At 52.4% G+C, this 71,480-nt stretch overlaps 1 long non-coding RNA gene across 1 annotated transcript; it reads left to right on the top strand.

The window, feature by feature from the left end:
* Window positions 1-31,783: 31,783 nt before the first annotated feature.
* LOC308647890 lies at window positions 31,784-48,811 on the top strand. Its single transcript, XR_014021724.1, has 4 exons — window positions 31,784-31,822; window positions 38,567-38,677; window positions 43,680-43,756; window positions 46,303-48,811. It is a non-coding gene; the product is annotated as an uncharacterized lncRNA (long non-coding RNA).
* Window positions 48,812-71,480: the final 22,669 nt, after the last annotated feature.

Below are 71,480 nucleotides of genomic sequence, written 5' to 3'. Positions count from 1 at the left end.
AATCTTTCCTTGGCTTGGTAGAAAGCTGTGTTCTCAAGAGCAAGGCAGGAAAGCCTCCTACCATGTAGTCTTGAGACATCGGCGCCAGAAATACTGAATACAACCTATCACAAAGATCCGTATGTACTAGCAAAAGGTTCACTTTGATCTCAATAACCACAAGTGTCCTTTCCAGAAGAGCGAGGATTTTTAAAGCACATAATCTAGGATCTGACTTACTAAGGAATTGTTAGCAAAATAGTGCCCTGAGCTGGGTTCCAGAGGACTTTGGGAATTACTCAGTTGAGACAACAAGTCACAGGCAGGAGGAACTAGTTGTTCTTTGTTGATGCTCCTTCTCCTGAACTGGCCATTTCAAATGCCTTAAGGTTAAGTTCAACAGCAAGAGAACTGTCCAGGAGTGCTGAGGACCTGCACATCTCCGTCTCCTCCTCCTTCCTTCCTTTTGCCTCCCTGATGTGCAGTGATGACTGCCTGTCCCGTCAGCCAGGGCATGGTTAGCTCCTGGATCAAGATGTAGGCCTGCCATTGACATCGGCGTAGAGAGTAAAATTCAACACAGGGTCGGCAAGGGGAAGGACATGGGTTTTCAATGTCATCAAGGTGGGGGTATAAAGAGAACACACCAACCAGGTAGTCATCCCTGCTGCAGCCCCTCTGTAGGAGGAACTGGTGTCAGCTAGTGCTCTCTGTGTGCCGAGTCCGTGACATGTCACGTGTCACCCCGTGAAGACACCGGGACTTCATGGCAACTTCTTTGTCTGGGCCAAGGGCACCTCCTACCAAAAGAATTCATTATTATACATTGATTTTGATATGACTGAATTCTTCAAGTTTTTTGTTTTAGGCAAAATTTAATAGATTTACCTAGACCCTAAAATTTGTATTATTTTCTGATGCGATTTAAAAGATGAAAAAAAAAAGTTTTCAACTTAAAAGTTCTCTTTTTGTTTCATCTGACTTTTAAACATCTCAAACTTGACACTTATGATATTGAAAAGAAATTGGAACACGTGTGTGCCCTCTGGAAGGGTGGCGAGCCCTTGGCACGGTGCCTCATGGAGAAATTGGCCCTGGAGGGAAGCATTGCTATCACAGTTTAGTGATAAGAAAAACAAAGCCCAGAGAGGTGGTGTGGCTTGAGAGAGGTGGAGTGGGTTCTCACTGGCGCGGTCTGCCTCCTGGCCTCCGGTCTTCACTGTCCTCAGTGAGACTTCAGAGTGTCCAGGGCCTCAGTGCTGTGCAGTGAGTACCCAAGGGGAAAGGCCCACCTGAGCCAGTCTCAGTGGAGCCGAGACATCACCTGTCTGTGGAATGTGCTCCCAGGTGAGGCGGATGGGCCACAGACCACACTGCTCAGCTGTCCTCTGCCCCAGATGCCCACCATTGGGTTTCCAAATATCTCCAGCCTTTCAGTCCCTTTTAAGTCACTGGCCACTTTGTACCCTGAGTAACTATGATCATTAATATCTATATTTCCCTAAGTCCCCTTGATTTTTTCCAGCATGGCTGTCACATTAATGTTTCATTAAGTTATGGTTTTTGTTGCATTTTTCATTACCCCATGACGGATGGCGGCTCTTTTCAACCAGGAGAGGAGGAGGGAGGAAAAAAAAAAAAAAAGAACTCCATAAGTGATTTGAAAATGAGCTGAAGACTGTCTTTTGATCATTATCAAAGACACTGTAAATAATAAATGAAGTGCAAAAGCCACAAGTTCTCGATCCCCTATGGTGATGACGACCTGACTTTGAGCTTCCTCGGCCAGACGAGTAGCAGGTGCTAATGAAACCCTCTCCCTGGCGCTGCAGCCTCGGGATGATGAAGCTCACACAGCTCACAGCCTCACCATTGCTGCGGAAGACCAAGAGCAGCCCTTCTCCTGCCCGGGGCCGAGTTCCACCTCGGAGGAGGGCTGTGGCCAGCACCATGGCCAGGATGCAGCTGGTGGACGCACATGACCTGCCCTTCATCCTGGAGCTTCAGGGACAGGAAGGGGGGCTCACCCGTGAGCTATCCACACCCATGAGGAGTCCTTGGGCAAACAGCTCCTTTGGCATGTTCCTGGGGTGACTTGGCCTCTGTTATGAAAATACGAGAAGCCACCGGCACTGCCCATTGCTGGCCGCAGCTTGCATCACCTGGAGTGTCCACCTGCTCCTTGCCCTTTGCGTTGCTGCAGTTTTTGTATGAAAATAAATTAGTTCCGTACTTCTATGTCTCTGTTTACCAGTGGTTGTAAACTGGTTTCCCTCTTGCTCCTGGACAACAGAAGTAGCTTTTTTGTTTGTTAACTTTGGCAAGATGTATGTAAGAGTCACCATTTTAAATGTACACATCAATCACTCATTAAGTACCTTCACATGGTTATGGCTGTGCAGCCGTTACCATTGTCCACCTCCAAAGCTCCATCCATTTTCCCAGAGTGAAACTCTGCTCTCATTAAAAACTCTCTCCCCATTTCTCCCTTCCCTCCTGGAAGCCACCATTCTTTTCTGTCTCTGTGGATCTGACTACTCCAGGGATCCTAGAAGAGGAATCCTTCAGCATATGACTGGCTTACTTCACTGAGCTGAGGTCTTTGCAGTTCATCCGTGTTGAGGTCTTTGCAGTTCATCCGTGTTCAGGACGGGCAGGGATTTCTTTCCTTTGTGAGGATGAATATAAACACATTGTCACATGCTTTGATTGATCCACCCTTCTATTCATGGATGCTTGGGTTGCTTAGTGGTTTGTTTTTTAAAAGCAAAGTTGCCAAACTTTAAAAATCAAAAGATTACGTGCATAACTTTAATTTTCTTGATGCTCTTAAAAAAAGTGGGAAGGTTTGGCATCTGGCCTGTATTCCTTGGGACCATGGCCATCTGGGCAAAATGAACGTGTGCATCCTGCCCCTTCTCAAGGCCAGCCTCAGTTGTTGGTACCTGGCCCTGTCACCCAGTTCACTCATTTCTATCACCTGCTTGGTGCTCGCCCACACTGGATTTTGAGATTCCTTCTTAAAACAGCATTTCTCAAAGAACCTGTTGGGAAGGGCAGATTTTTTAAAAAAGATTTTCAATTCACTTTGAAGCTATACTTTTGTACAATATGATGAAAATTAACTACTAGAAAAATCACCATGCACTAGAGGGACACAGCGATACCATGACTATCAGAATTTATCAACATTTGGCCTCAGTCTTTGCCATGACCTCCTGGTGAGCAGCTAATGGAGAGTCACAGGCCCAAGCATCTGTGCTGGTGTAGGCAGAGAGAGCATGGCTCTCAGCAGTGGGTGCCAAGAGGTGTGTATCAGAGCTTTGGAGGGCTGGTGGAATGCAGATTTCCAGCCCCCACTGCTAGAATTTTGAATTCAGGGTTCTGGGGTGAAGACTGAAATGTGCACTTCTAGTAGGATCCCAGGTGATGTTCATGCCGCTGCTCCAGCCGACTCCCTTTGGGGACCACTGTTGCAGAGCCCTCTCTTTCCGTGGCCGCTTCCCTGTCCCCTGAGTGTGGCTGGCTCATCAGAGGATCTCAGCAAATGTGCAGTTGTGTTGAACCCAAGAATGAAACAGTCCGTTCACTTTGCCCTCAATGATGACTTTTCCAGGGAGCCAGGCGAGGGTCCTGGTGAGAGGGCGGAGGAGATCTTGTTCTCTCCATCTGCATCAGCTGTAGTCACCTCTCATGCCCAAGCTTGCTGAGAGGGCTGCTTTGGGCTGAGACGAGCTGCAGATCAACTGAGTTCCTATGCCTGGACCTTAAACCTTGCAAAGCCCAGGAACTCCTGAAACTTTACCCAAGAGGTAAGGTAGTTCATGAAAAAGCTTCAAGCCCTTTAAAAGCTGACCGCTGAATGTCCTTTGGAAAGCTTTTCCCAGAGGAGAAAGACAAAGCATAAGAGGAAAACTGCCTTCTCCTTCGTGTTTCTCTTGTATACAAATACAGAAGTGTCCTCCTGTGGGTCCCTCTACAGGCATCTGTGGTGGGCACAACCTGACTTGGTGGGCACATCCACTGGGTGCCATCTGAGTGTCGGTGGCTCTCAGAAATCCTGGAGACTGGCATTCCCCTTCTTACAACTGCACCAGGTTTGCACAGGTGTGGAGTGTGGAAGGCCGTTTGAGGACTGGGTCACCCATGTGAGAATCCTCTGGGCTCTGGGCACCCAAACACTGGCTGAGGTCCTCTGATGAGTCAGCCACCTTCAGGACAGGAAAGCAGCTATGGAAAGAGAGGGCTCTGCAGCAGGGTCCCCAAAGGGAGGTGGCTGGAGCAGTGGCATCAGCATTCACCTGGGATCCTACTAGAAGTGCAGTTTCAGTCCTCACCCCAGGACTCTGAATCCAAAATTTTAGGAGTGGAAAGTGTCTACAAGTTCGACCTTGAGACGCTGGAGACATGGACACGCACAGCAATGGAGGACTGGTCCTGTTCCAGGAGAGAGGGCTTCCCCAGCCCAGGCGGGGTCCTGCTCAGCCCAGGGAGGGGTGGCTTGGCACCGTGGTGAATGTGCCTCCACCCAGTGCACCTTCACGCTCCCACAAGCCGCCCTCAGTAAATTCATGATTGCTCTTGTGGATTCATTGCTCTTAGAATTACCAACTGAATTGTGATGGGAATTGGGTTTCTAGGACATATTTTGATTTGTCTCTTGATGCAATGTTTTAATTTTAAAAATCGTATGTGTGTTTCCTTTTATAAGATAGCAAACTGGGTCACTGTGGGTGAAAACTCTTGGGTGGTTACCACCAGGAGCAGGTTGGCCAAGAGTCCCTTCACGAAAATGACAGCTTTTACACAGCTGTCGTCCAAGCCATTGACAAGGGAGTGTGCTTACCCAGAACTGGGGGGGGGGGGGAGGAGTCTTGTTCTTTCTTCCTGAGGGAGAGTTTTTCAGTCCAACTGAGAAAATTATGAAATAAGCCTTGTTATCACTTTGTATCCAGGCCAGTGATTATTTTTGATAATAATTCTCAATATGGCAAACCAGGGACCAATATCGCTGAAAGAGGGACAATATTCATTCAGGGGAGACAGTTAACCATCGAGGAAGCGGCAATCAAACCCATATTTTTCATCTTTTCGTGAGACAACACTGCAGCTCTTTGTCACCGCCAACGATGTGTGATAAATACTTAGCACAGCTTCCTGTACTTGGAATGGCAAATGAGCTCAGGCAAATGTGACTGCATGAGACGCGCTTGTCATAAACCTGAATAGGTGGTTTTATGAACGTGTATTAGCACATTTCTCTACAATCTCCCAAGGCTGGATTTTTAAATGCATCAAAACATAAAGTTGAATAAGAAACAATTTTCAAATATCTCCAAGCATTGTATTTAAAAGAGTCTGTGAACTAAACTGAGGCTCCAGGTGACATGTACCTGCCCCTCCCACTTGTGTAATTAACCAGAGGAATGTTGGTATGAAGACATGACAGTGCCCCTTCGCAGGATTCAGAGAGGAGGAGGAAGCGGGTTGGCGTTCCCGGGTCCCCTTACTCTCCTAGGGATGGCTTCATGATTGGCATTTATTTTCAATTAGGAAAAACTATTTTTGGGTAATTGTAGATTCATGTGCAGTGTTAGGAAACAATATAGTGGCCCCCTGTACCCTTGGCCCAGTGTCCCCCGGGGAGCACCTTGCAAAGCTCTTGTGCACAACCAGGATATCTATGGGCACACAGCCATGAGCAGGGCATTGCCATCCCACAGGGACCCTCCTGCTCACCTCTACAGTCACCCTCTTGACACTGGCATGATTGACAGCGTAGCTTATTTAGTGAGTCCTCATTCCACCTCAAGGATTCGAGGTGGTGAGTTTTGTTAAACTTCACATAGTCCAAGTTCCCTAAAAGCCAGAACACAGACCAAGCATCGTCCTGTGCAGCCTCTGATTTTGAGAGAGAAATGGTTTCAACATGTCTGTGGACCGATGCTTTCTTGAGAGAGTGAGTGTTCATTCACCAGGGGTCGGTGTGCGTGAGGAGCGCCCTTTAATCAATAGCAGTTCCTCCTGCGACCCCCTCCCCTTTCCAGATCTCTTGCCAAAGACTCCTCCAGGGACCCTGAGAAGATTCCTGTGTGACAACAGTGACAAGGGGCCACCCTCCACTCCCATTCTGACTACAGGGAGGCCTGGGGGTCTGCAGTGACTGAGGCCCTCCTCCTGGAGGGGAGGATCAGACCAGAGCCCCACTGGGACCATTTCCCTTTGAAGAGAACACTGCCAGGGAAGTGAAGAGGACAGGTGGACAGTGGGGAAATCGGGTGCTTGGATGGGTCAGGTAAAGGGTTGAGAATGACCGGAGCACAGTTCACACAGACTGAGGCAAAGGGAAGTGCTGTCCGGGGCCCTGGAGGGTCAGGCTGGCTGAAGTGCTCACCTTGCCTCCAGAGCTCTGGCCTTTGCCCTCGGTTTCTGGGAGGTACCTCCAAGCCCCTGGAGGGCATGGCTGATGAATGCACCTCACCACACTCTCCCGCTCTCCTCATTCTACTCGTGAGCTTTCCCTGATCAAATGCAGACCAGCCGTGTGAAGCTTCCAGAGAACTGTCAACCAAGGTGGTCTTGGGGACACTTGAACTTACAGTTGGTGTCAGAAGTGAGGGTGGGCTTGGGACTCTTCCTTCTCACTTTAGCTGGCCACTTCCATGTAGCCGTGGCCATGGGGCACCGAGGAAGCTCATGTCAGGTGAGTGAACGCTGAGCCGGGCAGCGCCTGTGGAGCCCCCATTCCCTCTGTGGGTGGCTGGACTGAGCTGGCATCAGGATGCCTCCTGCCTAGCAATGGTGTGGTGCCACTGTCTAGGGAGAAGTCAGAGACTTTCCAGAAGCAGAGCCTCCTGGGAGGACGAGTCCCTGTCCTGTGGATTCCCACGCCTGGAGCACCAGGAGGCAGGACCTGGGCTCCTGATGGGCCCTGTCCTCTGTGCAGCCTTTGAAGCTCTGAAAGGTCAGCAGCCTAGGGGTGTCCTGGGTACCTGGCTTTGCTCCCCGGGCTGTAGGCCAGATAGAGTCTGCAGGGATGGGAGATGGTGACAGTGGGACTGGGGGATGCCTTTGAGATAACCTCTGAGCCCACTCAGGTCCAGGGCGGTGCATGGCTGGGTAGCGGCTTGTACTCAGCAGGCTGCGGGTCCAGCAGAGGAGCCCACAGAGGCATGGAGCCCACAGAGGCGCCGAGTCCACGGTGGTCTTGTTCTTTATAACTACGGGAGCAGGTGATCCCTGCGCAACGCGAGAGCAAAGCCACAGCTCAGGCCGTGGACATGTGCACTGTTTTATGACGTGACGTCAACACCACCTGGACGTAAACGCAGCCCGTGTTTTCACTGTCTGTGTCCCCCCATGCCTTCATCGTCATTCATGTTTGAACAGCAAGTCGGGGGAAAATATCCTGAAAACTGTTCCACCCAACCCAAGGGCTGGACGTTTTCTTCAGTGGTTCTCAACCACAGGCAATTTTGCCCCCAGGGTACCAGTTGATATCTGGGGACAGTTTTGATTGACACAGGGAGGGTGCGTTGTCACAGGCCCAGTGCGTTGAGTGGGGCTGCTGCCGGATGGACATCCTAACACACAAGGGACAGCCCTCCCTGAAGAGAAGAGTCTGGCCCAGGGCCAAAAGTGCTGGGATGAGAAGCCCCCCTTAGGGGACACGATTGTGGCTGGTGGTGAGTAGAAAGCACCATGCTTGCTGCTAAACCAGTCTGAACTGGTCTCTTGGCCCTGGCCGGATTGGCGGGTAGAACCCACTGATTCTCCCTCCTCCACAGAGAGGCCAATATGGAGCCCCTGGTCCTGCAGGAATGAGCTGGCTCCAGACCTGCCTTTGCCGCTCACTTCACCCACCTGAGGAAGCCACCTGATCCCACGGCCTCCTCGTCCCTGCACGCGGATGATGGAGTCACTCACCCCCCAGCCAGCAAGGAAGGGCAGACAAACAGCTTCTCCCCAGAGAAGTCGCTGGGTTTGTGGGACGCATGCCTTTGTCACAGCCTACGCCCTTCTCAGGGATGGCATCAGGGTAGCGCGTTGGGGGAAAAGGGCTCTCCTGGCTTTCCGATTTCATTGCTGCCGTCTGAGATTTCAGCCTCTGTCATATTTATCTTCCTGTGTTTCATGGACAGGGCCAGCTGTGGAGGATCAGGTGTCAGCTCTGCCCCTCAGCCCAGCTGTGGGCAGCACCAGGCTGAGTGTGAGGGTGTGGATCCTGCCGCTGATTTGCTTCTTGGTTTTAGAGAGAGAAGAAGCTTCATGTCGGGGAATCCCGGGAAGCTCCTCCTCCTGCCCAACCAGTGGGGGCCTTTGGCAAGTCACCCCCACCAGCAGCCTCCTGGCTCCTTCAGCCTCACACCTTCACCTGGCTGCGAGGGGCCCTTCACCCCATGACTCAGTGCTTCCACACTGCAGTCCATCCTGCCGTGCCTCCACGGGCTGCCGCATGCGCTGGACACTTGGGCTTTGTCTAATCGGACTTGCTCCCAAATTAAGTACCTTTATTTTAAACAGGAAATTTTATATTTGATGGTAAGTGAAAAACCAGTTTTGCTGGTGTAAAGAGCAGGCAAGCGTGAACAGAGACTCAAAACAGAGAGGCCACTGTAGTTGTGGGTAGATAACGCCGCCTGCCAGAGGCCCAGGTGGCAAAGCCACTAGCTCCAGAGGGGCACTTCCTCCTGGACGCAGGATATGGAAGACACATCAGAAAGAGAAGATCTCTCTTACACGCAACTCTGTGTTGTTTAAAACCATTTCCTGTGCCATCAAAAGCCCATAGATTCATAAACAGGAAGCTGAAAGGGAGGGAAACTGGAACCCCAGTGCGGGAGCAGATGGGGGGCCCTTTTCCTTCAAGGGAAAAGAGAGGAGATGGAGACTAAAACGGAACGCTTTCCCCTTATGCAGATTCTAACAGTTGCTATCTGTGACGTTTTTTATCTTGGTTGGGCCTCAGAGTACCCGGATGCGTGGTCACACATCACTCTGGATATGCACGGGAGGTTTCTTAAAAGGCCAGTCACACTTAATAAGCACACACCAGCTGCAGTTTCCAACTGGCTAGCTCCTCCTTTCTCTGAGTGGTAGCTGTCCTCACTGAGGAACAGAACGTGGACCCAGGCTGCCTCAGGTTAGGGGCAGGGGCCGGGCCCCATGTGCATCTGCTAGTCGCACCTCTCCTGTCTGTCCCCACATGCACCCAGAGGTGCTATCAGCAGGGCTGGCCTTCCTTCTCCTTCCTCCTTAACTAGTCGGGGAGGTTCTAGAGGCCAGAGGCACTGTCCTGAGGAGCACCAGCTCCGACTGCTGAGCGGTCCTGGGTGCCACCACGTATGCGCAGTCCTGCTGGCTCTTCACAGGACCCCAGGAGGGAGGAGCCACCCACCTTCCTGTTTTACAGGTTCCCTTCCTGGTGTCTGCCCCGGTTGCCCGCACAGCCTGTGCCCCTGCTGCTCGCGGGCTCTCTGCCTTTCCTTTCCCACTGGCTCCTCCCTCCCTTCTCCTGGCCTCAGAGGATGTGAGCAGGAGAGGCGTGAAGGTCACCCAGGCCGGCTGGTTTTCTCATGGGGGGAATTAGCATGTCCCCCTAGGAGCTCAAAGAAGTGCTGCCACTGTCAGCAAGGGTCAGCCAAGGGCCCTCTGCTCCAGGGACTGCGCTGAGTCAGAGAAGGCCGGTCCCTGACTGATAACAGGTTCCTTCAAGAAGATTCTGGGACATTGTAACGGGATCACACACTCCATGAAGATCCAAGAAGTGGGACTTTCTCTCCGGGCGTGGTATATATTCCACCATCTTTCCACCAGTCTAACTAGCTATCTTTGTCGTGATGGTGGCTGTTATTGAGGAGCTGATCTTTGCTGGTCTTGAGCAAATATGACACCTTTTGGAATACCCACAAACAGATATTTTCTGTGTCCATCTAAAAGGACCAGAGTCACCTATAAGATTAAGACACATGACTTTGGCCCTGACCAATTCCCACCCCGTGATCCCACATTTCCAACCAAATGGAGCTGGGCTTCCCTCTGTCTTTATTCTATAATCTACGTACACACTCTAGAACTACTTCTTTGCTTTGCAAATAATTTTAGACTCACAAGAAGTTACAGAAACAGCAGGGAGTGCTCCTGTGGACCCTGCTGATGCCTTGGGATAACATCCTGGGTTACTACTCCATCCCATCAAAGCCAGAAGTGGGCTTGGCAGAGCACCATCCGTGTGGGTCTCAAGCGCAGGTCTTGTTTGGACCTCATCAGTTGTGCTACCAATATTTAACCCCAACTGGTCAAATTTGAGGGATCAATAACAAAACCAAGAGCCCATTATGCGGTAAAGGAAAGCTGATTCTTTGTCTCCAGAGCAAGGGGGAGAAGGAGTGACTCTCAGATGGGCTTCTCTCGGCACAGAGGCAGTGAGGGGATTCTCACTCTTGAGAGAAAGGGGGACTTTAGTTAAGGAAGACTAGTTCTGACTCGCCGGGAGGGGCTCTCTCTGTCATGGAGATGAGGGGTCACTCCCTTTCGATCCTCATGGGCCTCTTCCAGTGGAGGTCAGAAGTGGCCAAAGTCAGGGTCACATATCACAGTGGGGTGGCTGGTGGCTGTGAGTCTGGGGTGTTGGCAGTCCCACTGTCACCCTCTGTGGCTGAAACAGGCTTTGCCTGTCTGGCTTCACAGCTGCCACAGGGCCCCGAGGTCCACATGGACGGCTCGGTGGCTGTCTAGTCGGAGACAGAGCCCTGGTTAGCAAGAAGGATGGTTTCTCTGGACTCGAGAGGGCATTTGCCCAGTGGAGTATAACTAGTATTTTGACAAAACCCACTTTTCTGGCATACAGCTAAAAGGTTTTCAAGATCTAAAGAGTCATGGTAGAAAAGCTTCTGAACCAGCATTTGTGATCTCTGTCATTTATCTTTGCTCAAACCAGACCAAAGGAGCTTGCTGGTCTTTGCGTAAAGATGGTGCCACACCAGTGAGGGCTTCTCCCGTGGACAGCCATATCCCTCAGTCCTGGGGGGGCAACCTCCCTGCACAGAATCTGTGCTATGTTACGGGGCCCTTGCTCAGAAGGGCCCATGCTTGGTTCAGTTCTCTGCTGTCACCACCTTGACACCCTAAGCTTTTGAACAAGGGCCCCTTTTTCCTTTTGCACTAGGTTCTGTATGTTTTGTAGCCAGCGTGAGACCTTCTGGGTGTGTGTGGCCCCAAGTCTACTATTCTCCACCTTCCCAGATGAACTCTAGAACCTGCCCATGGAAATCAGAATCACTAAAGGCACCATGGCTGCAGGAGTTTCTAGTTATGTGTTTGCCTCCTTTGGTGATTTATATAGAACTAACAAACTTCATCCTTCTTAACTAAAGGGTTGTGCTGTGGTCTTTGAACCAAGAGGAGCAAAAAACTAGCACTCTACTCTCACACGTGCAGCCTGATCCCTCCAAGGCTCACAGCTTGCCTTAGTGCTGCGTCTGGTAGCTGTGGAAAGCCCTGAGCACTGGGAACTGGAAGGGCAGGGTGGAAGAGGACATGCCACGGTACACCTGGAGCCTACTCCTGCCTCTGAACCCTGGTTCCTGGGAGAGTGCCCAGCTGCCAGATCCATGAACCAGTGTGCCCACCCCAGAGCACCACCTGGGCTTTACCTGAGCCAGGTGAAGAGGGAGAGAAGTTACAAAAGCAGGGAGGAGCCTGGCCATCAAGGGACACAGGCACAGATGAGGATCTCCAAGGAATCAGACTTTTTTTTTAAACATACAATTTATTTATTTATTTAATTCTTTTTGTTTGTTCTAAGTAGTTATACAGCATAAGTCATAATTAATTATACCAGAGAATGCATTTTGACACATTGTGAATAGATGGAATGAAACTTATCAAATCAAATTTGTAGAAAGGCCCTTAAGGAGGCTGGCTGGGTGTGCTCCGGCTCCTCCTTCCCTGGAAGCGTCTTAGCGATGGAACCTGCAGGGCCTCCCCCTCCCACCACATGCACGTCACCCTTGACCTGAATCTTCTCCTCAGAGAAGCTGCTGTCTTGAGTCGGCTCCACCTCCACCACCTCTGCCAGGACCATTGATCCTGCAGAGGGCATGACAAGGGTCCTCATGTTGTCAGGACCACCGCTGATTCTGGGGGGCATGACAGGGTCCTCGGTGCCTGCTAGAATTCTCCTTTTCCTCACAGGCTTCCCTGAGTCCCATAGTGCCCACATGGCCCCTGGTGCTGTGGGAGGAAGGACGGTGGAGACAGGGCACCAGGTAGCTGGTCTGTTCTACTGCCTAGCTCTGCCCTTCCCAAGTCCCTGTCTCAGCTGGCTCAGGCCACCATAACCACACCTACAGGTGCCGAAGCTTCCACAGCAGCCATTCGCTGCCTCACACTCTGGAGACTGGAGGCCTGAGATCGGGGTGGCAGCGTGGTGGGTCTGGTGAGTGCTCTCTTCCTGGCCTGCAGATGGCCATCTTCCTGTTGTGTGCTTGTGTGACAAGGAGAGAGAGATCAAGCTCCATACTGTCTTATTAGGGTCTGATCACGAGTGCCACCTCTTGCCCTCATCCAAACCTAGTCACCCCACCACCAAATGCCATTACTGTGGGGTTGAGCTTTGACACCTGAATTTAGGGGGCACACAGTCCTGTCCTTGGCAGCCAGTTTCATGGGAACCCTCCTTTCAGGGATGCTTTGCAGAACCCGACTTAAGGAGAATGATGAGTCTTTTTCTGAGCAATTGTGAAAGATATGGCGTGGCCCTGCTGAGGGGGACTGTTGGGCAAGGCCCTGATGTTAGATGTGTCCTGGAAGGCTCCTTCATATGACTGCCACGAATTCTGGGGTCAGGAAGCACCTGTTGGGAAACCATGACAGGATTAAAGTTGAAGGGGAGGGCTGGGTTCACCTGCTTGTGCCACGGAGGCCCTGCATGCTCCACTTGGGCAGGGATGCTCCAAGAAGCTGCTTGTGTCTAGAGAAATTGGAACTCAGACTGTGACTCAGCAAGCACAAAGGTGACACCTCAGTGGAAGCGGACTGCGGCCAGATGTAGATTACTTGCAAATATGCATAATACTTCATTCCAGGCCATTCTGAGTGCTTGGAAGTTATGCTCTCTCAGAGCTCCCAGGTACCCCGGGGGTAAAGAGGTTCGGTGAAGTCTTGCAGGTCACAGACGTAAATAGTTGTAGATCCAGGGTTCAAGTGCAAGCAGTGGAGTTCTAGAGTCTGGGTAACTGGGAGCACCTTAGGATGCATAAGCCATACAGACCCTGCTTTAGTGGGCCTGGGGCTCTCCGGGGCCTCTGACTTGAGGTCCTGGAACCCTGTTTTGTGAAACCTGGTGATGCAGAGGAGGGATCCCCTCCTCTGGCTGACAGAGTGGACGAGAAACAGGACTGCAGGCGCCCACAGTCCCAGGGAGGGAGTCCAGAGTACTCCACTGCCAGGTCCCCTGATCAGGTTCCTGTCACAGTCCCCAGGATGGGAGCTAGAGCTCTGGGCCTCAGGGGCAGCCCCAAGGCTGCTATAGGACACCCCCTGCCCCCCCCCCCAGGTTCCTGTCTCTGAGTCCTTCAGAGTGAAAGATGCCCGGTGATTGCTGGGACATAAAACAAACCAAATGAGCCAGGCTCCTCTGGGAGGAGACTACGCACCCAGAGCCAGGCCCCGGGAGGCTTCCTCAGGCTCTGATTCCCCAGAGGAAGAAGTGTGGAGAGCTGTGAAGCTTCTGTGCCTCTCTCTGAGCAGACTAACTCCCTAGAGGGCAGGCTGTGGTCTTCCGAGTGCCTGATCACTGAGGAATGAACTAATGAGAGGACCGCTCTTTGCCTCAGCCCGAGCGGGAAGATGGATTCCAGAACCCAGGGCCAGAGCAGCTGCTCCCGAGTGGAGCTTGGAGGGGCAGAGCCAAGCCGGGGCCCTGGAGGCGACTCCAGCCCACCCTCCTGACCAGCCCTCCTGACCATGAGCAGTGTCAGGGAAGCCTCTCCACCTGCCTGTCCCTGGTGTCCCACCTACAGGGAAGGTGGAAACAGGTCTACAGACTGACCATCATGACCTCTGGCCTTCAACCTCACAGACATGCACACACGAGTGGCCCATGCTGCAGGGACGGGAAGGCTGCGCTCCAGAGAGGGACACCTCCTCCCCCTGCCAGGAGGAGGCGGAGTGACTCAGAGCAAGCTGGAGCGCTGAGCTCCATGTGTGAGAAGAGGAAGGAAAAAAAGAGAAGGCCCAGCTCTTTCCCTGGTGAGCCTTCTAACTTAGTTGGTGGTTTATGATGAATTATTGATCTTATCGGGCTCCAAAATTGCTGAATCAGGGTGCAGAAACCTGCTGCTCTGCCGCCGGCCTCGGGGGTTTTGAAGTTGAATCCACAAGGCACAAGCCCCACTGCAGACTCACCAGGTCTGCCATTAATTATCTATTCGGCTTCACAGGGGGACGTGACCGGACTCCCAACTCCTAGGTCAGCCTGTACGCCTGCTTGTTAACTGGCAGGGGCTCTTTTCCCTGCCAGCCATTGCGTCCTGCGCTAGGGAGCCTTGTAGGGACAGACTGCGGGGACAGCCTTCCACCTCACCTGTGGCTCCAAACCCCATGCGCCAGTGGACGCTGGGCCAGGAGAGCTGTTCTGCTCAGTGGAGGGCCTGGGAGGAGAGCAGGTGGACATCCCTGGGCTGGAGGAGGCTGGAGACCATGCCTGCCAGGGGATGGGGAGGGCGCGGCTGAGGGCTCAGGAGCGAGAGGTCCTTCAGAAGGGGACTCACATGGAGCCCTTGGGGCCCCTCAGCTCCTGCTGTCAAGACCTCCCCACTTCCCACCTTGGGCTCTGAGCCCTTGGGTTCTGTCTGTCCTCGTGTTGCACACAAAATAAACGTCTTGGAAATCCCTGTGAGCTCATGACAGGCTAGAAAGCCTTGCTAAGCCCCTTCCTGCCAAGGCCAAAGCTCCTCTTCCTCCCCTCCATCTGCCCATCCACCTCTCCACCGTCCACCTCCCACCCATCCATTTATCCATCCATGATCCACCTCTTCGTCCTCCCCTCCCCCTCTCCCTCTCTCCTCCCTTCCTCCCTCCCTCCCTCTCCCTCTCTTTCCTCCCTCCCTTCCTTCCTCCCTCCCTCCCTCTCTCTCCCTCTTCCCCCTCCCTCCCTGCCTCTCCTTCCTCCCTTCCTGTCACTCTGTTGTGCGTCCATCATCCGTCCCTTCATTTATTCCTCCATCGTTTAGGCGCCACCCATCCTACAAACACTCACAGAGTCATTCGTGTAAGAAGAAGCTGGAAAGGCCTTTGCAGTGGGTCTGAGCAGCGATTCAGAGCTGGCAGACCAGGTTGGTGGCAGGGCAGTCATTCCCAGAGAGGGAAGAGCAGGTGCATGGCCAGGAGGAGGGGGACCTGGTGACGCAGCTCTGCTGGAGGCCCCAGACCCGAGTGGCGGGCCAGTGAGGGGACCCACAGAGACACGGTGGGAAGATGAACCAGCTGGGTGTGCAGCTGCCGTCCTTGAGTTTGAATGTCTTTGGAGTTTGGAGGACAAAATTGCTCCGGGGGGTTTTAGGCCAGGAGATGCGTGCTCAGATCCGAGAGCCTAGGAAGCGTCTCAGAGCTTTGCGCAGGGTAGGCCAGAAGTGGGGGCTTTGGAGGAGGCTGGGAAGGGGAGAAGTGGGCCTGGCAAGAAAGGAGTCAGCAGCCGCAGCACAGTGGCCGGGATGGATCCCTGCGCTCATCGCTCAGCACAGTGGGGTGAGGGTATTCAGTAGGAGCCTTCCAATGGGGTGTAGCTCCCAGCTCCCCGAAGACCCGGGACTGGAGGACAGGAAGGAGAGAGCAGGTGGACGTCCCTGGAAGCTGGCTTTTATTGCCCAGGTCTGAGAGGCAGGAAGTGAGTTCTCCCAGGGAACCAGCAAGAGCAAGAGGGTTTGTCAGCTCCATGTCACCATCTGCCACCATGCTGGACAGAGGGCGTGGTCTAAGGTGGTGACTGTGGCCCTGGGAGGAGGTGGCAGGTTTGCTGAAGACAACCCAGGGTTCTGGTGAGCACCGTGCTCCTGGGTGCCATCCTGGGGCCAGCTGCACTTCTGCCAGCCTTGGGAGCCTGTTTCGCTTCACAGTCTTTCGGGTGGTGTGGGAGCCTGGTAAAGAGGTGTGGCCAAGATGCATAAGAGCGGGTAGGACCAGAGCAGGAGACAGGCAAGGCGGCAGGGAGGAGAGACGTTGTCCACGTGAGGGGCAGGGCGGGGAGGTGGGTGAGCCCTGATGGACGCACCAGAGTCCAGGAGTGGAGAAGACCCCTGGGGCTCCTGTCTCTCTGCCTGGGCTGGCCACCACCATCCTGTCAAGTTCCCTCCTAGCAATCAGCAAAGGTGGTGTCTATCCCCAGCTGGCTAGAAACCCCTGACGGCCTGGACTGTGGCTGCCTGCTGGACATTACGTGAGTTGTCCTCGGCTCCAACCCAGGGAAACTGACTCTGCTGACTGGTGGCACTCACCTCCTCTCTCAGAGGCTTCCCCCAGAAACTCTGTGGTGTGGATGTGCTGGATGGGGACGCTGGCCATCTGCTGGGCATCTGCAGCAAGGAGGGGGCAAGCTGACCTGCAGGAAGCCTTGGCCTCCTACCTCTCATCTCAGGGCTGCAGCTGCCCCTGGACGCACTGGACATTGGAGTCTCAGGCTTCTTTATTTGAAGCAATGACTCTGGGCTCCCTCCTCCAGGGGGGCGTGATTGGGAGAACTGCAGAGATTCATGGAGGAACTACCAATGGAGGCTTCCCCGCTCTGCTCCTGGCTTTCAGTCACCTCCTAGGACCCGGAGGAGGGCAAACTAGGTATCCAGATTAAATGCCTTGATGTTTCAGACCAACTGTCTTGAACCAAAGCAGAGCAGCATGTTATGCTTTTTATAAGTCTGATTTGTCACATTTTCTAGAGAAACTTGACTTTAATCGCATTATCCTTTGCTTCCATTGACAGCCCATCCCTGAGGGTAAATGAAAATACAGCACGTAGATTCCAGAGCTGTTTGGCAACAGCAGGTAACACTGGGGAGAGATGAAAATAGGGTTTTAAAAGTTTATTTATATTTCTATAATTATGATTCTGCTCCAATTTAAGTGGGGAAAAAGGTAAATTGGCAAATGTGTTTCCAGAACATTTGTAATCAGCATTTTTAGTGATTTTGAGAAGATAAACATCATTTCCTTTTCACTTTGATTAACTAGATAAAATATGTTATCCTGAAAGAAATAATTATGCTTAAAACTTTATGAGCAGTAGATGCTTTGAAAAACTGAAGGACTGATATAATTTACTTTGCATGAATCAGGCGAACAAAAGATATTAGGAAGATTTGAACCAGGAAGTTCTGGTAGGATTTAAGTAAAAGCACAGCTTGACCTTGGTCCTTACCTGTCCACTGACTGTTGGTGCAAGCTGTGGGGGTGGGGAGGGTTTCCTTTAAACATCTTTTAAACATTTATCTAGGAGGACCCGCGCCCTCTAAGCTTTCTTGTCTAGCAATAGACATGAGACTGACTAAGCGAAGTTCAAAAGTCTACCAGGACACTTTATTATATTAGATATCTAAAAGTCGGGAGCCAATTTCTAAAAAAAATTCATAGACCTTTTGAACACCTTTTGTGAAGTTCCTCTCAGATGCCTTAGGAAAAATTAAGAGAAACGTATTTGCTGCTGAATTAGTGGAGTATTAAACAGTAATAGTACATCCTCTACTAACCGTATTCTGTTAGACCGGAGTAGAACTTTCCCCTTCTTTGTGAAGAAGCTGTGCAAATGTTTACTTGGAAGAGATCCCAGCAGTTGTGCACAGCGCTCGGTTTGTTCTCTGGAGGAGTGGATGATTGAAAAGGAAGGGAAACCGTCTCCAAGGCCTCAGTGCCCTGAGCCTGATGCAGGAGTGTGTCCAACAGTTATGCCCATTAGTGGTGAGTCAGAGCAGAGTCTAGGATATTTTCTGGGTAATTCAGGATAACAGCATTTTTTTGTAGAAAAATATACTTTTGAGCCTTAATTGTTGGCAGGGGTTACTAAGTGGCTATTAGACCTGAATTAGTAAGTGGCTATTAGACCTGAATCTAAGCCAAGGTCAGAAGCTACCACCTGGGCAAGCCTGGCCCACCATCTGTTCTTGTAAATAAAGTTTTATTGGCACACAGCCACACTCATTTGCTTCCCCTTCCTCGACGGCTGCCTTGGGCTCTGCTAGAGAGTTCAGCAGTCACAGGGAGACAGTGTGGCCCTGAGGCCCAACCACAGTGTTTACTTCTTGGCCCTTTACAGAGAAGTGTGCTGGGCCTTCCCTCAGGCAGTCTTCCTGGAAGCCCCCACTGTAGCAAACATATTGAGTGGTACCCACACCCTGTGTGAGAAACCACCTCACAGCCATGCAGAGTTGAAAGGTTTCAGGCAAGTTTGCTTCTGGCTGTGGGCAGCTTGTTTAATTTCCTGCTGGCCCTGGACCCTGGCAGTGGTCACACAGATTCGAGCATTCTCCCCTGTAAGAAGGTCTCCAGCAAGTTATTTTCAAAAGTAATAAAATACTCATGCAATATTCATAAATGCCAAATTCAACAACTAACAAAGGGACCGGAATGTTGCATTTTGTAGTATTTAATTAGGCACTTATTAATTTGATTTTGCTGGATTGTTTATGTATTTTGAAGCCAATAGTTTTTTTCCCCCCTGATTTTGATCATTTTTCCTAGGCCTCAGGCCTTGGGCTTCTAATATCCAGCAGAGAAAACAGCCTTGGCAACTTCGCAGAGCCCCCTGGCAGATACCGGAGCCTCCCCCGCCCTCCCCCTTGGGTGTGAATCGAAATTACATATCCTCCCCTTCTCAGCTGTCACCTGCAGGAGGCATTCCTGGGTGTCCTGAATGGTTGTCCCCACAGTTCCTTCTCAGATCCATTGACAGGCTTAAAAAAATCCCCGTTAGCAGTGTCAGCAGCGGGAGGGTTTGGTGGCCGTGTGAGAGCCGCCAGGGGAATTTGCATATTCTGGTGTATTAAACCAACCCTTGCTAATGGCAGTGGAGAAGGCAAGAACACAGAAATAGTCAATATTTTCGGGGAAAGTGTGCTTTTATCAAGAACATTAGCTTCCCAATTACTTAGCAATCCAAAGATAGCTGCAGTCCCAGAAGTTAAATATTCATATTGCATTTCATGGGTCTGGGTTTCCAAGTGCAGTGACAGTCTCAGGGTTGATGGCTCCTCCCACCCGAGGTGCTGACTTTGCTCACGGTGTGGTTTGTCAACACAGAAGCCAGCTCAGTTGTTAAGACCTTGCTCTGCCAGGCGGCATGCTGACAGGGGTGGGGGTGGGGGTGGGGCTCTGGCGTGCAGACCTCTGTGCCTACTCACCTAGGCGTCGGGGGACCAGGACAGCCCCAGGAGAGGAAGGTTCTGGGATGGCGCCCCTCATCAGAGAACTTCTGTGTGACAGACTGTGACCTTGCCCAGCTCTGCCTCCTCTGTGATGTGTGTGTCAGAGGAGGATCAGGATGTGGAGCTATCACACAGAGCCCTGAGTCCATGATCCCTCTGCCTCAGGAAAAAACCCTGAATTGTCCAAACACGTGCCATCCAGAGTGGGAATGATATTTCCCATCCTCCACCACAGGGAGACGTAGCTGAGTGAGCACATTTCAGCCAATGTACAGCAACCTTCAGGAAGAGTCCATGAAGGGTGGAGATGAACCTGTCTGCTCTCCTCTTCTTCTACTACAGGGAATAAGAGTGTGATGGCTGGAGCTGGGGCAGCCGTCCTGGACATTGCCTTTGAAGCCACACATCAGCTTAAATGACTACAGGATAGAAGGGGTAGTGATCCTTGATACCCTGAGGCCTACACCATTCCGGTACCGCCAAGTAGAGGAGATTTAATGCATCCTGTTTGAGCTATTGCAATTTGGGATTTTCTTGTCACTTATGGCCAAATCTAATCTTAATGGATACAAAATACAGAACTAAGAGCAGCGAGCTTCAAGTAGCAGGATTTAAGTATGTGGCATTGGCTTAATGGGTGTCCAGGTGGTGGGACTAAAATATTGTGGACAAGAGAGCTGGCAACCCTCATTGTACAGAAACAAAGCATTTGATAAAAATGCCCCCCATTGTGTTTTGAAAAGCAGCCCAGGTTCTGAACAAGGATCATGGTGGGAAGTGGTGGGAGAAATTTGTAGTGTGGTCGTGCATTAGGCTCTGCCTCTGACTGCGTTCAGCACCGTGCCGAAACGGAGGGGCAGACTTTGGCTACGCTGGCCGTGGATGAGCGGGAATGACAGGTACACAGCTGTGCTAATGGAGGCGCTCCCGGCTGGCGCCCGGCAGTCTAGGTTGATGGACAGCTTGGTAATTTGGAGCTTGAAAGGGTTGAAAACTGTGACTGCTGCGTCTCTCAAACCGTGTTAGTCCTGGAAGTGTTTTCTGCAAAGCCATGTACTTAGCAGGAGACAAGACCTGCCCATCCTGCCGTTTGGAACCTTGTCTCAAAAGTCACATTCAGGACGCTGCCTTCCCAGCAATAGCGGTAGCTTCCGGTGGTGGCTTGAGGTGGTGCTATTAGGCTGGGAGAGAGGCGCGGTGGGCAGAGCACCGAGGCTCCAAGGACGAGGCCTGAGGCCTGAATCTTCAGCATGGCACAGGCTTGTAGCAGAGCAGCCTGCAGACGAGTAGGCCAGAAATCCAGACAGCTTTGGAAAGTCTGTTTTGTCTAAGAAGTCCCAAACCTGGCCTGTGGAATCCTGCCAATGGTCAACCTCAAAACAGCCCTGTGAGCCCTGAAAAGCAGAGCAAGTTCCCTGGCTGGAGTCAGAGAGAGCCTGCGGAGGAGGAAGCCAGCGGAGGTGGGAGGGGGGAAGGGGCTTCACTGGGCCCGCTGCGGGGGAGGGTCTAGATCTGAGAGCAGCCTCCAGCTGACAGCCAGCAAGGAAAAGAGTCCCAGTCTCCTGCAGGGGCCCTGAGGTCACGTTTATCAGCCGCTGCTCTTCTCCTCCTGTTTTTATTTCAAAAATTTCAAACAATAGAGAAGTTAAAGAATTACACGGTGCAGACACATGTGGCCCACCGAGGCCCTGCGCGTCCGTTGGAGCTCTTGTTTAACACACACCGGTGCGTCCTCCACACTCCCCTCCTCCCCTTCCTGGTTCTGCCTTCGTATTCTGTGGTGCACTCCAAAGTGCATTGCGGACAGCTGTACACAGCCCTCCGGACCACTGCTGGACAGGCAGCTTTGAGTCTGATGCTTTTCAGGGTAAAATTTACAAATGAAAGGCAGAAGTCTTAACTTCATCATTCCATGAGTTTTGACAAATGCACTTGACGGTATATAACCCTCTAGAGACACGGACCAGGCTGGCCAAGAGCTACCCGGTGATGGAGGCGACCAGCATGACCACTGCAGCTCTGCCTTGAGCCCTCAAGATGTGGCTACTGAGGCTGGAGAACTGAGTCTTAAATCACGTAAATGCTCCAGTGTTCCTCGAGTGGGTCGAGGATCACAAGCAGCGGGACAGTGCACGTGTGTGCTACACCCTGAGCTCTTCTACACCGTGTAGCTCACATGTACTCTCCAGCACAGACACAGGCTGAGCCAGGCCAGGACAGAGCCCACACCCCAAAGAGCCTCAGGCCACCCTGTTCCGGCACGGAATTCCTCTCTCAGGCCCTGGTGGCCTCTGGTTGGTCTGCTTGGGACTTAAACAATGTTGAACGAATAGGATTGTACAGGGAGTAATTTTTTTGAAATTGCCTTTCTTTGATCTGCCACATTTAAAAAATGCCCCTCTTCCCGAGCTCTACTGAAAGTATTGATATATAAAACCTGCATGTTTAATGTCTCCACTGTGACGCGTTTGGAGGTGTGCACAGTCTGTGAAGCCAGCTCTGCCCACCCTTGCTGGGTGACTCCCTCATGTGGTCCTCAACACTATAGTAAAGCTGAGGTTCTCTCTGATTGACAGGCTCTCTGCCTGAGCCCTAGGGCCCCAGGACTCAGGGTCATCCGGGAGATCCTGGAAATTGCAGTGCAGGAACGTTGGTCTGTTGGCCTTTAAGATCTGGCTGTTTTCCCACCATCATCTCTCCATCTTCCTCTGGGAAAACACCTGGACATTTCTCTGAGCCATTCTCCATCTCATGGTCTTCGGCTCTAATGGGTTCCAGAGTCGTTCCTGGATTATTTAATTAGCATAGTTCATCCCTACAACCACCATGATGAGTTCAGAGATGTGCATGCTTCCCAAGCTGGGCCCACAGGACTCAGGCCAGGAATTCTTTTTAACTTTTTGGGTGGGATTTGGAGTGGAGAGGGGTTTGTTCAGCCAGTTGCAACAACAAGGGGCAGACGGGAGCTGGTGCAGGCCACGGAGGTGGACACCATGGAGTCAGGCTGAGTCGAGAGAGGGAGAAAAGTATGTTCCTAGTGACACTGCTTAGACACAGTTCCCCCCGGGGCCAATCAACTGCACAAATAGATTCACTTTTGTGCCTGATTCAGGTTTTTAGAAATCAGCTCCAAGAGAAAAAAAAATCCCTTTTAACAAAATGTTTTCCCTCAAGAGTTTCGCCATGAGCCCAGTTCTTCCAGGGGACCCTCTCCACCAGCACCTCCCACCTGCTCTGCTGACTGTTCCCGGGAAGAGCCTGCCACCGAGTGATGACAGCAGGATGTGAAGACAGGAATTGTGCAGGCAGGAAGCCGAGCCACCAGGCTTTGGCTGAACACCCCTTCAGGAAAGTTCTTGGCCATCAGGCAGAAGGTTTGAGTTTCTACATGTTCACATGTAGTAGATTTCTCTTCTTTCAAAAGATTCAATTATGAATTCAGGCATCTCAAATTTAACACTGGAGAATGAAATGAATTGAATGAATTATTTGTAAAAACGTCCTCAGGTTCTTTAGATGAAAGGAGTGTAATATTCATAAATTCTGTTTGCAATTTCCGCACCAGTTGATGCTCCTCGATGTGTTTGCTGAAAGCTTTAGGAGACATGGAAGGTTCTGCAGAGACTGGCTGAGAGAGAGCAGAAAGGGCAGCCGGGTCGGGGCCACTCATTCTGCCCTGGTCTTGGGCTCTCTGGGTCCAGTGGGGCGGCAGCCATTGCCTCTGTTTCTTTACTCTCTGGTTTGGTTGTTTCAAGTTCTGTCCTCCTACTTTGGTAGCACATTCACTTCATCTGTCATATGTGTAAATCGAGAGCCTAACAGACAGGCGCTCTCTGCCTCTGCCAGCTTCGGTGGTGCCCACAATATGGCTTTGAAGCTTCTGAGTCAGCTTCTATCCAGAACAACACCGAGTCGCGCCTCAAAAGCCAAATGGGCTGGGAATCATAAGAAAAATAATTGCAGCATTCGATCATTATTAAACTGGTGCCTGAAGGCCTGAGCTTTGCAGTGGAGGAGAGAAGATAGAGTGAGAAATCAACCTGAAATTAATCCACATATTAGTCTGTGAAATTAATACCAGCAGCCATAATGGATAGATCCACAGAGCCTCATAACCTAACAAAGGTTTGTTTCTCCTTCAGGAAAATTCCAGTAAGTGTACGTTTGGGCCTCAACGTTCCCTGCTGCACAGGGGAAGGTGGAAGACTCACATGGCCTCAGTCTATTTGCAAGGGAGGCTGAGGACAGAGGACAGTGAGGATGTTGGATGTATGTGGCCTCTCCATCACCCAAAGATGCATTTCTACTATTGAGCTGTCAGTCAGAAATTAAAGTCAAGATTCTGATTTAGATGTGGAACTAGGGATGGGGCCCAAACCCATGAATCCCAATTCCAACCCTGGTGTCCCACAGAGCTTAACCTATGAGTGCACCCAGGATGTGGGAGACACACAACAGAGGGTCTGGAGCACTGGTTTGAGTTGGAAGCCAGGGTCTGAAACTGGCTCCATTAAAAGATGGTTATCTATCATATTTTTAAAAAGCAGTTAAATATGTGACAGTTGAAAATAACTAGCGTATACAGTATTCTTAAGGTGCTGGTGGGGCGCACAGGCTGGAAGGAGACTTGTGAATGGCGGCGAGCGCCAAGCCGTGGAGAACTGTAGGGTAGTGAGCACAGAAGGCCTAGGAGAGTGCGGCTCCGGGAGCCCCAGACCCAGCCTCCGGCTCTGGCTCGGCAGCGCCACTCTTCAACATGAGCATGCGGCCCTGTGTGTCTGCAGGGCCACACGGAGCCGCAGCCTCCCCCTGCTGCTGCTAGCTGCTGAGAAGGGAGCATGACGTGGCTCAGGGCCTGGCTCTGTCCCTGGGGCCGCTGAGGAGGAGCCCTGTGCTCTGGGGGAAGGGTCACCAGGCAAAGGGTCATAAAGGTAGCCAGAAAATTTCCAAATTAGTCATGGGAACAGGCCAACCCCAGAGCAGGGACCCAGAAATCAGGAATGTTCCTGGCCCTGGCCGTGACCTCTCTGCTTACAGCCTCCGAGACATGGCCCCACCAAGAAATGCTAAAAATACCTTGGCCAGGGGCCTTGATTGCACTTAAAAACTGCTCTCTGGAGGCAGCCTTGGGGACAGCTGATGGTACTGTGGGCACCAGGCAGGCAGCCTGCCTGGCTGAAAAGGTCAGCCAGCGTTGGGTGCTTCCAGATTGGAGGTTCTGCCAGGACTTCTTGAGTATTCGCCATCAAATGCAACGCCACCATAAGCAGCTCTGCCTGATCTGCTGGGGACAGAGCTGAGCCCCTTCTGGGTTTCGTCGCCTTAATGGTGGTTCTGCTTTGGCTCAGCTGGCAGTTGGACAGCAGGCAGGCAGCACAGCTCAGCTACACCGGGATCACCTGTGCCTCTGCAGGGTTTCCAGGCCACTTCCTCTGAAATCCCTGCACATCACAGGAGGGCGCTCCTGGCTCCGGGTCAGTGCCCTGCTTTCTGTTTCTCTGACCAGGCGCAGGCAGGACAGAAGCCTCCCTGGCCTGACACTGCCGTTATCCTTGCGGCCTCCTTGTGGGACCATCACACTTTATGGGCACTAGGTTTCTAAGCACTAGTTCTGAGTCACAGCTGCCAAGAGTCAGTGTGATGGGTGGAAGCTGGATGGTGAGGACCCCATGGTGGGGACACTGTGATAGGGACCCGGCCCGTGGTGGGGATGCCAAGGAGGGGAGGGTGCCAACAACCAAGAGCAGGCCCCAAACTACCTATTCTTTCTTTCCCAGATGCTAGCTGTTTGCCCTCCTTTCCAGAGGTGACCCAGAGACTGAGCCCCAGAGACTGAACTCCAGAGATTAGGGCCTAGAAACTGGACCCTGGAGATTGGACCCCAGAGACTGGGCCCCTCAGACTGGTCCCTAGAGATTGGACCCCGGAGATTACACCCCAGAGACTGGGCCCTAGACACCAGCCCCAGAGACTGGGCCCTGGAACTTGGACCCCAGAGACTGGACACTGGAGCCTGGACCTGCCAGCAGGTTGTGGCTTGGTCACTTTCAGAGGCTCCATTCCTTTCCTTTGTGTGGTCACATGACGGCTTACTTGAGCAGTTCTCTGAGAACATTCAGTGGTTCCCAGCTGTTGCTGCAGTAAGCACACCTGTTAAAAGCGTGCTTACTTACATTTTTGGTCACATGCACAGACATCCTGGTAGAATACAATCCCAGCAGTGAAATTCCTAGAGGAACGAGAAGGCACACTTGCACTGTTAACGCCCACTGACAAATGGCCCTGCAGCAAACGGTATGCCAACTTTTAATCTCTGTCAGTCTAAGTAAAACAATTTGAAATTGTAGTTTTAAATACTACTTGTTTCATTCTAAATGAAGTTGAAGCACATGAAAATATGCTTATGAGCCATCTATTTCCCTGTGAAGTGCCTGTTTTGTTCTTGATCTATGTCTTGGGTGGATTGGTGATCCCCTTGTTTATTCACGAGGGTGCTTTACATGTGAAGATACTGGCTCTGTAGTTTATATGTGTTTCAAATATTCTGTGCAGTTTGTCATTTGTTTTCTGATAGATTTTCCCATGAGGATGTTTTAAAAGAATTTTGCTGTCAAACGTGCCAGACTTCTCCATCATGGTTCCAAGAGGACATTGATAGAGAAGCCTGGAGGGAGGAGCTAAAGAAGACTCAGGTCTCCACTGCAAGCATGCAGTGCAGGGCAGACTGGCAGCCCAGCCGCATACCTGTCAGCCCCCTTCCAGGCAATGACTTGACCAGTGCTCTCTGCCTGCCTCCCTCTTGCTGCCCCCGGGGGGTTCAGAACCCTGAGTGGTTCTTAGTGACTCACTTCCAAGGCACCAGGGACACCAAGGGCATGAAAACCAGGGAGGCTCCTGAGAAGTGGGAGGGAAATGAGCCAACGGGCACACAGGTGACCCTGACCATGTCCAGTGCTTCAGAAGAGGCTGTGTGACAGGAAAGCATGTGCCCTGAAGATGGACGTGTCTGGATGTCCACTGAGAATGGGTGTGCACAGTGGCCTGGAGGGACAAAGTCTCAGGCAGAAGGACCGAAGGGCAGGAAGAAGCTAGGGTCTCAGGGACCCAGGGCTGAGGAAGACACAGAGTTCCTGCTGAGGCTGAACCAGGCCCCTGTTGAGGGAAGAGAGGAGGATGCATTTCCCATGGGACATGTGACGAAGCGAACCCATTTCTATCCCTTGAGCCAACGTCATTGTTCTCAAGTGATCAAACAGAGGTGGTGGCAGCACCGGGGATGTGGGCAGTAGCAGGTGTGGGCCCTGGATGGTGTTTCAGGAGATGGCCCTGGGGACAGGTGACGGAGACAGGTGATGGAGCATCATCTGCTGAAAGGCAGGCTTCCCGTCTGGAGGTGACCTCAGGGAGGCTGCTCCAAGGTGGTGCTGGCCGTGAGGGAGCCGGCCGTGTAGGTGAACTCGGGAGCCGGGTCTCTGATGTCTTCTTAACATCTTGACTGTCCGGAAATCTGAGACCAGGGCCACATATCAGCCTCTGCTTTGGATTTTGTTTCCGCTGTAAGAGTCAAAATAATGCACATTTCAGCTTTGGATGAAATAGCCAGCAATTTTGAAACTATGTTCATTTTCAAAGTTTACTTGCTCAATAAATCATGCTTTTGCAGAGATGCCATTAACTAATAATTCAAGGTTGGTAACCTTCAATCAACCGTGATTGAAGAACTTTTGCTGAATGGCGGGGGATGATGCATTTTTCTGAATACCAACGGCAAAATCTGCTTACACCATCCATCTTGTCTTTGATAAACTGCCCTTAACTAATAATTCCAGATGGAAGGATTCTAATTCAAGCATGGGGGTCGACAGGGTCAGGGCAAACTCTCAATAACTGTAAAGACTATTTTATTGCAAACTGTCTTCAGATGAGTGACATTCATTTGGGTTCTGAAAACCAGATAGTATTCTACTTCCCAGGGCACCTCACCTCTCACTCTTGGTATGTGGGCAATTCACACGGGTTACATCAGAGGCTGGCTGGAGGTGCGGATTGCAGGCTTCCCCACTGCCCTGGGACAGAGGGCAGATCCCCAACCTCCCCCAGCCTGTCTCCCACACTCAGCCATGTTGACATGTCTCTGGCTCCCTCCCCCTCAGCCTGCAGGTGCCAGCTGGGACTTGGCCAGGTCTCTCCTATGATGGCCATGGTGCCTCACAAGCCCTATCATGTGGGTCTCCTGAAGTGCAACACAGACAAGCCCTCCCCCCCATGCTGAGAGCCCTCTGGGGGTCCCTGCAGCACCTGGCACAGGGTAGAACCTCCTCCATTGAACGTCAAACTCCACGATGAATGAACAAGTCCCCTTCTGACTTGTGCTGAGGAGGGTTGTGGCAGGATGGTCTGCAGCAGGCTGGAACCATGCTACCCTGTGCCAGAATCTCCTGGGGACCCCAGGAGAGTGCAAACACCAGGGTCCTGACTCTGGAAGCTCCTTCAGGGGGTCTAGGTTGGGGGCCCCGCACAGACCCTGCAGTCTGACACGCTTCACAGGTGATTCGTAAGCTGCTGACATTTGAGATACTCTGTGCCCATCCCCAGCTGGGTTGAGGATAAGGTGATGTGGATCCACAGAGCTTACCAGAGAGTGGGAAGCCTAATGCAAACGCTGGAGGATCCGTGTGACCTCGAGACGCCAACTAAGGTAAACTCTTGTGAGAATCGCTTATTGAATTGTTCAATCAGCTGTTTCCACTGAGCATCTGCACTACATGAGCATTAGGAGGCAGCAGGTGCTGGTGGAGAAAGGTTCATAGGAATGACGTGATTCAGAACCTCCCAGTGTGGTGGGCTCCCATGGTGGGATTTGAAGGGAGAGTGGATAAGGCCATGCGGAAGGGTGGCAGTGGTGGAGTACACTGTCATCAGAGTGTCATTGGAACCTTCCTCCTGTCCAGGTTGGGCAAGAGTCTCCCTCCCAGCAGATGGGCCACCTGGCAAGCTGTGCTGACCAAAGTCACAAGGATTGTCCTGAAGGCATTGATAGGCCTGTGATGCTTCCTGTCTGTCTTATTGCCACTTTGTCCTGGAGACCAATGTCAACTGAACAAGAACCTGCATCTGTTTGACACTACCTACAAACTCAACAACACAGGTGGCCTGCAGAAAGAGCCTGTGACCTTCATACACCTGACCCCATTGGTACAGTGAGATGTCAGGCTAGAGCAAGGCTCGCCTGCCTTTGAACACCCTGCAGAGATAAAAGAAGGGGAAACTCACCAACCATCTGTGTACTGATGGCATGTTGAAATGACAAAAGCTTACACATATTTGGATAAAGTCTATTCTAAAAATTTATTTCACCTTTTACTTTTTTTTTAAGTGGCTATTAGGTAACTTACAATCACATATGTGGCTCTCATTCTATTTATCTTATTGCTATAATCTGGAATCTTCACCATTAAGAAGGCCCTGGTGATTATGTATTCCAAAGTCTAAAGTGACCAGGTGGCTTAGGACAGCTAACATCACCTCTTGTCTGTGGCGCCTGGACCCACAGGCAGCAAGCACCACTGGGAAGTTCTTGGAAATGGTAGTTGTTAGGATCAACTGAATCAGGAATTCTGGTGTGGGGCTCAGCAATCGGGTTTTAAGAAGCCCTCCTTGCAGCATGGTCATGATGCCGCTGAAGTCACCCCTATGGAGGGAGCCGAGACATTGCCCAGGCACAAGGGTTTCCTCTGGTCTTTTCCAGAGGGCAGAGCAAGATTTCCAGGCAGAGGAGTTTGGAGAGGAGAGGCCCTGGCACCCACATCAGCCCTGGAAAAGGGCTGAGCTTTGATTTCAGAAGAAAGTGAAATAGAAGCAGCAGGACTGAGTCTTCAGAACCAAAGTAAACCTGGGGTTTCTGCAAGAAACTGAAAATCGGGCTGGGGATATGGCTCAAGCGGTAGCGCGCTCGCCTGGCATGCGTGCGGCCCGGGTTCGATCCTCAGCACCACATACAAACAAAGATGTTGTGTCTGCCCAGAACTAAAAAATAAATATTAAAAAAATCTCTCTCTCTCTCTCTCTCAAAAAAAAAAAAAAAAAAAAACTGAAAATCTCCGAGACCTACCCATTTGTAACTGGTGAAGAGGGGTTAAGGTGCCACCCTTAGAAGCAGGTTTAGAAAACAAGCAAGTTTTGTAACCAAATGTGTATAACTCTTCAGCGACCTGCTTGTTCCACGCGGTGGCAGAGCCTGGATGGGAGCACTCCGTCCGACTTCATTCTGCTGAGCACAATGCCTTTGGCCACTCAGAACCTGGATTCTGTTGGGGCGGCAGTGTGACGTCCACCCTGGGGAAATCTGCATGCCCTGTGTGGAGAGCAGGGACAGACTGATTGTCTAACCCCAAGAAAAACTGCCTGTGAGCTTCCTCCTCCTGCAGAGTTGGCCAGATTTATTTTGTGGTCATAACAAGTTGCTTAGGACAAGGATCCGTAATTCACCCAGCCTGGTCGCCCTGGATCAGAGCCTGATCCACAGTGAACTTTAGCTCTGCTTTGGGGACAGACTTCTGAATCGTATTTGGACAGCAGAAGGGAAAGACAAGAAATCGTCCCTTTGGGTTTGAAAGGGCTCAAGCAAACCCACAGAGCATTAGACACCAAAGAGCAAGTGGTTTTAAAACTCAGCCCAGTTTGAACATCAGCTAGGAGGGAAGCTCCGGGAGATAATGGATTTGTGACAACACCAGGCGGATTAGCAGCTTCTCAGGCAGCCTCCTAGAAAATAGGCTGCTCGGATCACTGAGCTGCCCGCACAGTGGATGGGGACAGCCCTGGGGACCCAGCTCAGAGTAAGAGGACTGGGACCAGAGAATTTCCTGCCTTAGAAACCAGACAGAGCCCATGCAGTGTGCATTAGGAAGCGAGAAGCACATGTGCCCCTGACGAAATGGCCATTCTGCCAAGAGAACATGTCCTCGAGCCTGTTGATCACAAGAGGCGAAGGGCCGGGTGCTGCCTGGGTTGGGACGTCTTGGCAAAGAAAACCACCGTGCTCTGCACCTCCACAAGTCTGCCAGGCTCAGGTGTGGAAGGATTTTCTCCTCCAGCAGAGAGGTGTCCCCAGGAGCAGTTTCCGCTTGCCAACCCCCTAGGGTGGCCATCCCAAAGACTTCCATAGGGCATGGAGAAGGAAGGGCAGCTAGGAGGGCAGAACCTGTGGGGTGCGGGCTCTGTGAGGGCTGCCCCGAGGGGCTGCCATCTGGTGGCCCATTGCTTCAGGTGTTCTTCCTGCCCTCCTGCTCTGGGCCACCACGCCACCCTGTGGCCACTGGCCTAGTGTGACACTTGCCAGGTGGTGCACTGGGGAAGGACTTGGGCCAAGGAGGAGCTGTGTATGGATGGCAGCCAGAGCCAAGACACAGACAGCACAGAGAGAGCAGGAGACAGGTGTGGGGACCTCTGGAAAAGACAAGCCCTCTCCTCCTGGGAGCTTCGGGTGTCCTGGAGGGAACCAGCCAAATGCCCCAGGGGTGTGTGGGCTGGACACTGCAGGCATGTGGGTCCCAGGGTGGAGGATGGCAGGGAAGGAATGCAGCTAACCGTGGGCAGGGTCACACTGTGGTGCCCAGCACTAAGCTGATGGCCATGGAGGAACAGGAGAATCTGGTGTCTTGCATGTGCAAACTGGGTTTTCACCGTGAGGTTTGAAGTGGTTCCCAGCAGAAAGCCTGGTGTGCATCCAGCTGTGTCCTCATTACCCCAGATCGCACAGCAGCTGTCCATTACAGGGGGACATCCTGAGCTCTGAGGAGGTCAGGGTGACACACTGAAGGTCATCTTAGGAGTCAGGGACAGAGTCAGGACATCCCAGGAGGCAGGTTGTACCCAGCCCTCGTTCCTGTGGGCTAACAGTGCTCTCCTGTGGGTCAGAGCACTCAGATGGCCCAGAGAGGAGGCAGGCATTGGAGGGCAGGATTTGAAGGTTGGAAGAGTCATTGCAAACAGATTTTTAAAAAATGATGAGAATAGTGTTGATGATGGCAATTATGTTGATGACAATAGCAATAAACAGCTTGAATTCATTTTAACAGGTCTTGTGACACACACCAAGCTGAATGGTGTACGAGGGTTATTTCTCGGGCCTGGAACCTGCAACGCCTCGCTCAGGGGCAGAATTACCCCGTTAAGAGTTGCTGCGGAATCCCCCTCTTCATCCACCTGGAGGACCTCATCCACACAGCACCCCACGCAGTGTCCCCTCCAGCACTCCCAGGGCCTGCTCCTGGGCAGCCAAGTCCACTGGGAGGCTGCTTGCTCATGACAGTCCCCTCCTGGAGCCTGATGACATCAAGCCGTCAAGGCGGGCTCCCTCCTGGGCAGCTCACAGGAGAAGGTGTGCTGTGGTATGTCAGAGGACCACCCTCCAATTCATCCTTAAAGAGGTAAGGCCTTTCTATCCAGAAAGTGTGACTCTTGGATTAGCTAAGTTTCTGGAAGTTTCCTCACATTCAAGGCCTTTCTGCTTATTTTTACAAAGATGTGCTTCTGATTTTTGGATTGTGTGGCTGCCTCTCCCTGGGTGCTGGGACTCTCTTAGTCTGGTGGGTCCCCAGCCCTCTCATGATGTCCGGCCTGCGGTAGGGGCACTTTCATGGGGAGGGGAGGAGGGGACATGTCGTTACTTGGGAATGAAGGTCCCATGGGCTGCATTCAAGCTGGGGGTGCCGCCTGGCTCACCGCCCAGGTAGAGTGGTGGTCTCCCTGGCCGGCAGCCTGAGTAGGGCCCTGAGCAGCACACTCCTGACTGGTGGTGACATGGGGGCCACGTGAACCCATCCACACCATCCCATCCCATATGTCTGCGAAACCGAAGATAGAGTTTGACAGTGCTTCAATTTTCTTATCAGCAAAATGGGGATAAAAATATATCTGGCAGGGTTATGATGAGGATTAAATTGGAAAAAAATTTCCAAAGCATTTATCATGCTTGACAGAGAGTAGGTGTCCAGGAAATTTTAGTTTCCCCCTCTTCCCTGTCTTTTCTACCTGCCACCACCTTGGGAACTCCCTTCTGTTCTCTCCAGCCTCGGGGGAGGGGGGCTGCTAATCACAGGCCCAGGCTGGCCAAGCAGAGTGCCCGTGGTTCCAGGGCAGTGATTGGCCCACCAGAGAGCATGTGGCCTGAGAGAGCCCAGGCCTTCCGAGGGTGTGGGTGTGGACGCAGGTTCTCTCCTGCCGGGGGGCTCTGGGCTGTGAGGAGAGGCACTGGGAGCTGGCTGGCCTGTCCCATGGCTACCAGGGATGCAGGGGACAGCAGAGGGACGAGACAGGGAGCCCGCTGCCAATCATACTGTTTGGACTCCTACCTCCAGTTTGCCTGAAGCCCACACGTGGTTTGGATTTCTCAGTTGCATAAGTCGATATCCATCTACTTCTTAAGAATCTAGTTTCCTATAGATCTTTGTCACTTCCAAGTAAAAAGTCCCCAACACATTGTTCGTCTCTCTCCTCCTCTCCTCTTCCTCCTGACCGTCTCCCCCCCTCCACTCCTTTCTTTCACTCTTCCCTGCTTTCTTCTCTGTCACCTGTTGTCCCCATGTCTCCGAGGGCCCAGCCTGTATCCCAAAAGTGTCCTTATCTTTCCATCCATTTGTTGCTTCAATGTTGTCCTCAGATGATGGAGATTTGAATCCTGGATATTTAAACGTAAAGGTGAGTAGCTTCTTTCCAGAGCCGAAGGCAGTCAGCTGCTAGGAGGATGATGGGCAGTGACAATGACACTTTAGATAGAGGGGCAAATATCCCCAGTCCCACGAGTCCTGTCATTGGCTTCGGCCTCATTCATTTCCATGCAAACAGCTGCCAGGAGGCCCGGCACCTTCAGCCCCGTCCAGGTGGGTTTGAGGTCATCTCTAGTTCCTTCTTGTGGCTGACGTGGCTAAGGGCGCACTGCTCCCCTGGCCAGAGCCAGGCCTCTCAGGAGACGCCACCTGGAGATGGGATGGAAATGTACTTGGCCTACTGGACACTTCTGGGCCTGGCACCCCAGAAGTCCATGAGCAGTCACGGGCAAAGGACATCATTGGCCTCCTGGGGTGTCCCGAGTAGGAGTAGCGGGCCGTCTTCTCTCGGGTGGGGCTTTGTGGCTCCTGGCAGGGCCTGACGTGTGCCCCAGGGGGCAGGACGAATTAGCCCAGGGACTTCCCGTGCTCTTGCACCCACGGAGCTTCTGTGTGAGCCGTGAGGGCCCTTTGTGTGGCCAGAGGGCAGGCCCTGTTGAGGGTTTGATGTCGCCCCTCCATGGGTGTTGTGGGGAGCTTTGGGAAGCTGGCCATCAATCTCCAGGCCAGTGGCACGGGGCCCTCTGCAATTGTCCCTGTCACCTAGCACGGCTTCCCCTTCTGCAGGGTGGCAGCTGGAAGGGTGTGCTGCAGGCCAGCCCCTGCGCTCACCCTGGCCTGCTGACCGGGGCTAGTAGCAATCACCATGACAGCTCTGCTTTCCCACACCCCTGCCTCTTCCCGGGGCCTCACATCCAACACCTCCCGCCCCCCAGCTCCATCCTTCACGTGCCACCCCCAAGACGTCGGCCTTGTTGGTTCGATGCCAATACTGTCACTTTAATAATTCAGTTTTCCTTACAGTAAATGTCTTTAAAAAGAAAGTCTCCCAACTCTCTTCTAAATAGAAGACCAGCACCACTGTTTAGGGAGGGGGGGCATCGACCCAGATGTGAACCCGTCAAATGCTGCTTCAAACCGAGCCCCGCCTCCTTGTTACACGATGAGAACTTGGCAAGCACTGGGGACTGGCCTGAGCCAGAGATGAGCAGTTAGAAGGGAGAGGGAGACTTCTCACTTGTGCCTGTGGGTGCTCTGGGGGTGTGTCCTGCACGCATCAGGGTGCTGAATGACCTCAGGTCCTCAGTGTCCAGCCTCTGCAGTTGGCACTGTTGGGTCCATTTCAGAGCCGAGGAGACGGAGCCTCAAGGAGCTGGGCCTGCGGGGACCTGCCAGTGTGGGACTGGATCTGGGAGCAGGGCTGCTGGGGGACATCTCTGTTTTGGGCCAGTGCGGGGCCCTAGCTCAGGCCTTCAGTCCATTGCTGTGTGCACCCAGGCTCCAGCACCGTGGGTTTCCAGAGGGACACCCAGGCCCACGCACCTCCCTGGCTCCCCAGGCCCATCTGGCAGAGGCAGAGGCAGGGCTCCAGGCATGTGCATCTGGCCTCCCACCCTCCTTGCTTCCCCGTCCACATCCAACGGGGAACATCTGCCCGGCGAGGCCTCACGGGGACAAGCAGCAGCCACCTCTGCCTGGTGAGGGTCCTGAAGGGAGTGGCAGAGTGGACAGATCCAGAGTGCAGGCTGGGGAGGTGGACCTGGCAGAACCAGAGTCCCTCTGCTCCTGTGCAGGGAGGCTGTGGCTGAATGAAGAGGCTCCAGCCTTCTCTCCCTCTTGGCATATTCTCGAGGGTGGGACCCCAAGTAAAAGGTCCCATGTCTGCCCAGGTCCTGTGCCCCCTCTTGGGCAGCTTGGGCTCCTCGTTTGGGCTCCATTGGGAAATCAGGTGCTGTCACCAAATAGGGAGGCTAGAATTAGCCCCAGTGCTGCAGAAGTTGCTGCTACATGCGGCTTGATGCCGGGTGGGCTTTCTGCCACCCTGTGTAGGTATCGAGAAGTCCTATCTCAAGAGGGAATGGTGGGCCAGGTCCTAGTCTTCTCTCCACCACAGGCCCATAGACGTCTCTCCTGAGTTGGTGGCAAAGCCAGGCTCTGCCACTTCTGTCTGAGCAATCTTGAGAAGCTGACTCACCTCTCTGTGTCTCAGCTTCCCCGTCTGTGCCAGGCCAGTGACAGTTCCTCTTCCTCCCAGCTTGCAGCGTTCAGCTGGGTTACTCTAAGCCTGTTGCCACATGTGCACACACGCTCACATGAGCTGGCTGGTAGCAACAGGGCTGTGGCCTGGAAACTCACTACCACCAGATGTTCCTGACCCCAAGGGATCAGCTCACATCACCTGTGCACGGAGGACAAGATCACAGAGAGGGGGAGTTGACTCAGGGCTACTAGTTCTCTCTTTAAGATGGAGGCAAAGCCAGGCTGCCTGGTGCATCTCTTGCCCCATGGTGGTCTGCCTGCCTAATGGGCACCGCCTCCTCCTTCATGGAGTAAGCCCGAGATCCTAAATGCCAACAAACTGGGGCAACACAAGCCAGGCCTTGCTTTCTGTGCAGGCAGCTCTGAAGAACAGGAGGGGTGGAGGCTGTGGGGAAGGCCCCCCTGGGGCCGGCCGGCACCAGGGAGAGTTCAGCCCTTCCTTCCTCGCTAGATGCTCTCATTCATTTCACTTGCCCGTTCCTTGCTCAAGTGAGAACTTCCGTGTGGCAGACAGAGCACGCTCCCCAGAGCCTGGGGCCCAGGAGGCGGCAGTAGGTGAAGAACCACATCGAAGGTCACGAGGGGTCATGACAGCCCCCGGGAGCTAGGGCAGGGGAGCAGGAAAGCTGGAGATGAGAAGCCACACCAGCAAATGGCCAATTGGTGTGCAGAAGGGAGGGCAGCCCTGCCAGAGCCCAGCAACCCCGGGAGCCGGCTACTGCTGACATCATTGAAGGCACCTCTACACCAACAGCTGACTTGGGCACAGGCTTTCCCTGCAAGACATCTGTTCTACCCTTGGAATGAGAACCAGCCCCACAGTATTTACTTTAGACCCTGGAAGCAGCTGGGATCCAACACTAGGGGCTTCACTATGGAGCTCTAGGAAATGGAATACTATACTGTCCTTAAGTGTTGCGATCTTAGATTATTATGATAAATACTACCAATAAAATTTCTAAGGAGCATGAGAACTTGTCTTCTGTGCTCCTAGTTCTGGGTAAAGCAGTGTCTGTGTGAGCAGGAGAGACGACAGGAAGGACGTGGTCAGACGTGCTGAGTGCTCAGTGCTGGACCTCTCCTCCTCCTCCCTGCTCCTCTGCACCCTCCACACCTGTCTTACGTGCTGAGGGTCCGTCACTTCCATAGCCAGGGATGTCAGGAACGGTGTTTAAGTCCAGCCTTGCTTCAGACTGCAGGAGCGCTCAGCTATCTCTCCGGGGCCACCCCCACTGCCCATCAGCATGTGCACCCCCGGGGTCTGATATTCCTCCGACATCTTTCATCTGCCCCTGATTTCTCTCTGGGCTCCAGGGTGGCAGGGTACCATCTCCTGGGTGTTGGGTTTGCTGCCAAAATGTCCGATCCTCTCTTTGTCTCCCCAGTACACCTGGAAGAGCGTTCCCTGACGGGTCTTCATGTGCTAATCACGGCACTAAACGAACCAAGCTATGAGGTATTTGTCCTGGAAGGGAGTTTAGAGACCCTTTAACTCAATAAATAGTGGGCATAAGACACACACACACACACACACGCACAAGCATGCACACACATGCATGCACACATGCACACATATACACACATGTGGACACATGCATGCACACGTGCACATGCACACGTGCACACACAGAGGCACACACATATACACATGTGAGTGCACACATGCACATGTGCCCGCACACACACCTGCTGGGCTTCTCCGAGTGGCCTGCCTGTGGGTTTGGGGACCTTCCACAGCCATGAGCAGCTTTTGAGTCAGGTGTGGCCCCAGTGTCAGCTTCAGCGTTGTGTGAGGAGGACAGCTTGTCCAGCTCCTCCTGAGCGTGAAGGTGCGAGTTCAGCCCTACAGACAGCCTCTCTGTTTGAGTGGCTGCTGGGCTGCACAAGGGCCCCCCATTTCCCCTTCTGAGCAGCGCCTTTCTGTTCTTAGGCACTGGCCACGGGCAGCCAGGACATGCTGTTCAGTTTCTGTGTACACAGAGGACAGTCCCCTGGACACTGCCAGGGCTGGGGCCTTGTGTGCCCAGCTTCCTACTGTATCCTCAGTGCTATTTCCTGACTGTGTGATTTTGGGCTACTTACTCAGCCTCTCTGTGTCCTGGTTAACAGTGGGGTGTACCTCATAGGGCTGTGACTCCGTCAAGTGCTGGAACGAGGGAGGCCATGCAGTAAGTGTTACACAGATGCTGCCCGGTATTGCTGTTCTTGTCACTGTCACCAAGGGCAGGGGCTCTTGCTTCTACACCCACCCTTGCCCCCTCTCCTAAAATCCTTGGTTTCTAGTTCCAGGGACCTTCAGGCCCTGAGTGTGAATGGCTCCTCCCCGCCTGGCCTTGCCTCCCTCAGCCGGGCTCTGCCAGGGGCGCCACCTCCACACCACCTGCCCTCTGCTCGCTGCCTCTTGCTGCCAGAGGGGCTGCTTGCAGGCTTTCTTCATCTCCTGCATCACGTCGGCCCAGGAAACAGTGGCTTCCGCTTCACATCCTGCTGGGTGGCCCTAACCCGAGTCTTGTGAAATCGAGGCGATGGCCACGCCTGGCAGGGACATGAGTTGCAGTGACCGTGTGCCTGTCCTGAGGAGGGGCTCACCTGGGGGAGCAGCCAAGCAGGTGGTCCCAGGCCCAGGCCAGGGCTGAGGCCTTTTTCACAGCAGCGAGGCTGGCAGCAAACACGGTGTGGAGTAAAAGCCACTGGCCACCTTGAAGAAATTGGAAGTGGGTGTTTTGTGTGTGGTGGTGCTGAAAATTGAGAATGATGATGGAATTATTAAAAACAGCCTTCTCGGCCCCAGACTCCTAACTCCCTCTGGGCCGAGAGCTGAGGAGTGAGCACTGCAGCATCCAGATGGGCACTGGGGGCCGGGAGCTGGGAGGGTGGCCCTGGGCTTGGGCTGGTGGGCGGTCAGCTGTATTGGAGCCCAGGGAGTGGAGCAGGTGCTGGACCCCAAGCCTGGGGCTCTGGTCTGGGGGAGCTTGACGGGTCAGGTGATGGTCCTGTGGAATGAGGGGGCTGCAGGACTCTGGGTGGCTGTGGGGCAGCCAGGTTAGGAAGGGCTGAGAGAGGAAGCAGGACTGGAGGACGCTCCGAGCCTTAATGTGGCTCCAGCAGCAGACATATTATTAAGCACTTACTCTGAGCCAGAAATAGTGCCAAAGGCTTTGCTCTTGTCTTCAGCATGTGGGAGGAGAGAGGCCAAGGCCTGGAGGCTGTGCTCAGCCAGTGGGTGGACTGCCTGATATTTGCCTCAGATCTGTCTACCCAAAGGCCCGTGCTCTAACCATTGTCCCTCACTCCCTGTCTTCCCAGGGAAACCGGGGAACCTCGAAGCCATGCAATCTGATGCTCCCACTTCACCTACTGCAAGATGGAGCCTCCAAAGAGCAGGGTGGCTTCTCCCAGACCGCTGAGTGATCAGCTGTAGGTGTCTCCTCCTCTGTCCCCTTCTCTTCCCACACGTCCCTCCCCAGGGGGGCCACAGGGTGAGGATGGAGGGGGCACCTGGGCTGTCTGCTGGTTGTGGGTCATGCGTGCCCTCAATTGTTCTATTGCTTAGGTTCAAATTCCAACTCCATGACTCTGTAGCTTTGTGACTTTGGACAGTTTCTTAACCTCTCGTCTCTCGTCTGTGACTAGAGATGACAATCCCCCCGATCAGGTTTAATATTGGCTGTTATTTGAGTTAATATATGCAAAGTGTAGGGAAAGTCTTGGGACTCGGGGCTGGAGACCTTCTTGGGTCTAGGGTCTGCTCCAGGTGCCTGAGTTCAGGGCTGGGTTGGCCAGGCAGGGCCTGTCACAGAGGAGCCGCCTTCTTGGAATTTCTCATGAAAGGGACAAGAATCTCCAGACAGGAGGTAACCGCCCTTCCTTGGTGCGTTTTTACCAGTGGCCAGCAGATGGCAGAAGCAAGCCAGGAACGGGGCCTGAGCCTTGCCCAGCCCAGTCTGGCTGCGGCCTTTGAGATCCTGGGCATCTGCCTGTTCTATGGAGACCGCTGTGGAAGAAGGTCCTTCTGTCCAGCAGGATTCTCAGGATGTTCAGAGCTGGCGTGGCTGGCACGAGGGCCCCAGCCCATGCCTGCTCCCTGAAGGTGTTGATGTCCACATTTGCCCAATGGTCCTAGGGGAGGGCGGGTTGTCCCTCTCTAAGCTCCCGATGGCAGAGGAACTTTATTGCTGGCGTGCCAAGGCTGGGGAAGAAAACGTGACCACATATCCCTGTTATTAAATAGGGGGCTCTTGACAATGACCCCACAGGCAACTGGAGGGCGTGGCTCGCCAGGTACTCACTCAGGGAGCCCTTGGTGACCTCTGGGCCTGGTCCTCTCCCAGGCCTGGGGATGCAGTGTGAGCAGCACACACACAGTCCAGATCATCGTCTGGGAGGCCAAGTCCTTGTGGGAAAGAAAACAGCGGGTAGAGGTAAGCAAGAGGGAGTGGAGCAGTGCAGGGCAGGAAAGCAGGCCACGCAGGAGCTCTGACTGCTGCACGGAGCGGTCAGGAAGGCTGAGGCCTGGGTGCCAGGGGAGCTGGGCAGAGGGACAGCCAGGCACACACTGGGAGGAGGGATGAGCTGCTCATGCTTGGGACCTAGACAGGAAGACTGTATGGCCAAGCAGGATGCTCAGGATGGGGTGAGGGGGTGCAGATGCCTGGGACCTGGTCACCTGTCTGCAGCGTCAGGGAGAGGCATGCTTCCCGGGAAATAAAGTAAGTGTCCTGTGATGGCCAGATAAGCCATCTCCCACTGAGGACTGGGCTTCTGAATCTCGCAGACCTTCTACTTCCAGTGGCCCCTCCCAGGCGGATCTGGGTGCCCAGGGCAGCTGGAAACCTCTTCAGGGCAGGATTCTGACATCATTTCCCCTGCAAGTGTGGGCTCCTGTGCACATCGGGCTCCTGGGCCCTCGCGGGGAGGCTGGGCAGAGGAGCCTGAGCAGAAGCTCCGCCCGCCCTGGCCCCGCTGGTCACAGCTCCTCCCCAGGGCGTGCTTGAGAGCCAAGAGATGTGCGAGGGGTGCTGAGTGTAGGGAGAGGTGGGGGAGGCCCAGGGGAGGGCAGGTGGGGACCTGGAAGTGTGGCAGTGGACAGTGATTGGTCGCCCTCAGCGACCCAATCACAACACCTGTTTCCTGCTTGAGAGGCTCTCAGCCGCATTGTCGACACACACATGTAAATATGTATGCACAGAAAAACAAACCCATGTGTACACAGACACACTCGATACACATTCATCCACACCTGCACACACACAGATATTCATGTATATACATACATAAGCCCACACCCACATGTGCATGATGGCTATACACATGGATATATGCATCGATATACACTGAGGCACACACATCTGCATACACACATGAATCTATACACATAGACATTCACCACACAGACACATGCATGCTCATGTGGATGTATGTGTAGATACATATGCATATGCATGTATACACATGTAGCTATTTTTGCACAGCTACACATGAACATGCATGTGTGCACAGAAACATACACATTTGTGCAAACATGTACCCATACAAATGCATTACACAGATGCACGTACACCTATACGATACACATGTATACGTGTATGCACAACACACATACCCTTGACATGCATGCTACAGAGACACGCAGGAATGTATTTATGAATGTGTGGGGGTATACACACACCAGCAGACATGATTCACATAAAGCACACATATGCACACTGCTACGGTCTGAATGTGCCCTTCCCAACTCCATACATGGCAACTTAACCCCAATGTGACGTCCTTGGAGCGGGGCCTGGGGAGTTGATGGGTCATGATTATGGAAAGCACTGGCCCCTCATGTGAAGGCTGGAGGAGACGTGCTGGTCTTTTGCTCCCCCACCTCCTGCCTTGTGAGGACCCATGTCCATCCCCTCAGATGACACAGAGACAGGTTCCCCATACGGAGGCTGCTGTGAACTAACCGTGGACTCCACCATGGAGAAATGACTTTCTACATCTGTAAGCAATCTGTGCATTTTGTTGTACAGCAGGAAGGTGCAAGACACACACGCACATCCCTGTAGATCTCCATGCACGCAGACACACACACACACACACACACGTAGATCTCCAGCATGCAGACACACACGCACACACATCCCCTGTAGATCTCCACACATGCAGACAGACACACACACACCCCTGTAGGTCTCCATGCACACACACACAGACACACACACACATACACACGCATGCAGACACACACACATACACACCCCTGGAGATCTCCACGCATGCAGACACACACGCACACACACCCCCTGTAGATCTCCACACATGCAGACACACACACATACACCCCTGTAGGTCTCCACGCATGCAGACGCACACACACACACACACACACACACACATCCTTGTAGATCTCCACGCATGCAGATGCACACACACACACACACACACACACACATCCTTGTAGATCTCCATGCACACAGACAGACACACACACACACCCCTGTAGATCTCCATGCACACACACACACACACACACCCATGTAGGTCTCCACACACACAGACACATACACATACACCCCTGTAGATCTCCATGCACAGACACACACACACACCCTTGTAGGTCTCCATGCACACAGACACACACACACACACACACACCCCTGTAGATCTCCACGCACACAGACACACACACACACACCCCTGTAGATCTCCATGCACAGACACACACACACACACACCCCTGTAGATCTCCACGCACATAGACACACACACACACACACACACACCTGTAGATCTCCACGCACATAGACACACACACACACCCCTGTAGATCTCCACGCACAGACACACACACACACATCCTTGTAGATCTCCATGCATGCAGACACACACACACACATACACACCCCTGTAGATCTCCATGCACACAGACAGACACACACACACACACCCCTGTAGGTCTCCATGCATGCAGACACACACACACACACCCCTGTAGATCTCCACGCACAGACACACACACACACACCCCTGTAGGTCTCCATGCATGCAGACACATACACATACACCCCTGTAGATCTCCACACACACAGACACATACACATACACCCCTGTAGATCTCCACGCACACAGACACATACACATACACCCCTGTAGATCTCCACGCACACACACACACCCCTGTAGGTCTCCATGCATGCAGACACACACACACACACACACACCCCTGTAGATCTCCACGCACAGACACACACACACACACACCCCTGTAGGTCTCCATGCATGCAGACACACACACATACACACCCCTGTAGATCTCCATGCACACAGACACACACACACACACACACCCCTGTAGATCTCCACGCACACACACACACACACACACACCCCTGTAGATCTCCATGCACAGACACACACACACACACACCCCTGTAGATCTCCACGCACATAGACACACACACACACACCTGTAGATCTCCATGCACACAGACACACACACACACACACCTGTAGATCTCCACGCACATAGACACACACACACACCCCTGTAGATCTCCACGCACAGACACACACACACACACCCTTGTAGATCTCCATGCATGCAGACACACACACACATACACACCCCTGTAGATCTCCATGCACACAGACAGACACACACACACCCCTGTAGGTCTCCATGCATGCAGACACACACACACACACCCCTGTAGATCTCCACGCACAGACACACACACACACACCCCTGTAGGTCTCCATGCATGCAGACACATACACATACACCCCTGTAGATCTCCACACACACAGACACATACACATACACCCCTGTAGATCTCCACGCACACACACACACCCCTGTAGGTCTCCATGCATGCAGACACACACACACACACACACACCCCTGTAGATCTCCACGCACAGACACACACACACACACACCCCTGTAGGTCTCCATGCATGCAGACACACACACACACACCCCTGTAGGTCTCCATGCATGCAGACACACACACACACACCCCTGTAGGTCTCCACGCACACAGACAGACACACACACACACACCCCTGTAGATCTCCATGCACAGACACACACACACACACACACACACACACACACCCCTGTAGATCTCCACGCACAGACACACACACACACACACCCCTGTAGGTCTCCATGCATGCAGACACACACACACACACACCCCTGTAGATCTCCATGCACAGACACACACACACACACCCCTGTAGGTCTCCACGCACACAGACAGACACACACACACACCCCTGTAGATCTCCATGCACAGACACACACACACACACCCCTGTAGGTCTCCACGCACACAGACAGACACACACACACACATGCATCTTTCAGGTTAACTTGACTTTGGTGAGGGCTTGGTGTTACCAGATGTGTTCTGATCTCTCCACACAGGTGTCCCCAAAGTAGTCACTGAGACAAGGATTTGGGAACAAGTGGCTAACAAGGGCAGTGCCCAGGAAATGCTTTGGGTAAGTGGGGCCAAGGGGGCAGGAGGAAGGCAGAGGGTGAGGGCGAAGGTGAGCAGGGTGAGGCCGAGGCTGCTTCTCAGGGCTGGGCTGAGAGTGCTCTGAGAGGACCCCCAGGTTTGCGGTGAGTTGGGGGCAGAGCCAGGAAGGAGGACAGCTCTGCGGCACGCTCTGGGCTGCAGTCCTCAGCTTCGGGGAGAAGATGCGTGTGAAACCTGTTCACTTGGAGAATCTGTAACCCGTCCAAAAGCCAGGGACTGCCAAGGTGGGCGGCACAGGTGGGGGCACAGGGGAGGGGGCACTGGGACAGGCCTGCAGTGCTGCTCAGCTGCCTTGTGATGGTGTCAGTTTCTGAAACACCAGCCTGTCTGGTGTCACATGTGGGACCTTTAAAAAGTGAATACTGCTGCCCAAAGAGTGAATTTAGCAAAACGGAAATGATGTTTCCAGCACACCTGAGCATCCAGGGGCATTTCGCAGCACCACTGTCCTCTCTGCCTGTCTGTCCTTGGGGTTCCGTCCTTCATGGACACCCGTGATTGCTCTTGGCAGACAAAAGGCAGGGGACACTCCTGACCTGAATCCTGTTGGGAGCATATCCAGGAATTGAGAATTCTTGAGCACTGAGTGGTGCCTGTGTCCCCCTGGTCCTGAGCTGCTGGTGGAGGGGACATTGTCATGTGACTGGGGAGAACAGGGGAGGAACTTAACGCAATCCCTGCCACTTCTCGCCATTAACAAGAGCAGTCATACACGGGCCAAAGAATGCAGCTCAGTGAAACCTGGTGGAACCCTCTCTCTGGGCTCCCTGGCTAGTGGTCAGGCAGCAGACTTCACCCCAGGGCAGCGGTGGAAGGGCCGTCTGCTGCTGTGCCACACCAGGGGGCTGGTCACACCAGGAGGCTCCACAGGTGCAGAGCTTTGACTCTTGTGTGGTGCCAGTCCCGGGGTGAGCAGAGCTTGTAGTTAATTAGAGCCACAGCTGATGGTTTCCTCAAGGCTGGCACTCAAGTGGTACCCGGGGAGGCTTGACGAGTCTGCTGTGCCAAACTGCTGCCAGGCCTGTCTGGGCACTCTCTGCAGCTGCATTTCTCTGCTGTCTATTCTGTGCAGAATGGGCACTGCAGAGCCACCCGTCCATCTTGCTCTGCACCCTGTGTTCTGCCAGAAGATGCTTGTGGCCTGAAAACTTGTTTTGTGGGCTTGTTCTGAAATGCGGCTTCAGTGCTGGCAGGATCAAGGCAGCAGATTCCTCTCACTGCCTCTTTGTCAGCCCCCGTAGGGCTGGTGGCTACTGTCTGCCAGGGAGAACCACTTGCCCATGCTGCTAATTAAAACCATGGCACTCAGGGCAGGAGAAAAATCTAAAACTCTTAAGTCATTTTTCATAATAGAAATCTCATTTTTGAGCTATTCATGGAAGTCAGGCCAATGAGGAAAACTTGCAGACCACAGATGAATCCAAGTAGATTTATTTAATTTATGTAACTTGGTGTCCTCAGGCAGAGCCAGGAGGGGGCCTGCCACTAGCCGGCCCTGGGGCAGCTACCCTGATCTCTGGCCTTAGGGGCTGGGGGGAGAGAGCTGGACTTCTGTGGAGGAATCTGAAAGTGCTGAGTAGATGCTTTGGGATTTGCTGACCCAGGCACCTGAGAACGCAGCCTGACCCGCTGTCTCCCTGTCCGGCTATCTACAGTCTGAGTGATCGCTTTCAATTGGAAATTAATTTTAAGGTGGCAATAGCTTTGGGGGTGGAGTGGGAGTGACTGTCCTCAGAGTCCATTAGTTTTATAGAGAACTCTCTTCCTTCTGCGGGTTTTCTGGTTTCTTCCACTGCTTGGAATGCTGATGGGCTGGTGGGGATGGTGGTGTCTCAGGCCAAAGCTGAAGGGCTCTGCGGAGGCCCAGAGGAAGGGGCGTGCTGTGAGTCAGGGGGCAGGAAGCCTCTTGAGGGCATGTCCAAGCCTTCTGTCATGGAGGGACCAGGGCTCTGCTTCAGGAGCTAACTCAGGGCTCTCAGCCACTTGGTGGAATTAGCGCTTGGTGCAGGGCTGGACTAGTACAGTCTGAAGTAGGAGCCATTTAACGCCTTGGGATCAGGGTCCTGTCCAAAACATAATTCTCTCCTCTCCCCTTGGATAGCCTGATTGAAGCCTAAGGAAATGAGGCTGGGCATGGGCGGGCCTGGAGTTGCTATGGAAACATGGCCTGGGATAGCTAAGCCAGACCTGGTGCCGCAGTTTGGGGGTTTGGCGTGGCCTCTTCAGAGGGGCCTGCCTTGACGGAAATACACAAGGAGGTAGCGTCTATTCTTGACATCATCCTACAGATGCCCTACATAGAACGAAGCATGCTTTTCAGAATAGTTATTTATTTCTCCTGTCCCACTAGGCTGATGAATGTTTCATGAACTAGCACCTGATGCATAGTAGGTGCTTATTTTGGTTAGAGTAATGAGTTGTGGCAACAGATACTCCTGTGACCTCAGGGGCTCATCTCACTCAAAAAGTATTATTTCTTGATCCCAAGCCTCCCTCTGCTCCCCACAGACCAACCGACATCCTGCTTCTTGTAGCTGAACCCCGACAACTTGTAGTAGGTGGGTGACCTGCCAGTTTTTATTTAATTTGATTTCTTTTTATCAATGCATATTCATTATGCAGAATAGTGGGTTTCACTGAAGCATCTTCATGCATGCACAGAACATGAGTTGATGTAGGCCTGCCAAAGAGAGGGACTGGGGAGCAGTGGGCTCTGACCAGGCTGTAAGTAGGCATCACCTCTGCCCCAGCTGGTTGCAAGGCCCTGCTTGCTGTAGGGGAGCTGGGTGAGTAAGGAGCGGGTGGAATACTGGACAGGCACCTGGGGAGGGACTGGGGAGAAGAGATGCAGAGCAGGGTCCAGTGTAGGAGGGCTGGAGTGGATAGAGGATCCCCGGGGAGCAAACTGCGCTCCCACTGGACCCTATTTGCATGGGAGCTTTGCTGCTGGAGGCTGGTATCACTGAGCACAGCAGGGATCAGGACAGCCCTCATGTCCTTTCACTACAGGGTTTGTGCATGCCTGTATGCTTGTGTGTGTGTTTGGGCACATGTGCATGGTGTACATTTGTGACCTGTGTGGGGACATAGCACCCCAGACACAGAGGAGACTGTGACTGTGGCTGCTACCATTAGCAGGAGACATGGGCATGTTGGGAGAAATGGGCTTTGTTATTTATAGTTAGGATCTGGGACTGTGCCCCATGGTCCTCATGGTCCCCAGGACAGTGAGGTTCAGAGGTGGGGCTTTTAGGCCATGATTGGATTATGAGGGCTCTGACTTCATCAGCAGATTAATCCATTTGCTGGGTTAATCCATTAATAGCTGAATGGAGTACTGGCTGGTAACTGTAGGCAGGTGGGCCGTGGCTAGAGGAAGATCACTCGAAGTATGGCCTTGGGGAGTATATGTGTTCCTGCCCCCATTGTCCCTCTCCCTCTCTTTCCCTATCACTTTGCTTCCTGGTTGCCATGAGTTGAGCAGCTGTCCTCCTTCACATCCTCCTGCCGTGACCGTGACGTTCTGCCTCGCCACAGGCCCAGAGCAAAGGAGTTGATGGACCATGGGCCAAGACCTCTGAAACCATGAGCCAAAATGAATCTTTCCTCCTCTAAGTTGTGGCCAGGTATTTTGGTTACAGTGGCAAAAACCTGACCAGCACAGGCTCCAAGTCTACTTTTACGTCCAGGTTTCTGTGACCTCGGCCAGCTCGCCTCAGTCCCTGAGCTTTCCCTTTTCACATACTCGCAATCCTTTAGAACCTTGGCCATTCACACAGAGGAAGAACAATGTGTACCAAACCCGGTGAGTGATCCGAGGGCCAACTAGGCCGTGTCCAGCACTCCCATGCAGAACTGAGACACGAGCCTGCCTTCCCCAGATGGCACTTCCCTCTCAGTCCTGCTCTTCTCCCTGATGCAGATGGCCGGGCTGGCTGAGCCTTTGGAACTGTCTCCCCAGTTGCAAACAGCCTTTGACACAGTTATGCCGTGTGCTGTCCTCCAACGTGAAGTGACAAGACAGGGTGACACTTAGTATGCCCAGCTTGGTGGAAGTCTGTCTGGGCACTGTCTGGTGTGCCTCCCAGAAGAAGAGCATAGGGAACTGTCACCCCCCACTCTGCAGATGAGGAGAGCACAGGTTTGGGAAGGAATCGGAGGAGCAAAGTGGAAATGAGATCCAATCATGGCTGAATCCAGTCACAGGCTCAGCCCTTCGAGTCCTAGAAGGGCTTGTTTCTAGAAGTTCAGACTCTGCTACCCTCGTCCTGCCCAGGTGTGCTGTCTGGAGAGCCGTGACTGTTTCTTAGTACAGTCATTAAATAATCAAGTCACTGGGTACCTTTTCCAGGGTTTGATCATTTCCAGTTCACGTTTCCCAAGGAATGTGGGGTCCCATGAAGCAGCCAGCTCAAATGTTATGTATTCAATGAAGGACAGAGTGATCTCCTGTTTGCATTGAACCAAGGATTTGAGGTGGACCCCCCGGGAATTTATGAGTGAAGGATTTCCACCATTTTTCTCATCTCATGCTGAGTGAGAGTGGCAGAATCAACTCTGAGTGAAGGCATCCCGTTTAAGCTGCTAATTACTTCCTAATCATGCAGAATAAAATCTACATCCCTTAAAACACACCAGACAGTGAAACATAATCTTTGCTTTTCCCTGATATTCTGGAAGGAATCCACACATGACTGTCATAACCACTCTTTAAAGGGAGTGCCCAGCTATAGCAACTTGCTGCTTGGTTTGTCCTCACAGTTTGTCCTGGGCTGTGGTTCTGATGGCCACTCCATGTCACTGCAGCCCTTCTGGACAGGCTGAGGCATGGTTCAACCACACACAGGAGATGGGCCAGCACAGAACCTCCCGAGTGTGCTCATGATGAAGCATGGGTCTGCTGGGATTTTTTAGCGGATGAGGCATCTGGAGGAGCAAGGTATGGAGACGATGACCTAGACAGAGCGGAATGCTGAAGTCCAAAGTAATCAGGGGTTACAGCTAACTGTAGGTCCATCTGTGTTGAGAGCCACAGCCAAAGGGGCCCCAGCAAACTTCCAGCTGCCAGCAAACTTCCAGCTGCCGGCTGATGATTGGCTCACAGCAGCCCCAGCAACATCTAGCTGATTGGCTCCTCTGCGGTGATGTTCATTGGGCTGTTTCCCTGCCCTTCAGACTGCCAGCTGATGATTGGCTCACAGCAGCCCCAGCAACATCTAGCTGATTGGCTCCTCCATGGAGCTGCTCATTGGGGGACTTCTTTGGCTCCGCCCATGCAACCCAGCCAATCGGCCTCAACAACAGGAGGATTGTGGGAGGTGGTGAGGTTTGTGTGGGGGTGAGAGGCTTGTGGGAAGCCGTGGTGGCAGTTGGGCTCTGAGGGTTTTTTCCTGAGGAGCTGTTTTGTTTGGCGTTTGTAGTTCTAAAAATAAAATTAGTTTCTTTTGACAAGTGGCTCCTGAATTGTGCCCAGCCAGACTGCAGCACATCTGTGTGCACCAAAAAGCAGCCAGTATTTCCAGGGGGTCTATGACCCCTTCTCACTGTACAGTCTGGTGAGTGTTTTAACAGACTGATTCAAAGAAGGGGAAGAATCCTCCAAACTCTCAACAAGAAGACAGAGAAGGGGAAGGGATGCAAGAGGTCAGGTTCTACCATTTTACACATTCATATTTGGTTCAAGCTGGTATTTCTTCTTCTACAACAGCTCAAGTGAACTCACGATCTTGGGAAATAAAGTTGGTTTTGAGACTCAGACAACAAGAGCATTTTTAATGCTTATTCTTTTACCTTGAAAATGACCCTGCGTACTGCTCACTGTAAGCATTTCAAATGACAAACAGGTGGTGACACACTAGGGTTCTTCCACATCTCTTCCCCAGGGGCACGTTCCTCTGGATATGGCTCTATCCATGCTCTACCCCATGTGGCCCCATGAGATGGGCACTCCAGGGATGCGACAGGAGGAGGGGACTTCTGGAGTTGAGAGTGGGAGACTTGGAGAGTCAGAAGTGCACCTGTGTTCTAAAGGCTCTGAGAGGTTCTGCAGCAAACAGCATCTGTGACTGGATGCCATCCCATGTTTCCCGAACCTCCTTCCCATGGAGCATCCCATGCCCCACCACAGGTTTGCATCTGTCCAGAGAGTGCTCGGGAAAGGTCGGCCTCCCCAAACTGTGCATTCGTCTGAGTTATTCAACAAGCACACACTCTGGGCCTGGTAGTGGAAGGCTCTGGAAGCTCAGGGGTGAACAAGGCAAGCCTGCATGCTGCAGGGCTTGTGTCTCATGGGAGAGGTGGCACATGTGTCAGCAAGAAGACAAACTTGCTTTCAGAAGCTGGCTGTGACTGGGAGAGGCAGGAGAGGCCCATGGGGTCTACTTTCAAACAAGGTCTTTCCATCAGTGAGACCCTGTGAGCCGCATAGCGTGTGGAGGCTCTGATGGTTTCAGGAGAGCTAGATAAAGATGTGCACATGTGATTCTGCATGTTTGGTACCATATTGTGTGCTGCACCTGCCTTTTCACCCAACTAAATGACAAACGCAATACTGTTAGCTAATAAACACATTCTGTTGTCCTCATGTTCAAGGGCTGCAGAGCATTTATTTGAGCCCATCCCCCATTTTTCCTAACCGTTCATGTACTGGTGGAAACGGGGTTTTCATGTGTGTGCATATTTCTCACTTCTGAAAAGGCCTGAGCAAAGGTCTGAGCATTTCACACTTTTGCACAATTTTGCAGACTGCCTTCCGGAAGGGATGTGCTACCTTCCATTCCATGTCTGCAAGAGAACACCTGCTTCCCTGAGTGCTTGCTGGCTCTGGTGACAACTACACTTTATTTCTTAGCCCACTTGATAGGTGGATACATATTTCATTTTCATTTATTTGCTTGATAATGGGCTTGAACATGCTCGTTAGACTTTTGTTTTCTGTTTTGGCAAAATGTCTGTTTAGATCCTTTGCCAATTTTCTACTGAATTATTGATTTGTAAGAGTTCTTTGAATATCGAGTGTATTAAGCCCATGATAGGATTATGGATTGCTATCTCTTGACTTTATTAATGGTGTTTAAACCATTTTGAGGTCATGAATTTTTATGTTGTTGAGTTTGTAGGTCCTATTGTGTGTTTTTGGGTGCTTGTATGTTTAATATGGTCACACAAACCTACCCTATGATTATGTACATATTCTCTGGTAGTTTCTTCTAGGATTTTTTTTTTCCTCTTTTCATGTAAAGCTTTCTTCTTTCAGAAATTCACTTGGCAGTGGGGAATGGACTTGCCTCCAGTTTAATATCTCTAAAATGGCTGTTCAGATATTCCATTTCCATATTCTCACTTAGTAGAAATGACCACTGGATCACAAACAAAAAACCTGTACCCTGGGGACTGTTCCGATAACAGAATCTCTTTTCTTCTGAGCTATCTTTTGATTTCTTTGCCCAACTACACTGCTTTATAGCCTTGTCAGTGACTGATACATTTTTAATATCTGGCGAGACAGGTTCCTCAGTACAGTCTTTTGAAGAGTTTTCCTGGCTATGATAAGATGTTTATTCTTCCAGATAAATTCTAGAATTTTTTTTTCAAGTTAAAATTTATCCTACCTTAGGATCGTATAAATTTACCGACTAGATAAGGAAAAAATTATATTTTTTGCTGAATTGAATCATTTCACCCAATAAAAGAAACATGCATTTTCATTTGTTGAAACTTTCTTGAAGTACTGGGATCAAACCCAGAGACTTGGGTGCATGCTAGGCAAGTGCTCTACCACTAAGCTACTTCCCCAGCCCTGCTGAAACCTTTAACAATATCCTCATTCAGACTTATCTCTGGCTTCCTGTGTGTCCTGCACACTTTTGTTAAATTTATTTCTAGGGGTTTTAGGACTTTCTATTGAATGTTTTCCAAATTATGCATTTTCTAGCTTATTATAATTTATGTATGAGAAAGCCACTGCTTGTTGTGTGTTATTTGTAACTGATCACATTCTGTATTTATTGTTTTAATATTTTTCTGTTATTTTGGGGTTTTCCAGGCGTGCAACCATATGATCTACAAATTACGATTTTCTTCTCTGCCCGTGTTCATGACTGCTTTTATATTCTTAACTGCTTTGCTCAGTACTTTCAGAATCATGTTTTGCAGTTGTGATAAAGAACACTCTTAAACTGTGCTTTAGTGGAATGATTCCTGTGTTTTTGCCATTAATTATGATGGTAACTTTTGGATTGAAATATGTATTTTCAAAAATCCTAAAAGGAGATTGCCACCATTTTCAAGTACCAGTAATGGATGCTAAGTTTTATTCAATTTAAATGGCCATTAAAAAAAGAACCGAGTGACTGTGTCTCTTTCCTTTGTCCTATTAATATCTTGAATTTCCCTGGACCAGAAGCTCTTGGACATGGGCATCAGGTACTCGCCATCATGACACCAATTCGCTGTCATGCTACTCAGGCTTTTGCAAGTGACCTGTCTAATCACCTTTTGGTAGGGGTCCCTGTTGAGCTCACCACCCAGGTCATTCTGTCCCCTAGCAACAGTGGCCTTTTTTTCTTTTTCTGTGTACTAGAATTGTTTCGTGTGTAGGGATAATCAGAAAACGAGGCTCTGGCAGGCAGGAAGTCACGCCCACCCCTGGTTGGGACTGCAAACGGCTTTGGTCACTTTGGAGACTCATATGATAACATCTACTTAGGTCCAAACCTCTACACCCTACAATTTCGTGGCCCTACTCCCAGAGCTGGACCCCAGAGCAGCTCCCTTAGGAGTGAACTGGGAGGTGTGGGCTGGTTTCCACGCTGGCTATTTTCACATTGGTCAGCAACTTGGAGGTGACCCAAATGCTCTCGGTGACTCATACGATTGGCTACCCAGTGGCTGTTGAAATGATTGAATTAGACCTGACCATATCAGCCTGGAACATTCTCGGAAACTCAATGTGGTGGGGTGAGAAGCAAGTGAACAGGAACCTGAAACAACGTAGAATCACAGGAAGCTGAGCTCTGCTTGACGTAGGGAGCCAAAGTCTCCATAACGTGCCCACAGACACCATCAAACACGCAGGGAAGGACATTCGTGGCTTTTGAGAATCAAGGTTTTTTGCTTCGGAGGGAGGGAGGTGGGGGAGGGGAAATGGGGCTCAAGGTCCTCGGTTTCTCAGTTAAGGACCCCGAGAGGCCTTCTGCAGTCTCCTTCTGCCTTCCCACCTGGTCTACTCACCCTCTGAGAACTGGAGGGGCTGGCTCCCATGCCTGCTCCTGGGTGCTCTGACTTGGGCAGCACTCACCTGGCACACGCTGGATGGCGGCCTCACCATGCAGGACACCTGGGCTCAGGGCTGGGCCTCTCCACAGCCCCTGGATCCAGCTCTTCTTCCTGGTGGGGGCAGCGCCCCGTGAGGAGTCGGAGCCTTGCAGCCCTGAGTGTCGCCGGCTGTTGAAGGGGCACTTCAAGCTGCAGTGCTGATCCCAGGCCACCCTCAGTCCCGAGTCCCGCCCGCCCTGCCTGAGACCCAGCCCAGCGCCTGCTCCTCCTCTCCCAGGCACCTGTGGCCACACCGGCCCTCACGCCTCCTCACACCTGTCCAAGGGCTGAGGTGATGTGCCTCTGTCTTTTTCGGTTGCCCCATCTTCATGGTGTCTGGAGGTTTGATGTCAGCACAGGTGGGTGTGCCTGTCACCGGCCCAGGGGAGGCCTCACTCTATGCCAGGACTCCTTCTCTAAGTGGTTCTTGACCAGGAGTGGTTTTGCACCCCAGGGGTGTTGCAATATCTGGGGACACACTGGTTGTGGCACCTGGGTGTGGGAGAGGGAGGTTGTGTTTCCAGTGACCACTCAGTAGACCCCAGGGGTGCTGCTGGACGTGCCTGGTGTAGACAGCATTCCTCCCCAGGGTCGAGAGCACCCTGCTCCGTGGTTCTGCTACTTTGCCAATGTGTGGAACAGGAAACCTTGGCTTGAAGGCAGAAGGTGGGTTTGGACTTCTCTCATGCATACATTCGTTTAACAAGTGTTTACACAGTGCCTACTCTGCACCTTAGAGGAGGCCCACGATGCCCGGCAGGTGCTCCCGCCCAGCAGGAATGCAGGAAATGAGCGACAACCCCCACACGTGTGGGACCAGGCCATCTCAGTGATATCACCCATGGCCCTTTTGTCCCCTCACTTTTGTTTTTGCCTAAAATTGGTTCCTGTGACATTTACAGTGGGATGATCCCTTCAGCCTCACAGAGTCTGTGCCCTGCGAGAGCAGATGGTCTCCTTTTCTCCCCCTTTCCAGCTCCTGGCCCCTTGTGGCACACAGACGGCAGCACCCAATGCGCGCGGAAGGGAGGAGTGACCCAGGGGCTCCTGAGCCCTCAGGTGTGACGCTGCAGTGGGGTCTGGGCCCGAGGATGTCTGGGTTCAGTTGGTGGCTTCTCAGTGTGACCTCAGTCAAGCCAGTTAGCTTCGCAGAGCCTCAGTGTCCTCAGCTATAAAATGGTCACACGGATAATTCCTAGTCTCTAGACGTTCATGGCACGTAGGTGGTCAAACAACGTTGATTACTGCTCATGTCAGCTGGGACCAGAGAGGTGCAACTCTGTTTCTCTTGACTGAACATGGACCACGCTGTGTGTTTCTTGCTGCAACTTGGTTTAATTCTAGGGCAGCACCTGTCCAGTTGGGGGGTTCAGTCAAGGGCTGGAGAGTGGAGAGAAAAGGACACCCAGTGCTGCAGGGTGCAGAGTCAGAGCCTGAGGCCCCGCACTGGGAAGCTGGCATGGTGCCTGGGAGCACTGGTTTGCTCCTCGAGGGTGGTGATTGCAGCTTTACAATACCAAGGCGAAGGAAGTCCTTACAGAGGGGTGTAGCAATGCTTATGAGCCTTTACGTAAGAAGCCAGATTCTGGCAAGTTCCTCGGTCACAGCTACATGGGCATAACGTTCTCTGCAGCCTCTCCCACGCACCTGCCCCAGGAGGAAGCCGGGTGGACTTCAGGCCGGGGAGTGGCGAGTGACAGGGAAGTGGGCTCTCCAGGGCTCTTCTCTTTTCCTGACACACTGGTTGTGTAACTCTTGGGCCTTGAGACCCTGTTTTAAGCAGAGTGGGCCATGCTGCAGGGACCCACAGCCAGCGGCTGGGCCTGGGAGGGGCCGCCTCCACCTTCCCGGCCCTGGACTCAGGAATGAGCTAGTTCTGCCTTCTCCTCAGTGGTGACGGGCTTGAGTGGGGCATTTGCATCTCTGGGAGCATTCCTGGGGGTCACATGCCCCTGCCCTGCCCACACTCCCTGTCACACTCCGTGGATCCCATTGCATATCAGATGGACGGGATGCTGGAGCAGACGAGGTAGTCACCACAGCCCCAAGGTGACTTGGGTTCACCACAGGGTTCAAGGTCCTGCACGGAGGAGCAGGGCTTGCCTTCTCCTCCTTCCCACTGCTCTATTCTCCACAGCTGGCTGAGGCCTCCTAGCTCCCCACCCATCGCTGCCCTCTGACCTAGGGGGTGGCTGGCAGTGGGCTGGGGTAGGGGGTCTCTCCTCAAATACAGGCTTCAAAACTGGGCCTTGTAGCCCTCATCCCTAAGGTGCTGGGCAGAGTTCCTCAGCCCTTGGGACCCGCTGGGCAGCATTGTCCTCTGTGGAGGCTGCTGTGAGAACAGAGCACTTGGTGGTCCATTTTCAAAATAGAGTCCTTGGTCTTAATTGGATCCACTTGTAGCCAGTTTAATTCTAGCCCTTCCCTTTTCCTGCCCCAATTTTAAAATTTGCTGATAGCATAGATTATAACCCAAGCTCCTCCAATCAGGATGAAGGACGGTGGTAGGTGGACAGGTGAGCTTGCTAGCCAGGTCCAGGAGCTTGCCCTTCTGGCAGGAGAAAATGCCTTGCTCGGGCTGGGGATGTGGCTCAAGCGGTAGCGCGCTCGCCTGGCATGCGTGCGGCCCGGGTTCGATCCTCAGCACCACATACCAATAAAGATGTTGTGTCCGCCGAGAACTAAAAAATAAATATTAAAAATTCTCTCTCTCTCTCTCTCTCTCTCTCTCTCTCTCTTTCTCTCTCTCTCTCCTTTCACTCTCTCTTTAAAAAAAAAAAAGAAAAAGAAAATGCCTTGCTCACCCACTTTCAAGTGTTTGATTTCTTGTGGCACCTCGGTATTTCTCACCCTGTGTAAGTCAGTTTCCTGTTGCTGTGATAAAATACCTAAGATAATCAACTTATAAGGAGGGAAGGTTTATTTTGGCTCTGGGTGTCAGAGGTTTCAGTCCATGGTCAATTGGCTCCATTGTCTCTGGGCTTGTGGTGAGGCAGAGCGTCATGGTGGGAGTGCATGGAAGAAGACAGCTGTCACCTCACGGTGGCTGGGAAGCAGAGAGCAAAGGGGACAAGCAGAGGACAAAATACATCCTTTAAAGGCACATCCCCCTAGTGACCGGCTAGGCCCCACCTCCTAGTTTCTGACACCTTCCAATGGGGCCACCAGCTGGGGACCCAGCCTCCCACATGAGGGGGGCCTCCAGGTCCTAGCTATAACAAGGACTGTCCTGTGCACTGTGGGGGCTATAACAAGGACTGTCCTGTGCACTGTGGGGACTGAGCAGCATTCCTGGCCTCTACCCTTTGATGCCAGCAGTGTCCTCTCCCGACCAAAAATGTCTCCAGACAGGGCCACCTGGGGACGCTACTGGGATTAAAACCTGCCCTGGGAGGGACCCACCGTGAGAGCCCGGGTCAGAGGAGGGTCTGCCTGTCAGCGTGGTTGAAGGGCGGGCGGCTCAGCAAGGGCCACCAGAAGGACTTGGCTGGAGGGTGGGGCCTTTTGATTTTGTCAATTTTTTCAATTGTTTCTTTTGTTTCGATTTCATTAATTTCAGCTCTGATTTTAATTATTTCTTGCCTTCTACTTCTTTTGCTGTTGTTTTGCTCTTCTTTTTCTAGGATTTTGAGATGATATATGAGATCGTTTATTTGTTGGTTTTTTCTTTTTTTAAGGAATGCGCTCCAAGCAATGAATTTTCCTCTTAAAACTGCTTTCAATGTGTCCCATAGATTCCGATATGTTGTGTCTGTGATTTCATTTAACTCTAAGAAGTTTTTAATTTCCTCTTTAATGTCTTCTATAACCCATTGATCATTCAGTAACCTATTGTTCATTCTCCAAGTGATGTATGATTTTTCCTTCCTTCTTTTATCGTTGATTTTCAGTTTCATTCCATTATGATCAGATAAGATGCATGGTATTATTTCTACTCTTTTATATTGTCTAAGAGTTGCCCTGTGACATAATATATGATCTATTTTTGTGAAGGATCCATGTGCTGCTGAGAAAAAAGTGTAACTACTTGATGTTGGGTGGTATATTCTATATATGTCAATTAGATCTAAGTTGTTAATTGTGTTGTTGAGTTCTATAGTTTCCTTATTTAACTTTTGTTTGGAAGATCTGTCCAGTGGTGAGAGAGGTGTGTTGAAGTCTCCCATGATTATTGTATGGTGGTCTATTAGACTCTTGTACTTGAGAAGAGTTTGCTTGATGAACATAGCTGCACCGTTGTTTGGGGCATATATATTTATGATTGTTATGTCTTGTTGGTGTATGGTTCCCTTGAGCAGTATGCAGTGTCCCTCTTTATCCTTTTTGATTAACTTTGGCTTGAAATCTATTTTGTTTGATATGAGTATGGACACTCCTGCTTGTTTCCGCAGTCCATATGAGTGGAATGATTTTTCCCAGCCTTTCACTTTCAGTCTATGTATATCTTTTCCTATCAAATGCGTCTCCTGTAGGCAACATATTGTTGGATCTTGTTTTGTGATCCATTCGACTAGCCTGTGTCTCTTAATTGGTGAGTTTAAGCCATTAACATTTAGGGTTATTATTGAGATTTGGTTTGTTCCTCCAGTCATATTTGTTTATTTATGTTACTAAACCTGATAGTTTTCCTCCTTGATTACTTTCCCCCCTTTACTGTCCTACCTCCCACTGATGGTTGTCAATGTTATTTTCAGTTTCCTCTTCCTGTAATGTTTTGCCAAGGATTTTTTGGAGAGCTGGTTTTCTAGCTGCGAATTCTTTTAACTTTTGTTTATCGTGATGGTGGGGCCTTTTGACTCTGGCTCACCCCCAGCCTGGGCACGAGCCCTGCCCAGGCTCTGCCCCCCCCCCCCCGCTGCGGGGAGCTGCTAGCCACATAGGCCTCCCTGCCTCTGAGCTGGCCCCTCCTGTATCACTCCTCTCTGACAGTGGATGGCTGGGGCGGGAGGGTCCCGCGGCAGAGACACTCCTCCTCTATCATCCCTGGCCCGATACGGCTCCCCCCTCTCCTGGGAGGACCCAGGCCCTGGCTCCCTTTAAAGCAGGAGGAGCCTCAGGAGAGGACTTTCCCCTCTGTTGGCTAGAAGCTTCCACACCATCACCCTCCTTTCATTGATCTACCTTTCTCAAGGTATTCAGATAATAAGGTGAAACCACGTGAAAGCCTGGCCTGGTGGCTGCAGTCCCTGGCACTCACCTGTTCAGGAGGCTGCACAGGTGAGGAGCTTTTGATGGGGAAGCTAAAATGGTCTGACTCTTTTCCAGAATTATCATTTTTAAATAGATTTAACTAATGTGTCCCAATTTGCTGGGCATGCCTTGAGGTCCCCGTCTGCTCAGGATATGTCCACGCCCCATGTACAAAATCAAGAACAAGAAAGGCTGACCCCAGAGGAGTGCGAGGACTCGGCTCAGACGGCGCCTCTGGAAGCGGACCTCATTATACAGTCACCTGCAAGCGGCACAAAGACGTAATTGGCACATTTGACTGCAGATTGCTCAGGCCTTTTAATATCTCCTCTGATGTGATAAAATTAGCTTCTTCCTAAACCACAAAAGAGAAAGGAATGTCCTTCCTCAAGCCAATGTGTAGAAAAGGCTCCTATTTGTCTGCTTCAGTTAAAAGTGGCCCTGTCTGAAGTCAAGGGCGTGCACCCGTTGACCTTCCAAGGCAGCGCCCAGCCTTAAGATGTTAGATTTCTCCCCTTTTTATCGGAAAGAAATAAAAAAGACTTTCTTGAGACTTCAGAGCGATTTTAGCACAATGGGGCCTGGAGAGCAGGGAGGGGCGGAGGGGAGCGTGGAGCTGTGAGATGCCCTGCGTCTGGGCTTTGTGTTGAGGTGCCGGGATGGGAGCCATGAGCACATGGGTGGTGGCACATAAGGGACACCATATGACTGAAAGCTACTCGCTCCCGGTCCTTCCCTGAGCCGTTGGGTGTGCTGGCTCCTGGTGACAGGGGTGCCTTGGGCTCACATCAGTCCCACTTTGTCTCCACTCTGCATAGGGACTGAGCTCAGTCTTAATGGTGAAGCAGCTGCCAGAGTCCCTTTGGGTGCAGGGAAAGGAACAAGGATCAGACTCCTGTCCTTCTGCCCCAAAGGCCAAGCCATTAAATTGTGTTGAACCATGAGTTTGGGGAAATCCACCTTGCTAGGTTTTCTTCCCTAGTTAATAAGCCCCCAGAGAACTAGAGGAAACATCTGAGACCACAAGGATAAATTTTAAAAAGCCCATTGGGAATGCTTCTGCCCTTGAACTTCACCCGGTGACATTGGTGGCTACAGCTTCCACTGACAGACACCTGTGGTGGTGAGCCCTGACCAAGGGGTGATGTGGTCTCCCGGGGAGCTGCACAGAGAGGTGTGAGGCCACTGTCCTCTGGACATGCAGGTGAAGGAGTGGTTGAGAAGGCTGCAGAGGACACATTTCATAGTCTTGATTAATATTTTAAGAGTGAGCTTCATTCCTGAAGCAGAGAAGAAAGAAGTGAGGATTGTTAGTATTTTTGATCCTACATTGTGGGAGTAGCTTAGATGGGCCGATGTCATAGTGGCTAAGCCCAGGAAGCTCACAATCAACCACACCAGGGCCAGAATTGCTGGGTTTGGGTTCCCTAACCTTGGGCAGGTTAGGGAATCTTTCTGAGCCTTGGTCTTCTCACCTATAACATGGGGTAATTGTAATGGCCTCAGCTCACCATGGTGCCATGCCTGACCCCTGGCTACAGTAGGTGAGGGAGCTGGCATTGATGAACTTGGGGTCAGAGGTCATGCTGCCCAGGGTTGGTTCTGTCCTCCACTTGATATGTAGCTTTTCTCCATCACTTCACTGACCTGAACCCAAGTTTCAGATATGGGCAGGTTGGCAGGCAGCACACTGGTGTTGGAAAGGAGACGCCTTTGTCAATGCCAATCTGTGGAAATGGAAGCAGGAGGGCCTGTGAGCCACGCATGGTGGACGGCTGAGCCTTCCTGACTCCCTCTTGCTGGGCCCTCCAATGTGGGATGACCTGGTTCCCACTGGCCCACATTATTCCCCACCAAGACTCAGGGGAAGAGTGGAGGAGCCAGGACCCACGGGAGGGACGAGCAAGGGGTTCTGGAAGGCTTGGGACGAGCAAGGGGTTCTGGAAGGCTGGGACGAGGTCCAAGTTTCCCTTAGCCGTGGAGAGTCTGGAGACAGGTGACACTGGAGGGAACGTGGAGATGCCGCAGGCGGGGTGGCAGTGGGGAGGAGCAGAGGACGAGAGCTGCCTTGAGAACCAGGAGACTGGCGTGGGTTCAGGAGAGACATCTGGAGGCAGCGGGTAACTGCAGAGGGATTTGGAGAGATGAGGCTGTGGGTTAGTGATGGGATTCCCCTGCAGATTATGGAGAGAGGCAAGAAAAGAGAGCCATTTGCTTTCAATCACCTCCCGCGTTGGAGTGTGCTCCTTACAGGCCATTCCAGGCTGGACGGAGCCACTTGGGACAGGGGTAGGTGTCAGGCCTTGTGGTAAAGGCACCTTTGAACATCCTTCTGGGAACAGCTGTTTCCCCTCCAGCCTGGGCAGTGCCTGGTAAGTTCAGAGTGTCTTCACAAGTCTTTTCTTGAAGTTTCTCCCAACCCCTCGGAAACACTACAGCATGGGTTTTCACAATGTCTGCGTCCTTACAGTGTGTCTTAACTGCTTGTCCTTAAAGAAGGGTGGGTACAGGGCATCTGGCATCTAGGATACCTAGGGTTATCTCACTTTGAAACAGGAGAAACTGAGCTGCCCATGGTCCCCTTCCCTCTGCCCTGCCAGTCAGAGGGTGAGCTGGGGTCAGAAGTCAGCGTGTCAGACCAGGATGCGTCCTGAGCGTCACACACGGGGCTCCATGAGGGGCCCTGTACTATGCTGTCGAAGGCCTCTCCCTGTAATCTGCAGCCTGTGTTCCCTGTACTCAGGCTGGCAGGGGCATTTGTGCAGAGGGACCCCTGGAAACTGTCACATTAGGCAAACTCTATTGTCCCATTGGGCATTATCCATGTCAGCCGCCATGGTGAAATGAGGTTTGGGAGCTGGAGTGCGGAGGGCAGCTCCTGTACCATTTAATGATCAACCTCTTTTACTTCTTGTGGGGAGGGAGAGGAGCAGAGCTTCGCGGCTGTGGGTACTTTAATGGAATCTGTGGGTCCACAGTAAGGAGGTGAACGAGGTCTCTGCTCTCTGCAGGAGACTGGTGGTGCTGAGCCAGGGGTTTGTTGGTGAACAGATATTCTGCACCACAAAGGCAGATGGAAGGTGACTGAGGGTCGGGGAGACTGTGACTCCCTGGGGCAGGGGCTATGTTTGCCTGCCTCTAATGCCCCAGAGCCCTTGGCAGGGCTTAGCGCTCAGCAGGTGTCCGCGCAGGGGTCACCAGTTCCAGATGCAGGACAGAGGAGCTGCTCTCTGTGGGTCACAGAGGGTGCCTCGTGCTGCACCCCTAGTTCAAAGCCTGTACCTGGCCACCCACTCACCTCCCCGCTCTGGCTGTCATGATGGGAACAGGAGAGACGATGTTCCCTGGAAGGGCGTTTTCTCCAGCAAAGCCCCAGGTGTGGCCATCTGCCCAGCCTCCCGGCAGCGTGGCGCCTGGCACTGGTCCTAGTTCCTCCTCTGTCTCCTGTCTCTGGAGTCTCCCACCTGCCATCTATCACTTCGAGGGCCACACGAGCGTCATTTCCTGCATCCAGGACACCAGTCTCCTGGCTGGTTTCCCACCCTCATTTCCTGCTGATCACGCTGCACGGAGCCCCCAGAAGAGCACCCAGTCAGCCCCGACTTTAGACCGTCCAGGGCTCTACAGATCCAAGTTCAAGGTCCTCACATGGCCCGAGGCCCCTGTGGCCTGATCCTGACCATCGTCCTCATCCCTGCCTCTCCTGCTCCTCCAGCCACCTCCGTCCTCCTCCAGCTCCTCCACAGCCCCCCCCCCCCCCCCCCCCCGGTTCCACTCTCGCTGCTCCCTGTGCCCAGACGTCTCCCTCCTGCTCCCTTGTCTGCCACTCTAACCTGGCAGCTCTCAGTTCTTCACGAGGACTTCCCTGAATGACAGCAAAGGCAACATTTCCAGAGCCCCTACCTGAGCACTTTACATGCATTGACCTTCGGAAGCCTCTCAGGGTCCCTGCGACATCGTTGGTTGTCTATGATCTGCACATGGGGAGACTGAGGCACCACGTGGTGAATGAGCTTGGCCGAGGTCTCAGAGCAAGTGGAAGAGCCAGGCTCCAGGCACCAGCCCAGTCTGTGTTTTCATCAGTACACCAGTGGCTCAGTCTGACTGTGACTGGTGACACACTTGCTCATTCCCTCTGTGGCCTGGTGCCCTCCCTCAGGGCCCCTGCAGTGGCCCCGGCAATGGTCCCTGGGTGCTAGCTGCCCCTGTGAACCCTGTCTGTCCTGTCACTGGTACCCAGTGCCTGCAGGCACCTGTCCACACCACATGGACAGCAGATGGCCGCTGCAGGCATTCTTGCTGTGGGTGTTTCGGATTCAGGGAGTGAGGGAAGAGCGCAGGTGTGTGTGTGTGTATGGAGTGAGCTGCCCTGCAAGGGGTTTGGGTGGTCCTGCCCCTCTGGGCACCCAGCTTTCCTCTGGAGCCCTCGGCCTTCATGTTTAGGAAAGGGAGGATCTGCTGATTTCTCCTCTGCAAAAGTGAACATGGACGGGCACCTTGAAGCCTGAGGGACACTTGAGGCCAGAGGGAAGCTGGAGCACCCAAGGTCAGTGGCGTCACCTCTAACAGGATGGGTGGTGAGGTGTGTCTTGTGAGACACATGGTCACTCCATGGTCACTGCTGAGGATGGCTTGGTAGGGGGCTGTTGCTCTTGTCCTGGAGGGCACCAGAAGGTCTTCCAGAGAGTTCTTCACTCGAGTGCACAGCTGCAAGGGTGTCCTGAGCCCTTCCCTGGAGCCGATGACAGGGCCAAGGACCTAGTGTGATAGGGCCCAGGACCCAGTGTGGAGAGCCACACTCTTGGGCTGAGGTGCTGCCTGTGGTCACACCGCTCTGGGCTGGTGAGCCTGAGCCCACATCCTTAAGGACACCAATACAGGGTAGGGGAGCAATAACAACTAAAGGGGGACTTGCTGTCCCATGGACAAGTGGGGTGCTATTTGCAGATTAAATGTGATATAAACAAGTAGAGGACATGGTACCTCTTCCCTCCTGGCCCCGAAAGCCCGCTCTTGCAAGCATCTCTGGCTGCATGTCTTGAGTGCTGGGCACACGAGGCACACTGGTGGAAGGAGGGTGGGTGCTGGACCCTGGGCACAGGGGTGTCCTCTGCAGTGTGAGCACTAAGAGGGGCTGTCCTTGGAGCTTGGGGCGGGGGAGTGTGGAAGACAGTGCCCCAAGCTCTCCACCATCCTATAGGTACAGATGCTGGGTCTGCCCTTCCTTCCTGCCTCAGGTTCCTGAGGGGCTGGGACAGGCATGCACCACAGCACCTGGCTAGTTCCATTTCCAGCTTCAGGGCTTGGGGACACCCTGCCCAGCACACTTGGATGTTGTGTCTGGGGATATTGCCCACAACCTTTAGGTCACCAGGCCAGTGGTCACAGCCTTTTCAGGGCAAGGCAGGTTGAGTGACAGGTGGGGCTATGAGGGGCCCATCCTGCAGGGAGCGGCAGGACAGCACACTGGTGTTCTGCAGGGTCGTCTCGCCACTTGCCACTCGCCACTCGACTGTCTGCTGACCCACTAAGTAGCCGCTCTGCTGTTACACCCTCCCTTCCTCCCGGGGCGATTCCACCTCTGTCCAAGGGGAAGCCTCTGTGTGGTGCTTTTCCTTGATGGCCTCCCCGCTCCAGGGAGATTGGAAGTTACAGCCAACCAAGCAGAGACAAAGAACAGTGTGTGTGTTGGGGGGAGGGGCCGAGGGAGGGGAGGAAGGGGACCAGATGAGAGTGGCTTCACAGGGGAGCTGCATTCAATAATTAACAGCAATTGATAGCAGTGGGCAGAGCAGAAAATTTAATTAGAACTTGCAACTTAGGTATGCAGTGGGCCCCTGGGGTAATAACAGTGCGTTTCACGACACCCCAACTAGAGGAAATGAGCTTGTTATGAGCCATAAGAAAGGATCACTCCTGAGCTGCGTAGCTGACCGCTGTCCATGGTGACTTCTGTATCCCAGGGTGCAGGTCCCACAGGGTCCCAGAAGGTGCTCCAGTGACACTCCTTGGTTGATTCCAGGAGCTTCTGGGACGGGGATAAATAGACGGGGACACAGGTGGCCTCCAGGGCCTCTCTGGTGGTCGCCCTGGATCTGCCTTCCTATGGCCTCAGCTCCGCTTCCCGAGGCGGCGCCTTCGCCAGGCACCCACAGAGCTGTGCTAGCCATCCGGCACTGACCCCACGCAGCAGGCGTTCTTGTGCCCCTTTTACAGAGGAGGAAGCTAAGGTCAGCGCTGGCTCCTAAAATGTCCCCGTTCTCTGGATGAAGAATCGCTTGAGTTGAGACTTGAACCAGCCAGAGAGCCCAGGGCCCCTCTGTGGACTGCCAGGTCTGTTCTCCTGGGCCAGCTCCTGGTGGCGACCCTCAGCCCTGCACCCTGGACTGCTGGGACTGAGCAAGGCATACAGCAGGGAGATGGCCAGCTGGGGTGGCCACGTGGCTGAGGCTGGATTCCCTGCTCTCCCCCATGAGTGGGCTTGGGCAAGCAGGGCTCAGGGCCAGGAGAGCAGGGGGTGCAGCCACAGGTCCTGGGATGGCCTGGTGGAGACCTCTCTACCTGTCCTGGGTAGGTATGTGGGTGCCTCAGTAACTGGGCTCTGGGAGGTGGGGCATCGGGGCAGACAGCTGAGTGCTGGAATCAGTTTACTGCCCACCAGCTATGGGGCTTGGGTCCAGGCACATCAGGAATCGTGCTGGAGGCTGAGACCAGCCTGGTGCTGCCCACCATCCCATTTGCCCTGCACAGGTGGGACCATGTCTTTAAAGCCACATTCCCCTGCCCCGCAGCCCCTCAGGCTTCCTGCCCCAGAGCGGGCAGAGTTCTCGCCTGCCTCAGCTCCTGCCTGTCCGACTCCCCCAGCTCCTCCTGCAGCCCCACAGCCTCCTCCGGGTCCTGCCTCAGGCACTTGGCACATGTTGCTCCCTCTGCCTGGGATGTCTTGAGAGTCAGGGCCACCCTTCAGTTCCACAGCTCTCAGCTTGAATGTCACTCACCAGAGGATGTCCCTGTCACCACTCCTGAAACCCTGCACCTTCCCTGGTGCACCTGTGCCCTGTGGCCACACTTGTTTGCAGGACTCTGACAGCCCCAGCTATGTCCCAGGAAGGAAGCCGGGTGAGGGTCTGGGCCCTGTGCTTGGCCATGGGTAGCCCGGGCCTTGGCGAGCACGGAGCAGGTGCTCAGGGCATCTCTGTGGCATGAAGGAGGGTGGGAGTCTACTCACGGCCGCAGGGGGAGCACCGCACCAGCAGAGGAGGCTCTTAACAGCCTCGGAGCCCATTTCAGAGCCTTCATTGTCTGAATACAGGTTTATAGTTAGGACGTAGAATTTTACTGTTAATGAAGTTATAAAGAATTCTGAAACCTGTCTACAACACCCGTGCTCTGTTTATCACTTTTCTAATACTAAAAAAAAGTACTTTTATGGAAGATTTAGAAAACACATTTTGTGTAATGAAAATAAAAATCACCTGTAATATTTTTAAGCACTTTCAACCGCCTCATTTAAGATAGGCTAGATGTCAACATTTTTGGCCTTCAAATTTTTTAAATCGTGGTGAAATATACGTAGCGTGAAGTTTGTCGTCTCAGCTGTGTCCAAGTGCACAGCTCGGTGGCATCGAGCCCATTCTCTGGTGTGTGGAAGTTCTTTTTAAAGCCCACAGGATCCTCTGGCCTTTCACCTTGTCGCGTCACCTGTGGTCTCCTCGGGAGGGAGACACTCGCCCTTTCTGTGCCCCTCTGGAGCCAGAGGGCTGGCCTGCTGGGGCCCTCCTAGAGGCTTTGACCGGGAGCAGCGGCCTCCCTTTGCTTTCTCAGCCTCCAAACCACCTCCCCCCCACTTGCTTCTATTTGTCTCTCATCCCCCCCACCGCCCACCCCCGGCACCTTTCCAGAAAAGCAGCCTGTCCTCACAGTGACCAGTTGTGACCACCTGAAGGCCGAGTCCAATTGGAGGTCCAGTTTGTCTGCCTAAAGGCATCTGGCTAAACCTGGGGGTGAGGCTGGGAGCCCTGTGGTCACCGGGGCACTAAGGGAGGCCTGGGGACCACCACCCCATCCTACTCTGGCAGCCTAGGTCTCCTGCCTGGACCCCTGTGGGGTTGTGGGCACTGTCACACACAAGCCTGTGCCCTCAACAATCCTGGCTTTGTTTTTCAAGAGAGGTAAAAGAAACAATTCCAACCTTGGAGGAGCCACCAATCCATGCGACCAACAGTAGCAGATGGCTGAGCAGGACAGTCAGCACCTACCTTCAGCCCAGCTGCAGGCCAGGGAGGACTCTCTGAGGAGGGGCCACTTACACTGACCCTGAGGACGGGGGTGGGGGCTTTCAAGGAGCTGGAGGACAGTGGGTGAACCCTGGGGAGTGTGCATGGGAATTCCCAGGCCAAATTGGGGAAGGCCAGTGCCTGAGGAGCAAGTGTGTCCTTGGCAAGAATTGTGCTGTGATTCTTGGTCATTCTCCCGAGGTGCCAATGTGGCTGTGGGGGGACAGAACGTCATTTCATTTGTTAGTGAGGAAAGCATCACAGCTACCCTCGCGTGGCCAGCAAGTCTTCTCACCTTCTTGCCATGCCGGCCTTGCTGGGGATTCCAGGGGCTCCTGCCTGACCACCACTAGCAGGTGGACGGCGCTACGCATGACAGGTGGGGCCCTTTGCACTGGGACCTCCCCATGCTGGCGGCAGGGTGCTATTATAGAGCACCATGCCATTCCGTCAACAGGATCTATTATTACAATTGAAAACCTCTTGATGCCATTCTTTCAATTATTCCAGGAAGGAGATCAGGGAGGTATGGAACCCTCAAGGGGACAAGCACAGGTCACCAGAGGCGAGGCAAGCCTGGCTCTGTGCGTCTGGGATGCCGTGAAGCCTCTTCCTGCCCAAGAAGTGCTTTAGGAACGCCTTTCCCAGAAAGTCCATGTTCTAGAAAAATACTGCCAACTTGCAGTCCCCCAGCCTGTCTTTCCCCCACATCCTCGCCAGCACTTGCTGCTGTTTGTATTCTTAACAGCTGCCATTCTGACTGCAGTGAGATGCAGTCTTGGAGTAGTTTTGATTTGCATTTCTCTAATTGCTAGAGATGTTGAACATTTTTTCATATGTTTGTTTATTAATTGTTTATTGTCTTCTGAGGAATGTCTGTTCAGTTCCTTGACCCATTTATTGATTGGGTTATTTGGTTTTTTGGTGTTAAGTTTTTTGAGTTCTTTATATATCCTAGAGATGAGTGCTCTGATGTGCTTGTGGTAAAAATTTCTTCCCATTCTGTAGGCTCTCTCTTCACCTCACTGATTGTTTCTTTTGCTGAGAAGAAGCTTTTCAGCTCGAATCCATCCCATTTATTGATTTTATTTCTTGTGCTACAGGAGTCTTGTTAAGGAAGTTGGGGCCTAATCAGACATGATGGAGATTTGGGCTACTTTTTCTTCTATCAGGCGCAGGGTCTATATTTCTAGTGGAACTGCAAATTAGTGCAACCAATCTGGAAGGCAGTATGGAGATTCCTTGGAAAACTTGGAATGGAACCACCATTCGACCCACCTACCCCACCCCTCAGTTTATACCCAAAGGGCTTAAAAACAACACACTACAATGACGTAGCCATATCGATTTTTATAGCAGTACAATCCACAATTTAGCTAAATTGTGGAACCAACCTAGATGCCCTTCAATAGATAAATGGATGAAGAAACTGTGAAACAATGTTCAACATCTCTAGCAGTTAGAGAAATGCAAATCAAAACTACTCCAAGACTTCAATGGAACATTACTCAGCATTAAAAGGGAATAAAATCATGGCACTTGCAGGTAAATCGATGGAGCTGGAGAATACCATGCTAAGTGAAGTAAGCCATCCCAAAAAACCAAAGGCTGACTGTTTTCTCTGATATGTGGATGCTGGCCCATAATAGGGGTGGGAGGGAGCATGAGAGGAATGGAGGAACTTTATATAGGGCAGAGGGGAGGGAGGGGAAGGGAGAGGGCTGGGGCATAGAAAAGACGGTGGAATGAGATGGACATCATTTCCTCAAGTACATGTATGAAGACTAGAATGGTGTGATTCTACTTGGTGTACAGCCAGAGAAATGAAAAATTTGGCTCCTTATGTGTACTGTGAATTCCAATGCTTTCTGCTGTCATGTATAACACATTAGAATTAAAAAAAAAAAATACTGCCAATGTTACTGGTGGTGGTTGTTGAGAGGGACAAAAGTCCTGCTCCCTTTGACTGTATCTTGGGCACAAGCTTTGCATGAGCTTGGATACCCTCTGACACACGCTTGATCACTGGGATGTGCAGGAGCCACACTCAGGGCTTCTGGTCTCTCTTCACAGAGGCTCAGCCAGGTTGCTCTGGAGACCTGCCACTCTAACAGGGCTGGCTGGCCTGCTCCCAGGTCCGTCTTCCTCCTCCCCAACTCATACTGGGTATAGGAACTACACTTCCCAGCCCCCCTTGCAACTGGTTGCAGCCAGTGGGATGCAATGATCCGGGGAGGCAGGAGGAAGAAGGAAGAAGGGCAGAAGCCTGGGGGCTCCTCTTATCTTGGCTTGACCTTACGGGGTTGTCTCCAGCGCTGGACACATGTTTCCTCCGTGACCCCCGCTCCTACTGGATAGCGGCCTCCCTCTTGTTCCCGACTCAGCCAGCCCATCCCCACGTGGTGAAAGTTCCAGGATCAGGACCCATACTTCTGAGTTCTGGCGGGGCCTCCTCCAGTGCTTTTGCCCTCATGTCTCTGTTACAAGGAGGCCTGAGAACAGCAGAGAGGCCAAGGGGGATGGGGGGGGGGGAGGGAGGCAGCCATTTGGCCACACCCACTCACCTTCAGCTGAGCAGCCCAGAGGCCAAAGCACAACTGGACCGGTTGATTGTCCCATGGTGAGTGTGACCCAGGCCTGCCAATCCAAGAGTCACACCCTCCTCTTAGCAATTGCAGCTGACTTAGGGTTGGGCAAATGGCTTAAGGAAGCCAATCAGGAGCAGTGAGACTTCTGTTTGAATCAAGGGAGCCGATTCCCTCTTGTCCCCCTAGGTGTTGTGACAAGGGGGACAAAGAGCTTCTGCCAAGCTGCATCCCACCACCACCCCCCGAGCTAGCCAGTCCTAAGGACTGTCTCCCCCTAGACTCTGCTGAAACACCAGCCCACAACTTCCTCTTTCCAATGGAAGTCAGTTTGAGTTGTATTCTATCACTTGCCACACAGTCTTGACAGTTCTCCCCCTGAAGCCAAGCGGGCGTCGCCCGAGTGACAGGATGAGGTAGGAAGGGTAGGAAGGGTGAGAGATGGCATCAGGGGAAGTGGGTTCAGTGTCCACCTCCTTTCTAGTGTGTTGACTGACCTTGGGCAGCTGAGCCACTTTTATCTACAGGACCTAAAGGCCCTCCCCTGTAAGATGAAAGGATGACTTTCCGTCTAAGCCAGTGTCCCTGGTCTGCAGTGTGGAAGGCCCCTGAGGTCCCCACAGTTCAGATGTGCGGGTGCTCACTGGTCTCCCCTTGGCACTGCTCAGACCCTACCTTGAGACTGAAGTGGTTCAGGACTTAGCTGTCCTTATCTGGGCATGCATTCCAAGGAACTGGATTTGGGGCTGCTTTCCTTAAGGACGTGACCATCAGAGTGTACGTGCCACAAGTGTAACCAGACTCGACCAGAAGCACAATTTGAACAAAAACCAAGCTTAAAATAAAGAGGAAGTGCCACCTCAATGACAGGCAGGGCTCATATTAGTAGAACCTGTTATATGTCCCTATTATTTACCAGGCGGTTATTAATTTCTGCTGACTGTGTGAAGTGTTTTGTGGACCATTTTTATTTATCCTCATGGCAACCAAAGTGCATCAATCCTGTCCTTATCCTCAGTTCACAGATCAGAAAATTGAGTCTCACTCAGGAATAATGATACAAGGTCCCGAAGTGGCAAGTGGGGGCCTCAGTGTGTAAACCCTTGCAACATTATCCCCGCTCTCGATTGTCTAGCTGTTTAGAGGCATTTTCACTGACTTTAACAATGTTCCTCTGCTTCTGATGGCAGCAGGAGCTTACCAGGGTCTGTGTTTACTGACGATTGTGCTGAAATTTTCCGTGGCTCAATCAAAGATACCAATGCTCCCTGTCCAGTTCAAAGCTCAAATGCCCCCAGTCCCTATGTGTCCACAGCAGGCTGCTCAGGGCCTCTGGAATCCCAGTGTGGGCATCATCTGTTTGGGGGTCACTCTGGGGAAGATTCCTTGGGTGCTGCCTTGGCAGGACTTGAGCAGGAGACCCTGGCTCCTGGGCCAGCACAATGTGGCACAGAGGACTTGGGCTGGGGGTGATTCTTGGTCCAGTTGCTCACTGGCTGCCAAGTGCTTGCATGATTTTGAAATGCAAATCCAAAGGTGGAGCTCTGCCCACTCCAGGCTCTGGAGGTGGGGCATGGTGCAGTTTTGAGCCAGGCTTTGGAGCCTGGCAGAGCCAACTCTTGTCTTCTTGGCTGATGAGTTGACACCTCCCCAGGCCTCAGTAAGATTCATTTACTGCAAATCAGTCTCACGGGAACAACGAAGCCATATGCCTTGGCCTTAACACAGCCTGGTGTTCACAAATGCTCTCTAAACAGCAGTTGCTGCTATTACAATTATTATTACTGTTGTTACTTTTATTAAGAAGTTGCTGTTCTGCAAATAGTTTCCTTTCTTCCATTCCTGGAGCCGCAGGTGCCTGTGGTCCACCAGCCGCCCTTCAGCAAGCACAGCTCAAAGATTCTAGAAGTTGAGGCAGCCTTCATTCTCCTCAGTTCACTTTCAATTGCCTTTTAATGGGAGAGAGATAAAGTGAAATTACAGCTTTGGGTAGCTGCTGGCTTGGGAGGCTGGGAACAGCCCAGCCCTTTGTATCACATACCATGGCTGCGTTTATACTCCCAAGAGCAAAGGGACCGATCGCAAATCAGATCATTTATTGCTGCTGCCAACTCAGCGAGGAGAAAATTCCTGAGGGGAGAGGTGGAGGCGCTGGCTGTGAGTGGAACACTTTGGTCCCCAGGCTCCTGTGGATCAGAGCCGGCTCACCAGCGACACTGGCTTAGGAGAGCACTAAATGGTGCCCAGACGCAACTTTCTCCCTGTCTCTGAGTCCCTGTTGTATTTGTGTATTCTGCTCATCAATCAATCTCTGTGTGAG

This window comes from Spermophilus citellus (genome assembly GCF_964194105.1).
Source record: "Spermophilus citellus genome assembly, chromosome: 4".
NCBI classification, from domain to species: Eukaryota; Metazoa; Chordata; class Mammalia; order Rodentia; family Sciuridae; genus Spermophilus; species Spermophilus citellus.
The sequence above is the reverse complement of the archived record's forward strand: the minus strand, read 5'-3'. Positions and strand labels throughout refer to the sequence as shown.